The sequence below is a fragment of the Leptopilina boulardi genome, unplaced genomic scaffold, assembly GCF_019393585.1.
Source record: "Leptopilina boulardi isolate dan_hultmark-lab unplaced genomic scaffold, ZJU_Lbou_2.1 LbouV2_73, whole genome shotgun sequence".
Lineage (NCBI taxonomy): Eukaryota > Metazoa > Arthropoda > Insecta > Hymenoptera > Figitidae > Leptopilina > Leptopilina boulardi.
The window spans coordinates 1,838-73,926 of record NW_026138020.1 but is presented as its reverse complement, the minus strand read 5'-3'; the positions used below and the strand labels follow the sequence as shown (position 1 = coordinate 73,926).

The 72,089-nt window shown below is 28.9% G+C and overlaps 3 protein-coding genes and 1 long non-coding RNA gene across 4 annotated transcripts; all 4 read right to left on the bottom strand.

The window, feature by feature from the left end:
• Nucleotides 1-13,523: 13,523 nt before the first annotated feature.
• LOC127290614 (uncharacterized) lies at nucleotides 13,524-13,919 on the bottom strand (the record flags this gene model as incomplete). Its single annotated transcript, XM_051319308.1, has 1 exon — nucleotides 13,524-13,919. A coding segment is annotated over exon 1 (396 nt), but the record flags the coding sequence as incomplete, so codon positions are not given.
• An 80-nt stretch (nucleotides 13,920-13,999) lies between these two features.
• Nucleotides 14,000-15,956, bottom strand: LOC127290613 (uncharacterized). Its single transcript, XM_051319307.1, has 2 exons — nucleotides 14,955-15,956; nucleotides 14,000-14,848 (listed from the first exon to the last, which is right to left on the bottom strand). Exons 1-2 carry the CDS (start codon nucleotides 15,954-15,956, stop codon nucleotides 14,000-14,002), a joined length of 1,851 nt encoding a protein of 616 aa, XP_051175264.1.
• Nucleotides 15,957-35,307: 19,351 nt separating this feature from the next.
• On the bottom strand, nucleotides 35,308-42,587 carry LOC127290611 (uncharacterized). Its single transcript, XM_051319306.1, has 5 exons — nucleotides 42,572-42,587; nucleotides 38,565-38,671; nucleotides 38,392-38,496; nucleotides 37,801-38,186; nucleotides 35,308-36,077 (listed from the first exon to the last, which is right to left on the bottom strand). Exons 1-5 carry the CDS (start codon nucleotides 42,585-42,587, stop codon nucleotides 36,026-36,028), a joined length of 666 nt encoding a protein of 221 aa, XP_051175263.1. The 3' UTR covers nucleotides 35,308-36,025.
• A 16,596-nt stretch (nucleotides 42,588-59,183) lies between these two features.
• On the bottom strand, nucleotides 59,184-65,974 carry LOC127290615 (uncharacterized). Its single transcript, XR_007844398.1, has 2 exons — nucleotides 65,606-65,974; nucleotides 59,184-59,644 (listed from the first exon to the last, which is right to left on the bottom strand). It is a non-coding gene; the product is annotated as an uncharacterized LOC127290615 (long non-coding RNA).
• Between the last annotated feature and the right edge of the window lie 6,115 nt (nucleotides 65,975-72,089).

Genomic DNA, 72,089 nt, shown 5'->3' with positions numbered 1-72,089 from the left:
AATTTTATTAAATGACACTTTTAATAAAATTAAAAATAAAATTTTTATAATAACAAAAACTAAAATAACAATTTTAATAAAAACTTTTGAAAAATAATAATTTCGAGAAGTAACAGTTTTATTAAAATTAACAAAGAGAATAATTTTATTAAATGACACTTTTAATAAAATTAAAAATAAAATTTTTATAATAACAAAAACTAAAATAATAATTATAATAAAAAAAACTTTTGGAAAAAAATAATTTCGAGAAGTAACAATTTTATTAAAATTAACAAAGATAATAATTTTATTAAATGACACTTTTAATAAAATTAAAAATAAAATTTTTATAATAACAAAAACTAAAATAATAATTTTAATAAAAAAACATTTAGAAAATAATAATTTCGAGAAGTAACAGTTTTATTAAAATTAACAAAGAGAATAATTTTATTATTTACTAAAATTAAAAATAATATTTTTAAAATAACAAAAACTAAAATAACAATTTTAATAAAAACTTTTGAAAAATAATAATTTCGAGAAGTAACAGTTTAATTAAAATTAACAAAGAGAATAATTTTATTAAATGACATTTTTAATAAAATTAAAAAAAAAATTTTTATATTAACAAAAACTAAAATAATAATTATAATCAAAAAAACTTTTGAAAAATAATAATTTCGAGAAGTAACAGTTTTATTAAAATTAACAAAGAGAATAATTTTATTAAATTACACTTTTAATAAAATTAAAAATAAAATTTTTATAATAACAAAAACTAAAATAACAATTTTAATAAAAACTTTTGAAAAATAATAATTTCGAGAAGTACCAGTTTTATTAAAATTAACAAAGATAATAATTTTATTAAATGACACTTTTAATAAAATTAAAAATAAAATTTTTATAATAACAAAAACTAAAATAATAATTTTAATAAAAAAACTTTTGAAAAATAATAATTTCGAAAAGTAACAGTTTTATTAAAATTAACAAAGAGAATAATTTTATTAAATGACATTTTTAATAAAATTAAAAAAAAATTTTTATAATAACAAAAACTAAAATAATAATTATAATCAAAAAAACTTTTGAAAAATAATAATTTCGAGAAGTACCAGTTTTATTAAAATTAACAAAGAGAATAATTTTATTAAATGACACTTTTAATAAAATTAAAAACAAATTTTTATAATAACAAAAACTAAAATAACAATTTTAATAAAAACTTTTGAAAAATAATAATTTCGAGAAGTAAAAATTTTATTAAAATTAACAAAGAGAATAATTTTATTAAATGACACTTTTAATAAAATTAAAAATAAAATTTTTATAAAAACAAAAACTAAAATAATAATTTTAATAAAAAAACTTTTGAAAAATAATAATTTCGAGAAGTAACAGTTTTATTAAAATTAACAAAGAGAATAATTTTATTAAATGACACTTTTAACAAAATAAAAAAAAAATTTTTATAATAACAAAAACTAAAATAATAATTATAATAAAAAAACTTTTGGGTAATAATAATTTCGAGAAGTAACAATTTTATTAAAATTAACAAAGAGAATAATTTTATTAAATGACACTTTTAATAAAATTAAAAATAAAATTTTTATAATAACAAAAACTAAAATAATAATTTTAATAAAAAAACATTTAGAAAATAATAATTTCGAGAAGTAACAGTTATATTAAAATTAACAAAGAGAATAATTTTATTATTTACTAAAATTAAAAATAATATTTTTAAAATAACAAAAACTAAAATAACAATTTTAATAAAAACTTTTGAAAAATAATAATTTCGAGAAGTAACAGTTTTATTAAAATTAACAAAGAGAATAATTTTATTAAATGACATTTTTAATAAAATTAAAAAAAAAATTTTTATATTAACAAAAACTAAAATAATAATTATAATCAAAAAAACTTTTGAAAAATAATAATTTCGAGAAGTACCAGTTTTATTAAAATTAACAAAGAGAATAATTTTATTAAATGACACTTTTAATAAAATTAAAAATAAAATTTTTATAATAACAAAAACTAAAATAATAATTTTAATAAAAAAACTTTTGAAAAATAATAATTTCGAGAAGTAACAATTTTATTAACATTAACAAAGAGAATAATTTTATTAAATGACACTTTTAATAAAATTAAAATTTTTATAATAACAAAAACTAAAATAACAATTTTAATAAAAACTTTTGAAAAATAATAATTTCGAGAAGTAACAGTTTTATTAAAATTAACAAAGAGAATAATTTTATTAAATGACACTTTTAATAAAATTAAAAATAAAATTTTTATAATAACAAAAACTAAAATAATAATTATAATAAAAAAAACTTTTGGAAAATAATAATTTCGAGAAGTAACAATTTTATTAAAATTAACAAAGATAATAATTGTATTAAATGACACTTTTAATAAAATTAAAAATAAAATTTTTATAATAACAAAAACTACAATAATAATTATAATAAAAAAAACTTTTGAAAAATAATAATTTCGAGAAGTAACAACTTTATTAAAATTAACAAAGAGAATAATTTTATTAAATGACACTTTTAATAAAATTAAAAATAAAATTTTTATAATATCAAAAACTAAAATAATAATTATAATAAAAAAAACTTTTGGAAAAAAATAATTTCGAGAAGTAACAATTTTATTAAAATTAACAAAGATAATAATTTTATTAAATGACACTTTTAAGAAAATTAAAAATAAAATTTTTATAATAACAAAAACTAAAATAATAATTTTAATAAAAAAACATTTAGAAAATAATAATTTCGAGAAGTAACAGTTTTATTAAAATTAACAAAGAGAATAATTTTATTACTTACTAAAATTAAAAATAATATTTTTAAAATAACAAAAACTAAAATAACAATTTTAATAAAAACTTTTGAAAAATAATAATTTCGAGAAGTAACAGTTTAATTAAAATTAACAAAGAGAATAATTTTATTAAATGACATTTTTAATAAAATTAAAAAAAAAAATTTTATATTAACAAAAACTAAAATAATAATTATAATCAAAAAAACTTTTGAAAAATAATAATTTTGAGAAGTAACAGTTTTATTAAAATAAACAAAGAGAATAATTTTATTAAATGACACTTTTAATAAAATTAAAAAAAAAATTTTTATAATAACAAAAACTAAAATAATAATTATAATAAAAAAACTTTTGGGTAATAATAATTTCGAGAAGTAACAATTTTATTAAAATTAACAAAGAGAATAATTTTATTAAATGACACTTTTAATAAAATTAAAAATAAAAGTTTTATAATAACAAAAACTAAAATAATAATTATAATAAAAAAAACTTTTGGAAAATAATATTTTCGAGAAGTAACAATTTTATTAAAATTAACAAAGATAATAATTATATTAAATGACACTTTTAATAAAATTAAAAATAAAATTTTTATAATAACAAAAACTAAAATAATAATTATAATAAAAAAAACTTTTGAAAAATAATAATTTCGAGAAGTAACAATTTTATTAAAATTAACAAAGAGAATAATTTTATTATTTACTAAAATTAAAAATAATATTTTTAAAATAACAAAAACTAAAATAACAATTTTAATAAAAACTTTTGAAAAATAATAATTTCGAGAAGTAACAGTTTTATTAAAATTAACAAAGAGAATAATTTTATTAAATGACATTTTTAATAAAATTAAAAAAAAATTTTTTTAATAACAAAAACTAAAATAATAATTATAATCAAAAAAACTTTTGAAAAATAATAATTTCGAGAAGTAACAGTTTTATTAAAATTAACAAAGAGAATAATTTTATTAAATGACACTTTTAATAAAATTAAAAATAAAATTTTTATAATAACAAAAACTAAAATAACAATTTTAATAAAAACTTTTGAAAAATAATAATTTCGAAAAGTAACAGTTTTATTAAAATTAACAAAGAGAATAATTTTATTAAATGACACTTTTAATAAAATTAAAAAAAAAATTTTTATAATAACAAAAACTAAAATAATAATTATAATCAAAAAAACTTTTGGAAAATAATAATTTCGAGAAGTAACAATTTTATTAAAATTAACAAAGAGAATAATTTTATTAAATGACACTTTTAATAAAATTAAAAATAAAATTTTTATAAAAACAAAAACTAAAATAATAATTTTAATAAAAAAACTTTTGAAAAATAATAATTTCGAGAAGTAACAATTTTATTAAAATTAACAAAGAGAATAACTTTATTAAATGACACTTTTAATAAAATTAAAAATAAAATTTTTATAATAACAAAAACTAAAATAACAATTTTAATAAAAACTTTTGAAAAATAATAATTTCGAGAAGTAACAGTTTTATTAAAATTAACAAAGAGAATAATTTTATTAAATGACACTTTTAATAAAATTAAAAAAAAAATTTTTATAATAACAAAAACTAAAATAATAATTATAATAAAAAAACTTTTGGGTAATAATAATTTCGAGAAGTAACAATTTTATTAAAATTAACAAAGAGAATAATTTTATTAAATGACACTTTTAATAAAATTAAAAAAAAATTTTTATAATAACTAAAACTAAAATAATAATTATAATAAAAAAAACTTTTGGAAAATAATAATTTCGAGAAGTAACAATTTTATTAAAATTAACAAAGAGAATAATTTTATTAAATGACACTCTTAATAAAATTTAAAAAAAAATTTTTATAATTACAAAAACTAAAATAATAACTTTTATAAAAAAACTTTTGGAAAATAATAATTTCGAGAAGTAACAATTTTATTAAAATTAACAAAGATAATAATTTTATTAAATGACACTTTTAATAAAATTAAAATTTTTATAATAACAAAAACTAAAATAATAATTTTAATAAAAAAACTTTTGTAAAATAATAATTTCGAGAAGTAACAGTTATATTAAAATTAACAAAGAGAATAATTTTATTATTTACTAAAATTAAAAATAATATTTTTAAAATAACAAAAACTAAAATAACAATTTTAATAAAAACTTTTGAAAAATAATAATTTCGAGAAGTAACAGTTTTATTAAAATTAACAAAGAGAATAATTTTATTAAATGACATTTTTAATAAAATTTAAAAAAAATTTTTATATTAACAAAAACTAAAATAATAATTATAATCAAAAAAACTTTTGAAAAATAATAATTTCGAGAAGTAACAGTTTTATTAAAATTAACAAAGAGAATAATTTTAATAAATGACACTTTTAATAAAATTAAAAATAAAATTTTTATAATAACAAAAACTAAAATAATAATTTTAATAAAAAAACTTTTGAAAAATAATAATTTCGAGAAGTAACAATTTTATTAACATTAACAAAGAGAATAATTTTATTAAATGACACTTTTAATAAAATTAAAATTTTTATAATAACAAAAACTAAAATAACAATTTTAATAAAAACTTTTGAAAAATAATAATTTCGAGAAGTAACAGTTTTATTAAAATTAACAAAGAGAATAATTTTATTAAATGACACTTTTAATAAAATTAAAAATAAAATTTTTATAATAACAAAAACTAAAATAATAATTATAATAAAAAAAACTTTTGGAAAATAATAATTTCGAGAAGTAACAATTTTATTAAAATTAACAAAGATAATAATTTTATTAAATGACACTTTTAATAAAATTAAAAATAAAATTTTTATAATAACAAAAACTAAAATAATAATTATAATAAAAAAAACTTTTGAAAAATAATAATTTCGAGAAGTAACAACTTTATTAAAATTAACAAAGAGAATAATTTTATTAAATGACACTTTTAATAAAATTAAAAATAAAATTTTTATAATAACAAAAACTAAAATAATAATTATAATAAAAAAAACTTTTGGAAAAAAATAATTTCGAGAAGTAACAATTTTATTAAAATTAACAAAGATAATAATTTTATTAAATGACACTTTTAATAAAATTAAAAATAAAATTTTTATAATAACAAAAACTAAAATAATAATTTTAATAAAAAAACATTTAGAAAATAATAATTTCGAGAAGTAACAGTTTATTAAAATTAACAAAGAGAATAATTTTATTATTTACTAAAATTAAAAATAATATTTTTAAAATAACAAAAACTAAAATAACAATTTTAATAAAAACTTTTGGAAAATAATAATTTCGAGAAGTAACAATTTTATTAAAATTAACAAAGATAATAATTTTATTAAATGACTCTTTTCATAAAATTAAAAATAAAATTTTTATAATAACAAAAATTAAAATAACAATTTTAATAAAAACTTTTGAAAAATAATAATTTCGAGAAGTAACAATTTTATTAAAATTAACAAAGAGAATAATTTTATTAAATGACACTTTTACTAAAATTAAAAATAAAATTTTTATAATAACAAAAAATAAAATAACAATTTTAATAAAAACTTTTGAAAAATAATAATTTCGAGAAGTAACAGTTTTATTAAAATTAACAAAGACAATAATTTTATTAAATGACACTTTAAATAAAATTAAAAAAAAAATTTTGTAATAATAAAAACTAAAATAATAATTATAATAAAAAAAACTTTTGGAAAATAATAATTTCGAGAAGTAACAATTTTATTAAAATTAACAAAGAGAATAATTTTATTAAATGACACTTTTAATAAAATTAAAAATAAAATTTTTATAATAACAAAAACTAACATAATAATTTTAATAAAAAAACTTTTAGAAAATAATAATTTCGAGAAGTAACAATTTTATAAAATTAACAAAGAGAATAATTTTATTAAATGACACTTTTACTAAAATTAAAAATAAAATTTTTATAATAACAAAAAATAAAATAACAATTTTAATAAAAACTTTTGAAAAATAATAATTTCGAGAAGTAACAGTTTTATTAAAATTAACAAAGAGAATAATTTTATTAAATGACACTTTAAATAAAATTAAAAAAAAAATTTTATAATAATAAAAACTAAAATAATAATTATAATAAAAGAAACTTTTGGAAAATAATAATTTCGAGAAGTAACAATTTTATTAAAATTAACAAAGATAATAATTTTATTAAATGACTCTTTTAATAAAATTAAAAATAAAATTTTTATAATAACAAAAATTAAAATAACAAATTTAATAAAAACTTTTGAAAAATAATAATTTCGAGAAGTAACAATTTTATTAAAATTAACAAAGAGAATAATTTTATTAAATGACACTTTTACTAAAATTAAAAATAAAATTTTTATAATAACAAAAAATAAAATATCAATTTTAATAAAAACTTTTGAAAAATATTAATTTCGAGAAGTAACAGTTTTATTAAAATTAACAAAGAGAATAATTTTATTAAATGACACTTTAAATAAAATTAAAAAAAAAATTTTATAATAATAAAAACTAAAATAATAATTATAATAAAAAAAACTTTTGGAAAATAATAATTTCGAGAAGTAACAATTTTATTAAAATTAACAAAGAGAATAATTTTATTAAATGACACTTTTAATAAAATTAAAATTTTTATAATAACAAAAACTAACATAATAATTTTAATAAAAAAACTTTTAGAAAATAATAATTTCGAGAAGTAACAATTTTATAAAATTAACAAAGAGAATAATTTTATTAAATGACACTTTTACTAAAATTAAAAATAAAATTTTTATAATAACAAAAAATAAAATAACAATTTTAATAAAAACTTTTGAAAAATAATAATTTCGAGAAGTAACAGTTTTATTAAAATTAACAAAGAGAATAATTTTATTAAATGACACTTTAAATAAAATTAAAAAAAAAAATTTATAATAATAAAAACTAAAATAATAATTATAATAAAAGAAACTTTTGGAAAATAATAATTTCGAGAAGTAACAATTTTATTAAAATTAACAAGAGAATAATGTTATTAAATGACACTTTTAATAAAATGAAAAATAAAATTTTTATAATAACAAAAACTAACATAATAATTTTAATAAAAAAACTTTTAGAAAATAATAATTTCGAGAATTAACAATTTTATAAAATTAACAAAGAGAATAATTTTATTAAATGACACTTTTAATAAAATTAAAAAAAAAATTTTATAATAACAAAAACTAAAGTAATAATTATAATAAAAAAAACTTTTGGAAAATAATAATTTCGAGAAGTAACAATTTTATTAAAATTAACAAAGAGAATAATTTTATTAAATGACACTTTTAATAAAATTAAAAAAAAAATTTTATAATAACAAAAACTAAAGTAATAATTATAATAAAAAAAACTTTTGGAAAATAATAATTTCGAGAAGTAACAATTTTATTAAAATTAACAAAGAGAATAATTTTATTAAATGACACTTTTAATAAAATTAAAAATAAAATTTTTATAATAACAAAAACTAAAATAATAATTTTAATAAAAAAACTTTTGAAAAATAATTATTTCGAGAAGTAACAGTTTTATTAAAATTAACAAAGAGAATAATTTTATTAAATGACACTTTTAATAAAATGAAAAATAAAATTTTTATAATAACAAAAACTAAAATAATTATAATAAAAAAAACTTTTGAAAAATAATAATTTCGAGAAGTAACAATTTTATTAAAATTAACAAAGAGAATAATTTTATTAAATGACACTTTTAATAAAATTAAAAATAAAATTTTTATAATAACAAAAACTAAAATAATTATAATAAAAAAAACTTTTGAAAAATGATAATTTCGAGAAGTAACAGTTTTATTAAAATTAACAAAGAGAATAATTTTATTAAATGATACTTTTAATAAAATTAAAAATAAAATTTTTATAACAACAAAAACTAAAATAACAATTTTAATTAAAACTTTTGAAAAATAATAATTTCGAGAAGTAACAGTTTTATTAAAATTAACAAAGAGAATAATTTTATTAAATGACACTTTTAATAAAATTAAAAATAAAATTTTTATAATAACAAAAACTAAAATAATAATTATAATAAAAAAAACTTTTGGAAAATAATAATTTCGAGAAGTAACAGTCTTATTAAAATTAACAAAGAGAATAATTTTATTACATGACACTTTTAATAAAATTAAAAATAAAATTTTTATAATAACAAAAATTAAAATAATAATTTTAATAAAAAAACTTTTGAAAAATAATAATTTCGAGAAGTAACAATTTTATTAAAATTAACAAAGAGAATAATTTTATTAAATGACACTTTTACTAAAATTAAAAATAAAATTTTTATAATAACAAAAAATAAAATAACAATTTCAATAAAAACTTTTGAAAAATAATAATTTCGAGAAGTAACAGTCTTATTAAAATTAACAAAGAGAATAATTTTATTAAATGACACTTTTAATAAAATTAAAAAAAAAAAATTTATAATTACAAAAACTAAAATAATAATTATAATAAAAAAAACTTTTGGAAAATAATAATTTCGAGAAGTAACAATTTTATTAAAATTAACAAAGAGAATAATTTTATTACATGACACTTTTAATAAAATTAAAAATAAAATTTTTATAATAACAAAAATTAAAATAATAATTTTAATAAAAAAACTTTTGAAAAATAATAATTTCGAGAAGTAACAATTTTATTAAAATTAACAAAGAGAATAATTTTATTAAATGACACTTTTACTAAAATTAAAAATAAAATTTTTATAATAACAAAAACTAAAATAACAATTTTAATAAAAATTTTGAAAAATAATAATTTCGAGAAGTAACAGTTTTATTAAAATTAACAAAGAGAATAATTTTATTAAATGACATTTTTAATAAAATTAAAAAAAAAATTTTTATAATAACAAAAACTAAAATAATAATTATAATAAAAGAAACTTTTGGAAAATAATAATTTCGAGAAGTAACAATTTTATTAAAATTAACAAAGAGAATAATTTTATTACATGACACTTTTAATAAAATTAAAAATAAAATTTTTATAATAACAAAAACTAAAATAACAATTTTAATAAAAATTTTGAAAAATAATAATTTCGAGAAGTAACAGTTTTATTAAAATTAACAAAGAGAATAATTTTATTAAATGACATTTTTAATAAAATTAAAAAAAAAATTTTTATAATAACAAAAACTAAAATAATAATTATAATAAAAGAAACTTTTGGAAAATAATAATTTCGAGAAGTAACAATTTTATTAAAATTAACAAAGAGAATAATTTTATTACATGACACTTTTAATAAAATTAAAAATAAAATTTTTATAATAACAAAAACTAAAATAATAATTTAAAAAAAAAAACTTTTGAAAAATAATAATTTCGAGAAGTAACAAATTTATTAAAATTAACAAAGAGAATAATTTTATTAAATGACACTTTTAATAAAATTAAAAATAAAATTTTTATAATAACAAAAACTAAAATAACAATTTTTGTCTACGCGCACACCTTTTGATAGTCCTTTGTGCACGTGAGAATTTACTCTCGTTAATTTAATAAAGAGAGACGTCAATTTTAAAAGAAATAGAGGATTAGATTCAAATACTACAAAGTTACAATTATTTATTTATTTGAAAGAATTGCCACTCCACATGTTTTTTTTCTCACAAATTTTACAAATATTATAATTGAATAAAAGTCCATTTAGTTAGTCAGCCGTGAGAGCACTAGCTCGTCGTCTTACAAATTTCAGCAATCGCTGTTCGTCGGTCTTATTCGATTTTATTCGTCATTCACGAAGTCCTCATGCTTATATTTTCACTTCGCAACATACAGCCCGTCTTGAACTATCTTGTTCAATTATTACAATCAATCGGCAAAGGTGAAATTTTTTTCACGCCTCGTTTTAGTATACCATTTTGGGTTTTTACGTCTACAACTCTGATCACACCATCCTCGCCAGGATACAATTTCACAATTCTGCCCAGATTCCAACGCAACGGTGGCAGATTTTCGTCTTTTAACAAAACTAACATATTTAATTTTATTAATTCTCCGGAACCCGTGTTCCATTTACTTCTCGTGTTCAATTCATTAAGATATTCATTACTCCAACGTTTCCCCCAAATTTCGCTTCATGTGATTTTTGACAGACTTTACCGCAGCCTCCCAAACTCCGCCAAAATGTGGTGTTCGCGGGGGGGCAAAGTGTCATTCAATTGCATTATCGCTCAGAAAATGTTCGAATTTTTCTTTATATTCTACTGACAAGTAACACTACCCAACTGTTAATCACCGATTTTGATGAAACTTGTCACACTTCTAGAACATGGAAAAATATTGAACACGTATTTTTTTATATCGGCCCGTTTTGAGTTTTAAGGGTAGAAAACACCCTTTTTCAATTTAAGGGATGAAAAGCAGTATTTCATACGGAATTTACTAGATTTGCTTGAAACCTATTACTCGGGGGTTTTCGAGGTCGCTGATTACGAACCTGAAGTCAGATTTTAAAAATTCAAAATGGCGGATGCAATATGGCGGACAATAAAATAAAAAATTAATCGGATTTGATTGAAACTCGTTAGTCGGGGGTTTTTGAGGTCACCCATTACGAATCTGATATCAGTCGGGTAGTTGATTACGAATACGGTGTCAATTTTTAAAAATTCAATGTGGCGGATCCAATATGGCGGACAATAAAATTGAAATTCACTCGAATTTACTTGAAACTCATTACTCGGGGGTTTTTGTGATCGCTGATTACGAATTTGAAGTCAGATTTAAAAAATTGAAAATGGCAGCTCCAAAATGACAGACAACTTTTTAAAAAATTCATTGCGTTCGCTTAAAACTTATAACTCGGGGGTTTTTGGTGTCGCTGATTACGCATCCGATGTTAGTTGTTTAAAATTCAAAATTATGGATCCAACATATTCAATAAAGCCATTATTATAAAGACAAGATCTAATACTGCGACCAACAAATGCAAGATATGATAAACGAACCAACAAAGGTAAAAAGCAATAATCCAACCAGTAAAGCCGAGATGTAATAATCCAACCAGTAATGGCAAGATGTGATAATCCAACCATCAAAGGTAAGAAGCAATAATCCAACCAACAAGGGTAAGAAGCAATAATCCAACCAGTAAAGGCAAGAAGCAATAATCCAACCAGTAAAGGCAAGAAGCAATAATCCAACCAACAAAGGCAAGAAGCAATAATCCAACCAGTAAAGGCAAGATGTGATAATCCAACCAACAAAGGTAAGAATTATTGCTTCTTACCTTTGATGGTTGGATTATTGCTTCCTGCCTTTACTGGTTGGATTATCACATCTTGCCATTACTGGTTGGATTATCACATCTCGCTTTTACTGGTTGGATAATTGCTTCTTGCCTTTACTGGTTGGATTATTGCTTCTTGCCTTTACTGGTTGGATTATTGCTTCTTACCCTTGTTGGTTGGATTATTGCTTCTTACCTTTGATGGTTGGATTATCACATCTTGCCATTACTGGTTGGATTATCACATCTCGGCTTTACTGGTTGGATTATTGCTTTTTACCTTTGTTGGTTCGTTTATCATATCTTGCATTTGTTGGTCGCAGTATTAGATCTTGTCTTTATAATAATGGCTTTATTGAATATGTTGGATCCATAATTTTGAATTTTAAACAACTAACATCGGATGCGTAATCAGCGACACCAAAAACCCCCGAGTTATAAGTTTTAAGCGAACGCAATGAATTTTTTAAAAAGTTGTCTGTCATTTTGGAGCTGCCATTTTGAATTTTTTAAATCTGACTTCAAATTCGTAATCAGCGATCCCAAAAACCCCCGAGTAATGAGTTTCAAGTAAATTCGAGTGAATTTCAATTTTATTGTCCGCCATATTGGATCCGCCACATTGAATTTTTAAAAATTGACACCATATTCGTAATCAACTACCCGACTGATATCAGATTCGTAATGGGTGACCTCAAAAACCCCCGACTAACGAGTTTCAATCAAATCCGATTAATTTTTTATTTTATTGTCCGCCATATTGCATCCGCCATTTTGAATTTTTAAAATCTGACTTCAGGTTCGTAATCAGCGACCTCGAAAACCCCCGAGTAATAGGTTTCAAGCAAATCTAGTAAATTCCGTATGAAATACTGCTTTTCATCCCTTAAATTGAAAAAGGGTGTTTTCTACCCTTAAAACTCAAAACGGGCCGATATAAAAAAATACGTGTTCAATATTTTTCCATGTTCTAGAAGTGTGACAAGTTTCATCAAAATCGGTGATTAACAGTTGGGTAGTGTTACTTGTGAGTTTAGGAAACTATAAAGCTCATTCAATTTATTATTCGCTCCCACAAAATTAAGGCCATTATCCGAATAAATTGCTCTACTTTTTCCCCTTCTCGCGAAAAAACGCCGCAATCCTTCTAAAAAGAGATCAGTTGTTAAGTCACTAATTAATTCTATATGAATCGCTTTCGTGGACAAACAAATAAATATTGCCGCGTAAACTTTTATTTTATTTTTATTTCGAAATCGTTTTTCTTTTATGAAAAAAGGTCCACAGTAGTCAACACCGGTCATTTCAAAGGGTTGCGCAGCTGTTACTCTTACTTTGGGAAGATTTCCCATAATATAATTTACATCTCTCGGTTTAGCACGGAAACACTTAACGCAATTATGTACAATTTTTTTCACAGACGATCTTCCATCCACCGGCCAATAATTTAGTCTCAATGCGTACAACGTCGCATTTATTCCCGCGTGTAATTGTTTTTCATGGGTGTGACGAATCAAGAGGTCGGTAAAAGGATGTTTTCCGGGTAAAAGGATAGGACATTTTTTATTATGCTCAAGATCAGCGTGTCGAATCCTTCCTCCGACTCTGAGCAGTCCATTCTTGATGAGGGGATTCAATCTGCGAAGCTTCGATGTTTTAGATACAGTCTCTTTTTTTCTTATTCTTTCGATCTCGTCTTGAAATTCTTCTCTCTGGACCAAAACAATCATTTTATTCAAAGCCTGATGCAACTCGTCACTGGATAAAAATTCTGAATATTGCGTTTGCCCGCGTGTTTTTTGCGTAAATCTCAAGCAATACGCGAATACTCGCAGAAATTTAGTAAATGATGAAATTCGATCCCACAGCATTTGACCTTGATAACCACTTTCAAGGTCGTTATTTTCTTTTCGGGAATATCAATTTCTTCCAACTCATGATTTGGCCAGAATGATTTATCCCGACGAAGCCACGATGGACCATTTTTCCATTGGTCGTTGTTGATGAATTCCTCCGGAAGCTGACCTCTGGAGACGTGATCAGCCGGGTTTTCAGCTGACGAAACATGTTTCCATTTAGATGATGATATTAATTCCTGTATTGCTGAGACCCTGTTGGCGATGAAGGTTTTCAATATGTGAGGAGAAGAATTGATCCACGCGAGAGCTATTGTTGAATCTGACCAGAATCTCACGAACTCAAATTTCAACCTCAATGAATTGTTTACAACCTTATACAGTCTTGCCAGCAATAATGCAGAGCAGAGCTCAAGTCGAGGTAAACTTACTGATTTTAGCGGAGCTACTCGTGATTTTGAACACAGCAGGATTGAGTGATGTTGATCCTGCAGTGTCCAGCGAACATAAAAACATGCTCCGTAAGCTTTTTCGCTCGCATCCGCAAATCCATGCAGCTGCAAGTCCTGTACTCCTGTCCGTCGAATTGCTCTAGGGATCCTCCACCGACCCAATGTAGGCAATTGTTTGAGATACTCCCCCCAGGTCGCAACTATTTGCTCCGGTACCGGATCATCCCAGTTGATGCTCAACTTCCACAACTCCTGAAGTTGAATCTTTGCATACACCACTACTGGAGCCACAAGACCCAGCGGATCGTATAACTGAGCAGCTTGCGATAATATTGATCTCTGATACGAGATCTTGATTTCCCGATAGGTGAACGTTAAATTTCAAATCATCAGGCCTAGGTTCCCAACTTATTCCTAAAGTTTTAGTAACCTGATCAAGATCTAGTTTTATATTTACATTATTAGTCTCTTCGGAGAAGTCGTCCATTAATTCTTGACAATTTGAGATCCACTTACAAAGGCGGAGTCGCCCTCTGCTCGTCAAGCTGATCATTTCATCTCGTAGTTCTTTTGCCTCTTCAACAGATTCTCCCCCCGACAGGAAATCGTCCACATAGAAGTCTTCCCTCAAAGCATCTGCAGCTCTTGGAAAGTTTGCTCCTTCATCCTCAGCTAGTTGTCTCAAGCAGCGTACAGCCAAAAATGGTGCTGAGGCGGTACCATAGGTAATTGTCTTCAATTCGTAAGTTCGCAGTGGTTCGTTCGTGTTGTATCGCCATATTATTCGTTGAAATTTTCTGTCATCTGGATGGACCCAAAATTGGCGAAACATTTTCTCCACATCAGCACTCACAGCTACTGGATGTTGCCGAAAGCGCAGAATCAGGAAAAACAAGGTACCTTGAACGCTTGGTCCCACCAACATCGCCTCGTTGAGTGAAATTCCAGTTGTTGTTTTGGCGGAAGCGTCAAAGACCACTCTGAGTTTAGTCGTAAGGCTGCTCTCCCTGATGACAGCTTGGTGTGGCATATAATAGCCGTCCTCCTTTATTTCGTTAATCGCTTCCATATGGCCTAGTTCTTCAAATTGTTTCATAAAAGTAATATAATTTTCTTTCAGATTCGCATCCTTTTGCAGTTTTCTTTCCAAAGCAAAAAATCGACGTTTGGCTGCAGCAAAAGATGGACCCAATTCTTCAATTTTCTTGTTGAAGGGCAACCGCACGATGTACTTTCCTTCCAAATCGCGTCCTACATTTGCAGAAAAATGCTCCTCGCATTCCTTTTCTTCTTTAGACAGATGTACTTTATCACCGTAATTTTCCATTGTCCAGAATTTTTCCAATTTGTTGCTCAATTCGTCTCGAACCAAACAAGAAAGAACTCGATTTGAATGGTTATTTTCTCTGGTGATGATTTTTCCCGTCGCGATCCAACCTAGTTTCGTATTTTGCAACATTGTTCAAGGCTGAGCTAGCGGAATCCTTCCCACTGAAAGGAGTTCATAGAAGAGTTCCGCTCCGATGAGAGCTTCAATCTCAGCTGGCTGGAAAAATTGGGATCTGCTAATTTTATATTCTGTGGAATTTTGAGGAGAGTTTTATCAATAGGAAAGGATGGAAGATTACTCGTAATGTTTGGAAGTACTAAAAGAGAGATTCTTGTGGAATAATTAGATGACCTTGACCCAATGTTCGCCACACCCCAATTTGAACCCTTTACTTTGGTATTGTTTACGCCTTCAATTGAAGAATTATAATTTATTGGTTGAAGAGCTAGACGCTTAACTAATTCCTCGGTTATAAGATTTGGTTGAGAACCACTGTCTAACAAAACCCTGCAAGTATGTTCATTCCCATAATTATCAAAAATATTAATCAACGCCGTTGACAATAAAACTCTTGACGAATCCGCCACATGAAGAGTTTTCGGTTGAACTTGATTTTCAGAATTTTCTTTTATATCTACAAGAGCTTGAGAATTGTGCAGCAGAGTATGATGACGCTTATTGCATAAAGTACAATTGCCTGATTTGCAATCACTCAATAAGTGATTCCTTCTCAAACAATTGTAGCAAAGGCCTTTCTTTCTCACCAGTTCCTTTTTTTCTCGAATGGCATATTTTTAAAATCTGGACATTGATTTATAAAATGTTCTTTGTTACAAACTAAACATCGTACTGAGGAATTGGTGTTCAAAAAAGACCTTGTATTACTACTTTTATTAGAGTTGCCTGAATGTTTATTTACATTAGAGTTTGAACTCTCGACTGAACCCGCAATCAACGCCTCCAACATTTGACACCTTTGATTTAAAAATTTTGTTAACTCTTCAAACGTTGTCATTCTGTCTCGTACAGTTAGTTTCTCCCACTCCCTTCGCGTTTCTTTATCTACTTTCGAAATTATTAAATAAATTAAAGGAGTGTCCCATGAGTCGATAGGCTGTTCGAGAACTCCTAAAGCCCGCACGTGTCTCTGAGATGTATCGAGCAGCTGTCGCAGACCGGCAGACGTTTCTTTATTCAAAGTTGTCAATTCAAACAAGGCTTGCATATGATTTTGTATGATTAATCGCTGATTGTTATATCGGTCTTTAAGAAGCCGCCACGCTACATTATAATTTCTCTCAGAAGTTTCTATATTTTCAATTATGCGAATTGCATCGCCTTTTAAATAACTTCGCAAAAAACGAAGTTTTTGAACTTTAGGAATAGAATTATCGTTACCAATGATTGCATCGAAGGAGTCCCGAAAGCCTAACCACTCATCATATGCTCCTGAAAATGTTGGCAAGTCACGCTTTGGCAGCGGAAAGTGCGTACGTACAGTATGGGTATCGAAAGTGGGGGTTCTAGCAACCACTTCTCTTAATGCTTGAAGTTCTGATTCGCGACGTGTTTCAAGCTCCGCCTCAAGCTGCGCGATTCTATTACTCTGTTCTACTGATCCAGACCCAGATCCGTTCACATTTATCATATTAGAATGATTTCGATTCTCTACTTGTAATATAAATGATTTTGCTATTGATACGATTTTAAAATAATTATTTTCAAATTCATTTGTTTCATGCTCCCGTTCTGGGTTGGGTACTAACAAATTTAATGTAGCTTGAGATTCTTCAAAAGTTGTCCACGCTGTCTCGATTTTTTCTAAACGTAATTTAATTTCAATAACATCTGATTCATTTATATCATTTAACGCAAATCTGTCAAGGTATGTTTTGAATTTTGTAAGTCTAGTTTTCGAATTTGTTCTGTTTATTCTAGCTCTACCAACCTCAGACATATTTATAATTAATTTCTACAGCAATAATACTAACTTACTTGTTTACAAAGATGTTTATTATAATATTTACAATTACGACCTTTTCGTTCGACGACGACCCTGATGAATTTGCGATGTCTTCAATTGATGATTATATTCCAAGATTAGTATAAAATACTCCGTTTTAAAGATTTATAAATTCTAGTTATGATATAGTATTTTACTTTCTTGATCGATATGTCCTCTCCAGAATGGTTGGCTGTTATAGTCTTATTTTCATTGAGTGCTCTCACTTATCACTGATAATCACGTTTTGCTGTTACTTTTTTTTTCGTTGTTTAATCCACAGTTCACGGTTACTTGTTTTATCCTTGCACCTATAGTTTATATGATTTTTGCAAGAATCCGGCTCGAAGGACCATGTCTACGCGCACACCTTTTGATAGTCCTTTGTGCACGTGAGAAATTACTCTCGTTAATTTAATAAAGAGAGACGTCAAATTTAAAAGAAATAGAGGATTAGATTCAAATACTACAAAGTTACAATTATTTATTTATTTGAAAGAATTGCCACTCCACATGTTTTTTTTCTCACAAATTTTACAAATATTATAATTGAATAAAAGTCCATTTAGTTAGTCAGCCGTGAGAGCACCAGCTCGTCGTCTTACAAATTTCAGCAAACGCTGTTCGTCGGTCTCATTCGATTTTATTTGTCATTCACGAAGTCCTCATGCTTATATTTTCACTTCGCAACAATTTTAATAAAAACTTTTGAAAAATAATAATTTCGAGAAGTAACAATTTTATTAAAATTAACAAAGAGAATAATGTTATTAAATGACACTTTTAATAAAATTAAGAATAAAATTTTTATAATAACAAAAACTAAAATAATAATTTTAATAAAAACTTTTGAAAAATAATAATTTCGAGAAGGAACAGTTTTATTAAAATTAACAAAGAGAATAATTTTATTAAATGACACTTTTAATAAAATTAAAAATAAAATTGTTATAATTTGGAATCCCTACCATAATTAAAATCCCCCCTAGAAATCGCACATCCACTCTTTCAGTCCAAATAGATGCCTGTAAGGAGAATCTGTAGTGATTTCCCCACTTGGAGCCCAAGTTTGTGTCCCTTCCTTGAGATAAACTTATTTTATTTCTATCTATGAAAGTGACTTAAGGAAATACATACAGAACTAAATGTAGACATTGTGATTTAGAGAAAATCAGTATTATTGAACAATAACAATTATTTTTGAAATTAATTGATATAATGGTAAAGCAGATTCAATTTATCAAAAATTAATCTTCTCCTATGATTTGATTTATGTTATTCTTTACTGTATGAACTTATACTGAACTTAAACCATTATAGCGCCTACCTAGATTTAGTTAATATTTTATATATATATTCGGCAAGATTATCGGAGTCCTATCTGTGGAATCTTTTTAAGGGGTCACTTACCTTGCAGTACAGGTAGTACTGAAGGGCAGTACAAATCATAAGGGAGATTTTGAGGTAAATCATTCACAGTAGGTCTTAAATTCTTTAAAAATGAAATTGTAATTTATGAGAATTCGGATTTAGGCGGGTTTGTTATGATGTTTCACGTGTAGCACACCAGCCGGCTTATATTGATTCGATAAAACACGAACGAAATCGATAAAAATATCGAATGACTTGCGCAGCGCTGCATAATACACTGGCGCGAAATTTAAAAGAGGGATAAAAAACAATAAATAAAATTTCATTTTTACTGGGTCCACGTGGATATTTGCTTTGACCCCCCCTCCCCCCTCGTGGACTTTTGACGAACCCCCCTCCCCCCAAAACTGTCCACGTGGTATATGGACGGCCCCTTTGCAGAAAAAATGGTTTACGTATTTTTTTTAAGTACTCAAATTTTCAAGTTATGAATTTTTAAAAATCTGAAATGGTGTTTTTAAAATTATTCTAATTTTATTTGTTCGTAAAATATTTCATTTTTTATTAATTTTTATTAATTAATTAATTATTATCTCGAAAACAAAAAATAGGATATTTGCCAAATTTGGCCCACGTCTTTGGCTCATATTAAGGAATGTTTATGAATTTTTTCAGCTTAACCCTTTAACGCCCAAATGAGCTGATTCTCGACTTGAATTTCAACCTCGTACCTTTAACAGAAAAAAATTTTTAAAATATCAGACAAATCATTTCCGACTACTTTTTTATCGCTCTTTTAAATTGCGTGGTCAAACTTATCAAAAAATAATATTCAACCCCCCTTTTTTTCAAAAGAACCCAAAAAATACAAGTTTTTGTCATTTAAAATTTTTTCAATTGCAATTCTTTCCAGTATATCATTTTTTGCTTATTCTTTAAGGTATAAAAAACGTGCTCCCGATAGCTGTACTTTAAAAATTTGCATTGCAACTTTTTATTTTTCTTTATTTTTAACTCAAAATGGCGCCTGAAAGTCAAAAATTTTTCAAAAATAATGTTTGTAAATTTCTTTTTTTCAAATTCGCTTAAATTCGTCTGAAATGTGTTACTCGGGGGTTTTCAGGGTCGCTGATTACGAATCCGATGTCAGTTTTCAAAAATTCAAAATGGCGGATCTAATATGGCGGACGATTTTTGCAAAAAATTATCGGATTCTCTTAAAACTCGTCACTTGGGGGTTTTCGGGGTCGCTGATTACGAATATGCACTTGGTTTTCAAAAATTCAAAATGGCGGATCCAATATGGCGTACGACTTTTGCAAAAAATTATCGGGTTCTCTTGAAACTCGTTACTCGGGGGTTTTCGGGGTCGCTGATTACGTATCCGATGTCAGTTTTCAAAAATTAAAAATGGTGATTTTAGTTTAATATATTTTATACTTTTGTAATAAACAATATTGGCATTTAGGGCAGTACAGTACGTTTCGATAATTAGGTCGAAGCGAACAAGTTTGTCGCACATATTTCTATTGCTTATTAAAATATAAATTCATAGTTTTTGAAATAATAATTTGTTATTACTTTTACACCATGCCACCCAAAAGAAGATCAGATTCTCTGCCTAATCAATCAATTCCATCTAAAACTTCTCGCAATAAGTCCAATGATTCGATTATTCTAAACACTCGTCGCACAAGGTCAATGGCAATCGAAATTGAAGAAATGGAAAATTTTGTTAATGCTAACATTATTCCATCTGCTGATGATTCTGGTGAATCTGATAGTGATGATAACTCCATAAATGAAAATGATGATTCTGAATGTGATTTTTCTGAGATTGAAGATGAAATCTCAGAAAAATCAGATTCAGACAAACTTGCGACAAACTTGTTCGCTTCGACCTAATTATCGAAATGTACTGTTCTGCCCTAAATGCCAATATTGTTTATTACAAAAGTATAAAATATACTAAACTAAAATCACCATTTTTAATTTTTGAAAACTGACATCGGATTCGTAATCAGCGACCCCGAAAACCCCCGAGTAACGAGTTTTAAGAGAACCCGATAATTTTTTGCAAAAGTCGTACGCCATAGTGGATCCGCCATTTTGAATTTTTGAAAACCAAGTGCATATTCGTAAACAGCGACCCCGAAAGCCCCCAAGTGACGAGTTTTAAGAGAATCTGATAATTTTTTGCAAAAATCGTCCGCCATATTGGATCCGCCATTTTGAATTTTTGAAAACCAAGTGCATATTCGTAATCAGCGACCCCGAAAACCCCCGAGTAACGAGTTTCAAGAGAACCCGATAATTTTTTGCAAAAGTCGTACGCCATATTGGATCCGCCATTTTGAATTTTTGAAAACCAAGTGCATATTCGTAATCAGCAAACCCCGAAAACCCCCGAGTAACGAGTTTCAAGAGAATCCGATAATTTTTTGCAAAAATCATAAAAATTTAATTTTTTAAAATTAATTTTGTTTTCTTAAACTTCAGTATTTTCTGAGTAAAAAACGTTTAAGAAACTTTTTGCTAGAACTAAAAGTGAAAAAGTTATGAACAATTGAGAAAAAAGTTGTACTAATTTTTTAATGCAAATATCTCGAAAAATAACTTTTGTACAGAAACATAGGTTTTTTAAGGGTTCGTACCCACTACAATTTTTGAGTTTGTAATGTTGGGGAAATTTCTCGAAGGCGGAAAAAAAAAGCAAAACCGTGGATTGTACAATTTAGATTTCTTCCTGATAAGTATACTTAAAACCGTGGGAAAACCCGTGTCAATTTCTTCAGTTCAATTAAAATAAGCAAAAACGTGGATTGTATGATTTAAATTTCTTCTTGATAAGTAAACTGAAACCCGTGGGATAATCGTTTTAATTTCTTTAATCTTATTAATACACGTTAAACCATGGCTTGTATGACGTAAATTTCTTCTTGATAAGCGAAATTAAAACCATGGTCAAAAAGTGTCAATTTCTTCAATCTTATCAAAATAAGCAAAACCCTGTCTAGTATGATTTAAATTTTTTCCTGATAAGTGATCTTAAATCTGTAGGAAACCGTGGCAATATCTTCAATCCTTATAATATAAGCAAAACAGTGTCTTGTATGATTCAAATTTCTTCCTGATTATCGAAACGAAGCCCGTGGGAAAACCGTGAAAATTTCTTCAATCTTATCAAAATAAGAAAACTGTGGATGTATGATTTAGATTTCTGCCTGATAGGTGACTCACGAAGCACGTTAAAACTGTGGCAATTTCTTTATTCATATTAATATAAGCAAATTCATGGCTTGTATGATTTAAATATCATCCTGATAAGTGAAATTACAACCGTGGCAAAAAGTGTTAATTTCTTCAATCTTATCAATATAAGCAAAACTGTGGATGTATGATTTAGATTTCTGCCTGATAGGTGACTCACGAAGCACGTTAAAACTATGGCAATTTCTTCAATTCTATTAAAATAAGCAAAACCGTAGCTTGTACGATTTAAATTTGTTCCTGATAAGAGAAATTAAAAGCGTGGGCAAAAAGTGTCAAATTCTTCAATCTTATCAAAATAAGAAAAACCGTGGATTGTGTAATTTAAATTTCTTCCTGGTAAGTAAACGTATCAATTTCTTTAATTTTGTTAAAACACGTAAAACCGTGGTTTAAATGACATTAATTTCTTCTGGATAAGTAAACTTAAAACCGTGGGGAAACAGTGAAAATTTCTTGAATACTATTAAAACAAACAAAACCGTGTCTTGTATGATTTAAATTTCTTCCGGATTAGTAAAATAAAACCCGTGGGAAAACCGTGTCAATTTCTTCAATCTTATCACAGTAAGTAAAACCGTGGATGTAGGATTTAAATTTCTTTCTGATAGGTGACTCTTAAACCACGTTAAATCCGCGTCAATTTCTTTAATCATATTAAAATAAGCGAAACCGTGACTTTTACGATTTGGATTTCTTCCTGATAAGTGAACTTAAACCCGTTAGACAACCGTGACAATTTCTTCAATCCTTTTAAAAGAAGCAAAACCTTGTTTTATATGATTTAAATTTCTCCCTGACTAGTGAAATGTAACCCATGGGAAAACCGTGGCAATTTCTTTAATCTTATCAAAATAAGCAAAACCATGGATTGTATAATTTAGATTCCTTCCTGGTAAGTATAATTAAAACCGTGTGAAAACCCGTGCTAATTTCTTCAATCCTATTGAAATAAGCAAAAACCGTGACTAGTATTATTTAAATTTCTTCCTGACATGTGAACTTAAAACCGTAGTCAATCGTGTCGATTTCTCTAATCTTATCAAAATAAGCAAAACCGTGGAAGTATGATTTAGTTGCCTTCCTGATAGGTGACTCGCAAACAATGTGAAAACCGTGGCAATTTCTTCAATTCTAATAAAAAAAGCAAAACCGTAGCTTGTACGATTTAAAAATGTTTAATTTTTTAAAATACTTTTTTTAATTTTTTTGGAATTCCAGTATTGGGTGAAATATTATAATTTTAGTTTCACGTCCAAAATTGATCTGGAATTCATCAGTTGAATAAAATCAAAATAAATACACGTGCTTTTAATCTGACAGCACGGTATAGCATAGCTTGTAGGCTTGGTCAGAACGGAGAAGCAAGGGGAAGGAAAGAAACTATAGGTGAGGAGAATAAGAGTGTGTGGTACTGTGAGTTACAGTGTACCATGTAAGCGCCTATAGCCCGAGCTCGTATGTATAGGTGTCTGTAGCGTATAGCCCAAACGAGTATGCGAGAACCAACCCAGTGTGCAAAGTTACAGAACAGTTCTGTAACTGTTCTATAACAAAAAAAACAAGTTCTAGAACTGGTGAGGAACAGGTCCGTAAAAATGTCGTCCCCCTCGGGCACTAAACTGTAACAATATCTGTAACAATTCTAGAACAATGTTCTAGATCATTGTTCTAGAACAAATATGTAACAATTTGATAACAAAATAAATTTTTTAAAATTTTAATTCTATAACAATTCTGTAACCGATCTATAACAATATTCTAGAACTAGAGAACTTTTTTTTGTATCAGTTTTAATAAAAGTAAAATTATGATTTGTAATTTGTAGTTAATTTGAGTAAAATTTCCCTGACTTAAAAAAAGTGACCGTGCCCAAATAGCACTGTATGTCACATAAATAGCATTGGAATATTTTTTAGAATATTCCTGTGATATACAGTGGAGATCAAAGTGTCCGCTTCATGATGATATCTCAGTAATATTGGGAGAATATTCCATTGATATTAAGGGAATATTTCACAAAAATTATTTTTTAAATATTTTTATAGATTGGAAAATAAAATAATAGTGATAAAAATAAAATAGTGTATAAGTATTTTTTCTCAATTTTCAAAATAATAAAGAAAAACTATTTCGGTGGAACATTCCCTCCCCCCTTGCTAGTTGGTTAATTTTTCTTTGATTTCTATTTTAGACAGTCTTAAACCACTCTAGTAACACCACATTTAGAAAACAGCTATTCGTTACAAATTTGTTTCAGAACAGATAGAGAACAAATATAAAATACAGTGCTAGAACTATTATGTTACATTTTTGTAACCCTGTTCTAGAACGGTACAGTAACAACGTTACTTAAAAATTCTAAAACTAATTAAGCACAAATGTTCTAGAACAAATGTTATCTTCCTTATCGAACAGAGACGGAACAACTGTTGCAGAACAGGTCTAGAACACAGTTCCAGAACTGTTCTATAACAAAATTGTAATACTTGTTCTAGAACAAGTTACACTTTTTGTTCTAGAACAGTTACATAACGTGCACACTGGGAACGACTGCCAAGCATTCAACGATCTGTGGAGTTAGAGAGAAGCGATACAGCTGAAAGAAACGTTAGTCTAATAGAGAAAGGTTCGTTGGTACAATGTATCTCCTTTCTCTCTCGCGCTCTGCTGAGGGATGCGAGGGGAGCTTCCACTAAACGCGTTCAGTGGTGACCCCCACTTCTCGGCGCGGAAATATTATTTTAATTTCGGCATCTATAATTTTTAATTTCAATAATTTTGAAATTTTGTAATTCTTTTATAACAATCAGAATTATGCTAGGTTAAGGTAATTAATTGCTTTTAATAATAACAATCATAATAGCGCTACACATATGTGTATATGCGAATGTACACACGTATATGCAAGCAACTATATTCTGATGGGTACGCATATGGATAACCAATGGTTCGCGATGCTTTCCAGGTTATCCGGATTAGCATCGGTATTTACCATTCGGGAACATTGCGGCAAGGTTTTTAAAGCTTGCGGTGTCATCCAGAGTCCGAATATCATATTTTTATAATTTAATTTTGATTAGTTCTTTTTTACGTTACAGTGGATGTATGATTTAGATTTCTTCCTGATAGTTGAGTCTTAAACAACGTACAGGTAGTTGCAATTTCTTCAATAGTATTATAATAAGCAAAACCGTGGCTTGTATGACGTAAATTTCTTCTTGATAAGTGACGCTTAAAGCACGTTAAAACTCTGTCAATTTCTTTAATCATATTAAAATAAGCGAAACCGTGGCATGTACGATTTGGATTTCTTCCTGATAAGTGAACTTTAACCCGTTGGACAACCGTGCCAATTTCTTGAAATGTAACCCGTGGAAAAACCTTGTCAATTTCTTCAATCTTAACAAAATAACCAAAACAGTGGATGTATGATTTAGATTGCTTCCTGATAAGAGACTCTCAAACTTCGTTAAAAGGGTTGCGTTAAGGCGGTTGCAATTTCTTCAATCCTATTATAATAAGCAAAAGCGTGGCTTGTTGTATTTAGAATTCTTCCTAATAAGTGAACTTAAACCGTCGAACAGCCGTGGCAATTTCTTCAATCCTATTAAAGTAAGCAAAACCGTGTCTTGTATGATTTAAATTTCTTCCTGATTAGTGAAATTAAAAGCTTGGGCAAAAAGTGGCAAATTTATCAAACTTATCAAAATAAGCAAAACAGTGGTTTGTACGATTTAGATTTCTTCCTGATAAGTTAACTAAAACCGTTGGACAACCGTGGCAATTTCTTCCATCCTTTTAAAATAAACAAAACCGTGGCTTGTATGATTTAAATTTCTTCGTGATAAGTGAACTTAAAACCGTGCGATAGCCGTGAAAAATTCTTCAATCTTATCAAAATAAGCAAAACTGTGAATATAATGATTTAGATTTCTTCCTGGTAAAAAAATTTAAAACTGTGGGAAAGCCGTGGAAATTTTTTCAATCCATATGATAATAAGCAAAACCGTGTCTTGTATGATTTAGATTTCTACCCGATAGGTGAACTTAAAATAGTGTGAAAGCCGTGGCAATTTTTTAATCCTATTAAAATAAGCAAAACCGAGAATGTATGATGTAGATTTCTTCCTGATACGTGATTCTCAAACCGCGTTCAATCGTTTGCAATTTCTTCACTCTTAATAAAATATAAAAAACCCTAGCTTGTTCGATTTAAATTTCTTCCTGGACAATATTTTCAAACTGTGTCAATTTCTTCACTCTTATTAAAATACGATAAACCGTGACTAGTATGATTTAAATTTCTTCCTGGTCAAAATTTTCAAATCCTCTCCTTGTGGCCGTAGGACCTTGTTGTTGGTGGGGAGGCTTACGAATTTATTCGAGCACCTTCTCCGGACCCCATTCTTTTTCTCGCTATTCTGTGGGAGTCTGCTCTCGTGAGGGAGGGACCGTGCGGACGTTTCCTTTCTTTAGGGGCGAGAAATCTGGCGTAAGGAGGCGCGAGTCTTCTAGCCCCCCCAATCTAAGATGTTTTCACCGTGTCGATGGATGAATGGTACCAGAGTTACCAAATTCATCTCGCTCCTGCGGAGGGTTGGCGCGGGCGTGGGTTGGCACATGTTTAGCACTCGTAAAGTTCGGGTGGCGACTATGCCGGGCTAAATCGATCTGTGGTTGTTCTGGCGTTCTGCGGGGTCGTGATGAAGGTATCGCAAACAGAGACTCTGAGACACCAGACGAAATCTCAGTAGTATTTAGTCTTATCCTTGTATAAGGGGCTCTGTGAGGATGGACCTTCTGTTTCGCTGTATTCGTGGGATCTATATGAATACTACAGACAATAAAAATAGAAGTGTTTCGCCCGAGAATACCGAACACTCTTCGGAGAGTCGGGTTTCAGGGCCGGAGATTTTGCCGCAGGAAGAAAGGGTACCTTCAAACTCGGCAATTTTGCCTCACAACGAAATGGAACCTGAAAGGGAACCATTAAGTTCTGAGGCTCTGACGCAGTGCAGTTCGGGACCGTTCCATGGTTCCACTGTTCCTGTGGTTGAAAACCTAATGGCGAGCTTATCCGTTAAGGGTAAAAAGCTCAGTGGCAGCGCAAGAAGGAGGCTGAAGAAGCTTAGGAAGCAGAACCGGCAAGGGTCTCAATCTGCTTCTTCCTCGACTTCTATGCCTGATAAAAGCAAAGCCGGGTCTGTCGGTCAGGACACGAAAAAGCGTCCGCGCCGACATGACTCAGACGCTTCTCCACAACAGGAGAAGAGAAGGAGGCAGGGACCCCTGGTAGAAACCGCCTTTTTCTCTCAAGTAGCAAGATCATCTCTTTCGGGAGCGATTATTGCGGAAGGGTACCCGGAGGTTGGGCTGACTGTTGATCAGCTGGGCCTATTTAGGGTATCCATCTTTAATGAAATCACGAGGTCCACGGCTGAGGCTGCATCTCGTTTTGGTGAAGTTCGCCTCGTCGGAGTGGCGATCTTAATCGAGTGCCTGGACTTTGACTCTAGGAAGTGGTTAAATGCCCACGTACCGGAAATCAGTCAGGCAATAGAGGGTGTGTCACTTAAAGTGACAGATCCTTCCAACCTCATTAAGAGGGTCAGGGCGACAGCTTGGGTACCAGGTCCAACGGTGGATCAGGCTGCAGTCCTGACTAACCTCAGGAGGCAGAATCCTGGAGTGGATACAACTAATTGGAGGTTGTATTCGGGTGGCGAGACAACAGACTCAGGCGTAATCTCTACGGCTGCAGGCTGGACTCTCGCGGTGGGTGTGCCAGAGACTCCGCTGGGTGTTCTCGAGTCTCTTCACTACAAACTGTGTCTCGGTCTTGGGCAGATCACTCTTAGGGTGAGAAAGCACAGAACGGACACGGTGAGTGGTGGACAAGGCACGAGTAGGAAAGCGACTTAGGTTTCCGAGGGTCAGTCCTAAACTTGACGGGCCACGGAATCCAATGTTCGCAGATTAACTTGCATCACTGTAAAAGCACAACGGCAATTCTGGCCAAGAGCTTGACAGCGATGCATACAGTTATTGCCTTTATTCAAGAACCTTGGGTTTACAAGGGTAAGATTAGAGGTTTGAGTAACTGTGGGGAGGTAGTGAGTTCACCACAAGAATTGGCACCCAGGGCGTGTATCGCCTATAAAGGCCATACGTTTCCTCTTTTAGAGTTAACTAGTCGAGATCTGGCAGTTATAAAAGTCATGTATAAAGATAAAAATGGAAATAACAAAGAGGTGATTGTTGCCTCTGGTTACTTTCCGGGATCAGAAAATGAACCTTCCCCACCAGAAGAAGTGTTAAGACTGGTGGAGTACTGTCATCAGGAGGGACTTTTTCTGATACTGGGTTGTGATGCCAACGCACAACCATGTTATTTGAGGTAGTACAGACATCAATCATAGGGGTGTGAAACTTCTAGACTTTCTAGTTGATTCAGACCTAGATTTCCTTAATCAGGAAAACGAGCCTACCTTTGTTACTAAAAACAGGAGGGAAATTTTGGATATTACTATCTGTTCGAGGTCATTGTGGAAGGAAGTGCAGGATTGGAAAGTGTCGGATGAAGACTCACTTTCAGACCACAGACTTATACCGTTCAGAATAGAGTCAGCTGCTCGTGAATTTAGGTGGGGTCGTAATCCTAGAAGTACCAATTGGTCTTCATATTGTAAAGTCCTTAGGGACTCCATGGAATGCTTTCCTACCAGTTATGGTACAGAAGAGGAGTTGGAACTTGCAGCAAATTTTCTGCAGGATTCAATTATTTCCGCTTTTGAGAGAAACTGTAACAGTAACTGTAGCAGGAAAACTACTTGGTGGAATGCTGAGTTGGAAAGTCTTAGAGGTAAGGTGAGAAAGTTGCTGCATAGAGCAAAAAAAAGTAGGAATCAACAGGCATGGGCTTTGTACCATAACGCTCGTTGCTCACAAGGCGGAGTTTTATCTCCTCTATTGTGGAGCTTGGTGGCAGACGAGTTACTAGTAGAACTCAACGGCCAAGGATTTTATACGCAAAGCTATGCGGACGACTTCTTGATAATTTTAGGAGGTCTCTCGTTGGATACACTCTTGGAATTGACAGAGAGGGCATTAGGCATCGTCAAGAGATGGTGTGAACGAACTGGCCTCTCTGTTAATCCAGACAAGACGGATATGGTTATCTTTACTAGGAAATACAAGGTTCCGATTGTGAGAAAATCTGTATTTTATGGAACAGAAGTGTCTTTTTCCGATTCGGTTAAATATCTAGGAGTGATTCTGGATAAGAAGCTGATCTGGAGAAAGCACATAGAGTATCAATATTGTTGGTTTTGCACTACATTTTGTGTTTTGCAGAAGGGCTATTGGATGAGCTTGGGGTCTAATACCGGATATGGTTCAGTGGCTCTATCGTATGGTCCTGTTGCCAAGGTTTCTGCATGCATCAGTTGTTTGGTGGATTAGAAGCCAGTTGAAAACGATGAAATTGAAACATGAACAACTTCAAGCATTGCTGTTTAGAGGGGTTACTGAAGCTATGAGAACCACGCCAACTTCTGCGTTAGGTTTCTTAATGGCGGAGGAACCCCTACACATTTTAACGGTTAAGAAGGCTGCTCTCACAATGATCAGACTTCAAGCACAGGGGAAATGGAGAGCTAGGGGAAAACATACAAAATTCCCGGCCTCTATACTGAAGATCCCAGAAATCAGTATGGGACAGGATAGTATGGTCAAAAGAGTGAAATTCAAACCTCGCTTTAAGACCATTATTCCTTTGAGAAAAGATTGGGAAAAAAAAGTCCACTTGAAGGTGAACTTTGGTTTACGGATGGATCCAAGATGGAAAGAGGCACTGGTTTGGGTGTATACTGTAAGACTAATGAAACTAAAGTGACATTATCTTTACGTAATTACACCACGGTTTGGCAGGCAGAAGTCTGTGCTGTAATGACTTGCGCAATGATTTGCCTTGAAAAACGAAAGTCTGGAAAGAGAATTAATATCTGTGTCGATAGTCAGGCGGCTTTAAACGCCTTGAGTAATCCGACTATAGAGTCAAAACTAGTTTGGCAATGTCGGAAGGTATTGGACGAGCTAGGTTTGACAAATAAGCTCTCATTAATCTGAGTACCAGGACACTCGGGAATCAGAGGAAATGAAGAAGCAGATACCCCAGCCCGTAGAGGGTCTGAGATGACTATGATAGGCCCGGAGCCGGCGGTAAACATTATGCCAGGTGCGGTGAAAGTGGCCATTAAAAGATGGTCTAAGAGATGTCACAAGAGAGAGTGGGCGGAGACTACTGTAGGTAGAAAGGCCAAGGCTCTTTTGGGATTAAAACTCAACAGGGGCTTTGCCGAGTCTCTTCTAAAACTCAACAAGATCAGAGTTAGAGCAGTGGTCAGGCTGCTCACGGGACATGCCCTCCTGAACTACCATCAGCACAAAATAGGTAGAAACGATTCACCTAGATGCAGATTGTGTGACGCGGAAGAGGAATTTTCTGCTCATATTTTATGTCACTCTCCAGCTTACGCTGCAGCGAGACATCAATGCTGTGGCCATACATACATTAATCTTATTAAGATACAAAAAACTGTTACTAGTATTATTTAAATTTTTTCCTGACATGTGAACTTAAAACCGTGGGAAAACCGAAGCAATTTCTTCAATTCTATGAAAATAAACAAAACCGTGGATTGGAATATTTAGATTTCTTTCACATAGGTGACACTTCAACCACGTTAATACTGTGGCAATTTCTTCAATCCTATTAAAATAACAAAAAACGTGGCTTGTATGATTTAAATTTCTTCCTGGTCAATATTTTCAAACCGTGTTAGTTTCTTCACTTTTATTAAAATACAAAGAACCGTGACTATTTATGATATAAATTTCTTCCTTAAATGTGAACTTAAAACCATGGGTAAACCGTGTCAATTTCTTCAATATTATCAAAATAAGTTAAACCGTGGATGTATAATTTAGATTTCTTCCTCATAGGTGACACTTAAACAACGTTAAAGCGGTTGCAATTTCTGCAATCCTATTGAAATAAGAAAAATCGTGGCTTTTATGATTTAAATTTCTCCCTGACATGTGAACTAATAACCGTGGTAAAACCTTGGCAAATTATTCAATCTCATCAAAATAAGCAAAAGCGTGGCTTGTACGATTAGATTTCTTCCTGATAAGTGAACTTAAGTGCGTGGGAACAAGGTCAATTTCTTCAATCCTATTAAAATAAACAAAACCGTGTCTTGTGAGATTTAAATTTCTTCCTGATAAGTGACCTTAAAACCGTGGGAAAACCGTCTCAATTTCTTTAATTCTATTAAAATAAGCAAGACCTTGACTATTACGATTAAAAATTTCTTCCTGATTAGTAAACTTAAAAACGTAGGAAAACCGTGTCAAATTCTTCAATTTTATCAAAATTAGCAAAACCGTGGCTTGTACGATTTAGATCTCTTCCTGATAAGTGAACTTAAAACCGTGGGAAAACAGTGTCAATTTTTCAATCCTATTAAAATAAACAAAACCGTGGCATGTATGATTTAAAATTCTCCCTGGTAAATATTTTCAAATCGTGGAAAAACCGTGGAAATTTCTTCACTCTTATTAAAATACAAAATCCGTGACTAGTATGATTTACATTTCTTCCTGAATGTAAACTTAAAGCCGTGGGAAATCCGTAGCAATCCTTCAATTTTATCAAAATAAACAAAATTGTGGATTGTATGATTCAGGTTTCTTTCTGGTAAGTAAACTTAAAACCGTGGGAAAACAGTGGCAATTTCTTCAATCCTATTAAATTAAGCAAAACCGTATATTGTATAATTTAGATTTCTTCTTCATAGGTGACACTTAATCAAATATAAAACTGTGGCAATTTCTTTAATCCTATTAAACTAATCAAAACCTTGGCTTGTACTATTAAGATTTCTTCCTGATAAGTGAACATAAAACTGTGGGATATCCGTGGCTATATCTTCAATTTTATTAAAATTGTCAAAACCGTGACTTGTATGATTTAAAATTCTTCCTGATAAGTGAACTTAAAACCACTTAAAAACTGTGTCAATTTCTTCAATCTTATTAAAATAAGCTAAACAGTTTCTTGTATGATTGAAATTTTTTCCTGGTAAGTAAACTAAATTGGTGGGAAAACCGTGGCTATTTCTTTAATCTTTTTAAAATAAGGAAAACCAAGGCTTGTATGATTTAAATTTTTTTTTGATAGGTGTACTTAAAACCGTGGATAAATCGTGCAAATATTTTGAATCTTATTAAAATAAGAAAAACCGTTGCTTGCATGAACCATATTTTTCTTGAAAGGTGAACTAAAAACCGTGGGAGAACCGTATATTAAATCTGATTTTAAAATTTTATATGGTCCATTATTTCTAAATTATTCCATTATTTAATAATATTCTATTATTAAATTATTAATGTTATGAAATATTAATAATATTCTACTATTTCCATTATTCCACCTGAAAAATAAAAAATAGTATAATAGATAAAAAATATAATAGTACTTTATAAATTTTCACAAAAGTAGTTTACGTATAATTAAAAAATAATGTAAAAGTTTTAAATTTATTTTGTTTTGAATATTATATTTCCGTAGACGAAAATAAATAAAAATGATTTAAAAATTGAAAAGCTAACCTGGGCTTATTTTGTTGTATGTAAAAATTAATTGTTTTCCGCATTAAATAAATTTTTTTTAGAATGTAGTCGATGTAAATGCGGTATAGAATTATTGTTTTGATAATTCAGATTGAATTTCAGAAAAAATAAATTACATCATCCGATTGATGGTGTCCTAAACTGTGTTTTAATAGAAAAGAATTTTTCAAGTTTTGAGTTTTTATGGTTAAGGTGAATAAATAGGTAAAAGTTAAGTGAATAAATAACAATATTTTAAAAAATAGAAAATTATAATTGAAGCTTTTATTTATATAATTAAACAAATTTTTTATTGTTTTTATGTTTATAACCCTTAAAATTATTTTTTCTTTATTGGAAATATAAAGTTTATATGTCATTTATAATTATCCCATATCTTGCAAATTTATGCACAAACGTCAATTTCACCACATGAAAAATTTCATTTATAAAACACAATAATTTTTTTTCCCCTATCTGCGAAAGTGGTACTTTTAGTTTTTAAGTTACTATTTACAATTTTCTTAGTACGGCTCACAGAATTTAAGCAGTTATTTTACAAATATAACCTTTTTCCATTATTATTCATTTGTTTTTTTTAATTTTCAAAAAAACATACTAAAAATCGTTGCGTCGAGCTTAAAAATTGTAAATAGTAACTTAAAAACTAAAAGTACCACTTTCGCAGATAGGGGAAAAAAATTCTTTAGTCACCCGAGATTGTAATGCAATAAAAATTAAAAATCGAAAGTGTCTCCTTTAAGAAAACTCACTTTTTAAGTTGAATTTCAACTTTTTTCTTGCTTCTCTTATAGGTACGTTATTTTTGAGCAGATATTTGAAAAATTTAAGAAAAAATGAACAAAATTCATATATAGCATAATTTTTAATTTATTAGAACAATAGATTAAAAAATGTCCCAAAAACACACTTCCATCGTTGACGTTAAATTTCAAAAAATCATAACTTCCTTCATTTTTATCAAATAAAAAAATAAAAAAATACGTATATTCTTATTTTTCATATAGATTTCGAAAAAACTGTTTCGGGGAAAAAAAATTTTTTAATGAAAATCTCCCGTGGAATGCCCTATATATAATATTTACATGTTTTAAAATTTTTATAATTTCAAAAATTTAAATTATTTTCCTGTTAAAATCAAAAAAAAAATTTTTAATTGTGTTAAATATTTTTTAAAATAAAAATTAAATATTTAAATATATTAACATACATTTTTCAACCAACAAAAAGTGTAATAAAAAAATGATCTTGTATTATTCCATTTTTTAAATTGCATTTACAATTTAAAATTCTGTAATAATAAATTTTTAAAATGATATTCTGAAGGCTGGCAATATGGTTTAGCTTGCTTGTAACTCGAAGTTAATTTTCTTCAAATTAGTAAAAATTTATGGTAAAAGTTTTAAAGAAAATAAAATGTTTCTTTGTATTTAGAAAATGAATCTTATTTATTTTTAAAAAAATCATTCCTCTTTTAAAGCTTTTTATAATCTTAAAACATGCTTTTGAAGAATAAGATATCTTCACTGAAAAAAAACCAAGACAAATATTTTATTGCACTAATTAGAAAAAAAGTTACAAGGAAAAAAACCATTTATTTTTAATCTTCTTTTGAGCTTTACAATTCAAAAAGCAAATGTGTGTTATTTAGTAAATAATAATAAATAATGCATCTCTTTATTTTACTTCTTGTATAATGGTATGTTTTTTAACAGATGTAAACGATAATTTACCACTTGAAAGAAATTCATCACTGTAAATAGATTTGCCGCTGGAAGTAAATTTACCTTTGGAAATAAATTTACCGTTAACAATAAATTTTTGGCTTGAAAATGAAATGCCTGTTGCCGCAAACGATCCTATTACACAGGTAGTAGTAGTACAAAGGGAAAATGGCCAAGGTAATTTTTTATTATTTTTAAATATATTTATTATATGCAGGATAGATACAAGTAAGGTAAATAAAAGGGAAATTTCAAAGAAATGTTTTCTTGCGACGAAACTCAGGGAAAAAATTTATTATCCGGGTAATATTTCGAACTAAATATAAAATCGAAAAAGAAGCATAATTAATATTCCTTCAAAATTAAATTATTTAATTTTTCCCACGTGAAAAGATTACCGGTAAAATCCGCGGATTTTCCGAAAATTGTTCTTTACCCGTAATTTTGTGATGAAAATGCAAAATTACTTCCTGTTTATTTGTGGATTACTATTTGGCAAAAATGAAGCATTGGGAAGTCATAAATTATGTTTACCAAGTATCCAAGTAAATTCAGGTCAACTTCTTCGTGGAAGTTCACCTTAAATAATATACCAGAAGGTTAAAAAACTTCCTTGTAGATTCCAGTTAAATTTTTCCTAAAAATTTATCTCAAAAAATACTACAGGAAGTTAAAAAATTTGTTGGTAGATCCAAGTTAACCTTAAGTCTAAAAAAATATAACACCACGTAACTAAGTTTCCAAGTCCATTTAAGTCAACCTTTTAGTAGAAATAAATTTCAAAAATCGCTGCTGATAAGTTAAAGTATTATTTTTGCATCGAAGACTCTCTTTTACCGCGCGAGGTTCACTAACCGCCCATTTACGATTTTTTGCTGTTTTTCGAGCGTACTCTGAAAACAAACAAATTTTTTAACCATTATATTTTTATACTTTTAATAATACTGTTCATTATAAAAGTAATTATAGTGTCATCTTACCCAAAATGGCTTCGACAGCAAACTTCGGGAGACTATCTTTGCTCCTCGAAGAGGGCAAGTGGAATTTTAAAAGCGCTTCTTCTGTAAATATATTACACATTAGTGTACGCTCTAATACAGTGTGCAATGAGGCTTTAGTGTGTTTGATATCTTTTAAAATATCTTTATCGATATAAACATCACTCTCCGGGAACAATTCAACGGCCTAAAAATAAAATTTTTATTTTATATATAGATGTTAATTAATTAATTGAATTGCTTAAATGTATACAGTGATAAAAATCTATATTAGTCTAAAATTTGTATACCAATTTTAGTAATTTAAATGTACACAATTTTTTACTTGAAATCTCTTAAAATTCAATTTAAAAAAAATGAACTGTAAATAACTCTTCCGAAATTCAATTATTCTTACAAATTTTATATTAGATTTTTCGCTAAATTATAATCAAATTGAATAGTGTTAACAGCGTTTTACACAAACTGATTTTTTTTAATTTAATAATTTTAAAAAATTCAATTAAAAATTCTCTATAATTTAATTATTGTCAGAATTATGTAGAAAAGCCACATCTTATCAATTTTTTCTTCATGGGAGCTTCCGCACGATAACTTTCATGCAGTAACTAAATAGTTTTTAATTAATTTTATGAAAATCGTACATTTTGGGCGTCATTTTTGGGAATCAAGGTAAGATTTTGAAAAAATCAAGTCAATTCATTTGACTCAATTTTTTCTTGATTCAGGAGGAATAATTGAGTCTAAAAAATGTCAAATGATCCTTTTCGAACTAATAACTTTTGATAAAATCATGAATTTTTGGAAAAAACGCTACATTTCAACGATTTTTACAACTTTTTGCTATGCATCCTAAAAATAAAAAGCTAATCAACATTTCTTCTTTATGGGAGCTTCCGTAAGATAACTTTTATGCAGTAACTGAAGAGTTTTTAATTAATTTTACAAAAATCGTATTTTTTGGGCCGCTTTTTCAGGAATCAAGATAAGATTTTGGAAAAATCAAGTCAAATCATTTGACTCAATTTTTTTCTTGATTCAGGAGGAATAATTGAGTCTAAAAATTGCCGAATGATCCTGTTCTAGTCAGTAGCTTTTGATGAAGTCCTGAATTTTTTGAATAATCGCTAAATTTTTACGATTTTTTCAACTTTTTGCTATTTACTCTAAAAAAAAGCTGATCAACATTTTTTTCTTGATGCGCGCTTTCGCAGGATAAGTATTTTGTAATTACTGGTGGGTTTTAATTAATTTTACGAAATTCGTTTTTTTAGGGTGACTTTGTTTGGAATCAGGGCAAGATCTTGGAAAATTCCAATCGAATCATGTGACTCAATTTTTTTCCGAATTTGGAAGGAATAACTGAGTTTATTTAAAAAATGTCGAATGATCCATTTCTATTCAGCAGCTTTTGAGAAAATCCTGAATTTTTGGAAAAAACGGTAAATTTATGCGTTTTTTGAAAGTTTTTTCTATTGATCCCTAAAAGTAAAGAGCTGATCAGGCTAAGTTTCTTGCAGATATTGTTGGGTCTTTAATAAGTTTTAGGGCAAGATCTTGGAAAATTTCAGTCTAATCATGTGACACAAATTTTTTTCAGATTTGGGAGAAATAACTGAGTCTAAAAAATGTCAAATGATCCTTTTCTAAACATTAGCTATGATAAAATTCAGAAATATTCATGTTGGCCACTAAAATCAGTCGAAATTCCCTGACTTTTCCCTAACCAGTGGTCCCCATAAAAAATAATTAATAATTTTAAAGTATGTAATACTTATTGTAGTAAATATTGAAAATTAGAAAATAAATTTGTTTACTTTTGTTCAAACGAAATTCAATTTTTTGTGTTTTAAACTTAATACGATGTCTGTAAATAAATTATAATTTTTTTAAATACATATAAATTTTACCTTTTCACCGGCACTCTCTTTCGTGAACAGAAAATAATTGATGTTTTTAGTGTTATTTTGGTGTCATCAGTTTCCATAGCCTCTCTAATATTGTTTTTTTCTCCATCACTATAATCATTTTCATCCAACATCGAATCAAATGCAGGAGCTGCTTCGTTTTCCTTCGAAACAGTAGATATTCCTGAAGTACTTGCCCCTGTTTCATCCACGAAGCTCGGAGTTGCTTCTTTTTCATTCGGAAAAGTAGATATACCCAAAGAGCTTGCTTCTGTTTGATTCAAGAAGTTTAAGCGTGAAGAACTTGGCGAAATCGATCTTTTAATGAAACTTGAAGTGAAAGATCGTGAGTCTTGAAAGCTTTGACTTCGGTTCGGATTCAAAGCAAGCTAAAAATTTTCAATGTTTTTAAATATTCTGTTAAAATATTTTTAGTTTAGAAAAGTTTTTAAAAGCAGGAAAAGGAACGATCAAAATGAACATAAACAATACTTTCGTATAATAAAAAGGTTTACAAATGATTTTTTACTTTACTTTCTTGTGAATATTTTTTTATTTTATGAAATTTAATATTTAAAAAAATCTTAAACTTACTTGTTTTAATTCTTGAAAAACATCATTTAACTCTTTATTGAGTTTCAATGCCGTTCGAACTTTTGATAAAAATGGAGAATTGGGCTCATCTAAACTCAATTGATTCTGTAAAATTAAATAAAATCACACACCGGAAAACAAAAATACAATTTTCATTCGTTGTAATAAAATACCTCACTATCTTGAAATAACTCCGTCTCGGGCGAAAGTTTTCTTTTTTTTGTCTGGCCTTTTTTCTTTGACATTTGATCGGGAATTCGGATCAACTCATCTTCATCGGCTAAATAAATTTTTAAGGGTATTATATACTGATTTAATTTTTTTTTTAAATTAGCTTTAATTCCTTTTAAATAAAAAATATTAAATAATAAAAATTTTATATTTGTGTCAGGTGTATTTTTCGACATATAAACCCTGTACATTGATTAAAATTTTGTTTTAATTCCAGATTTTTCATCGAATTTAGTAAATTAAGATTTTCTGGAAAACTATAACTGACAAAGTGGGCTCCTTGCATGCGGACGTCCACGTCCTTATTTGTCCTTATTTAATTAATATTAAAACAAAGTTGTACTTAACAAACTTTTTATTTAGATAAAATTTTCATTTAATAGAATTTGGTAAAATGCCAATTGTATTAATTGAAAAAACTATAAAGTAGAAATTGTGTTGAATACAAATTATTCTATGCAAAAAATTAGTTTTAATGAAAATTCGGTTAATCTTTAAATCTGTTTTATAAAACATCCGCTAAATAGAAATTCTGTTTGATTTATTTTTTAATCAACTTTTTTAGAAAATGAAATCATATTAAACTGAAATAGGGATATATGCCACAAGAATCTATGTTTTACCTTCCCTGACAATTACGTGACTTTAAAAAATTTTATATTAAAAAAAGTTTATTTTAGATAATTATAGAAATTAATTTTATTAATTTCTTAACTATAATTAATTAATTTAATTATAAATATTTTATGATAATTATTTAAAAATTATTTTTTTATGAATATAATCAGATTTTTAATATAATTTGTTCAAATAGTGTTGAAATAAAGCTAATAAAGGATTAAAATTTTTTAAATAGATAGCCTGAAACTAAAAAAATTGCTTTTCATTAAAAAACATTTTTTTCGAAATGCCTATTATATATATGATAAAAAACAATATCTGAAATTATTCAGACTTCACTTTTGTAATTAATTTTAAATAAGAATATTGATTAAATTAATTAAAAATTTAGGTACATATATACCCACATGATATGTGAACTATGACAGCAGTATATTTTTTTTAACGATAGTTGATTCCGGACACAGATAAGTCACCGTCATTCTAACTTTCAGTTCCGGATTTTTCGGATCAAAGATAATTGACGATTTACTTATAATCGTAAGGCAATTATCTCCATCAATAAGAAAGCAATCATCCATTTTTTAAAGAATGAAAGTAAACTTTTTAAGTAAACAAATTTTTTTGGTCACTAATGATAGGGTAGATAAAAATGATGAGCCTTTATATTTCCGTTACCATGTTTTATTGATTTCAATATAAACAGAAATTCAGTTGTTTGTTTGTTTCACATCTTTATAGCAACCGAAAAAAAATGAAAAACTATGAACTTACTTGCAAATTGGTAATTTTTCTGCCAACAATTTGATAAAAAAAAAGAATTAATTTTTAATGATTAACCATTTTCAAAAGGCATTAATAAAGAATTTTTAACGATTTTTTCTAATCTGTTTGTTCATAATTTTTATTAATTTTACTATTAACAATCAGCATTTATTATTCAAATACCTTAATTTTCTTAAGCACTATACTCCTTAAATATTTGTTCCATCGAAATCCTTAATTTAATAAAATAAAAAAGATTAAAACGTAAGTATTTTTAATTTTAAAAGTACTGAACAATTAAAAATAGATAGCTATCTACAATTACCTGCTCTAGTTTTAAAATCGCTTCATTTGCTTTTTCATTAATTTTGGTGGCCTTTGAGATTCCAATTTTTAAATCTTTATTACTTTTTTTTCAGCATTTAATACTTTTTCCAACTCTATGGCCAAAACAACATGCTCTTCTCTTGTTCTTTCAATAAATCTTAATCTCTTTGCTTCATAATCTAATCTGTAATTTTTATTGCTTCCTCCTTTGTGATTTCTTCGTTTTCAATTTTTTCTAATCTCTTCTTTATTTATTTTTTTAAAACTTTTTCGTTTTCTAAAACATAATATCATTTTTTATGCATAATGTTTTCGAAATTGCTATACATTTAATTTAAAAGTACAATTTCATCTAAAGATTTTGAAAATGAATTAATGAACATGTAACGTTATGCGTCAAGTTTTACAACATAAACGTTATTTACCGGATTCCATTAAAATTGTTCCTCCTCGAATTTTTCTTTCTTACGTGGTTTTGTTTTTCTTTTCGGCAAGAAATTACACTTTTGTTCCAATTTTGATATCAGCATCGTCAGTCACTAATAACATTGACTTATTTATCACATAAAACCAATCGCTCTTTGTGAAATTGTTTTCTATTAAAAAGAAATGTTCCGGTCGATTTGAGTTGGACATTTTTTTTAATTTTGTGATTTTTAGATGTAAATACAAATAAAAAATTTGATGGTTATGTCAATATTTAAATTATATTAATGGGCCTGAGCACAGTAAATCGTAAAGGCTAACGCAGAATAGAAACGTAACCAGAATCGCAATCCTATCAGCAAAAGAAAGAATGAGATAAAGAAGGATATATATATGGGCAAATCCACAGAACCGGCCGATTTCATGTTACTCATATATTTTTCTATTTTAGAAGTATTATATTAATTATTTTCATACTTCAACCATTTTGTAATATCTCTGAGAACCTATTGAAATAAGAAAATTGAATAAATGTGAACCTTCTAGTCTTTTATAAAAAATAAAATCGAATTAAGTAACTTAAAAAATGAAATTTACGGTGTTACTCCAGGTATAAATTTTAATTCTTATAGGTATAACTTGTTCGGCATAGATCCGAACAATTCCAAACTGTGGTGAATTATAGTTTACTTATTGAAGAATGTTTTGAAAGTAATAAAAAATATGTGCTCTTAAATAAAAAGAAATGATAGTCGTTGAAAGTAGCGTTACTCATTATTTTATAATAATGAAATGTCTATACATTTTTGTAAATATCTTTTGCGGCGATTATTCGATTTGAATTTTTCAAATTGGAGCTTATTGCTTGTGAACAGACGAACAAATGTATGTATCATAGAATAGAGTGCAATCAGAATTAAAGAAAATATTCCAATAATTATCACTCTATGTTTAAGCGTGAACCATTTTCAACTTAGCCTTTTTTCAGTAGCACAACTACAGGATAAAATATGATGAGTTGAAAACATGTGTGATTATATAAAGACATTATTATAATTCTTGTATGCAAACGCCAAATTATATTTTCAATTTATAACGTCTAAAAATTAAAAATAAAAAAAAATTTATCGAAATTTAACTAGTTAATCGTGAAAAATGAATTATCCTTTCATTTGTTTTATTTTCAAAGTTATATCAAAATCGATGTCAATAATGTCAGTTTGTTGGTTAAAATAGTTAATATCAAAATTAGTAAGTAAACAATTTAATTTACAGAAATAAAAAATTAAATGCTAATAAATAAAATATATAATAAAATATGATAAAATATAAATAATTTATTTTTGATAATTAAAAAATTAATTATTTGTATTTTATCATATTTCATTATTCAAAATGTTTTGCACATATTTCAAATAATATATAAAAAAAAAACAAAGAAATGCCATTTTTAATTATAATTTCCAGAAGAAAAATAATATTTTCGTTTTTGGCTTTTAACTCAAACGGCATTAAAATAAAATGAATCACGCAAGAAGATAATTGTTCTTGAATATATTTTAAAGAAAGTAAACCATAAATAAAAGGTGTGCTTGCTATTTGGAAAATTTTCATCTTGATAAGTAAAAATCGGCCGGTTCTGTGGATTTGCCCATATATATATATTGTCCTTCTCTAACACATTCTTGCGTTTACGGTTACCTTTTCTATTCCGCTGAGGCCTATGGACTCAGCCTCATTGGCATCTAGTACGTTTCAATCTAGGGACTTCAGTATTTCAAAGTTTTTGTTTTGTTTTCTTATTCTATACCATGTCGTGCATCCATGTTGACTTGAGTGACAAAGCAATATATTTTAATGAAAAACAAGAAAAAAACAGGATTTAATCACAATCGAAACCAGAAGTTTTAAGTGTTTAAGAAACCTTCATCAGTTATTATTATAAATTCCAAACGAAAGTGAGATCAAATCTCAAGAACTAAATCTAAACGCAAAAAAAAGGATCAAATCAAAATCAAATTTACGAGTTTAAATAGAGAAACACAAGTAATTCCTGTAAAAGTTGCCGTTAGCAAAGTCGAAGGTGGGAGGGTCGAGAAAATCACATTACAATAATTAAAATAATAACAATTTATTGCAAGAAAAATAATTTGGAAAACGTCAATAAAAATTTTAACATGATTCATAATAAACGAGACATTTGTAACGAGTTTAGAATTACCCTAAAGGCCATTTCAAAGAGATTCTACACTAGAATTATCGCGACATCAATTAACGCAACTCTAAATAAAATTTACATACAATAATTCAGCAAAACGATACAAAAAAAATATAATAAGGAAATGGCGCTTCTTGACGAACAATTCTCTGGTCTAATAGTCAAAATTATGATAGAAGAGAACGCATGGTCAAACACAATTCAATAATTTACACACGATAATAAAATAAAATTAACATGATAATGCAACAGAATCTCAATCCTAAAATCGGGTTTAAGCGGACAATTTTTGTGGCACAATGTGAGGTAACGGGGTGATTAGGTAGTTTTCCGGGGCAACATCATCGGCGAAAGGTAGTTTTCTTTGGTAAGGGGAAAAACTTGCAATAACGGGGTAAAATTGTGGTAACAGGGAAGACATGGTAAATAATTAAGAATAAAATAGGATTTAAAACGGAAACTCTAGAACATTTAAGCTAAAACTTTCCTGGCCACATGGTTCAACGAGAATAAAAAAAAGGTACATATTAACATAATAATTCTAATAATTGATAATGAAGGGGTAAAAGTTAATTAATGATATTAAACGTAAGGATCATATTCTAAATTACTTACGAAAAGGGACAACGAGAAGCAAGCGAATAAAGAAAAAGGGAAAATGGCTCGTTTAACCATGTGGTCGGCTGAACCACTTGTTACAAACTTACATTTTTCAATAAAAAGGGGAATGTAATGTACTGGCACTTACATGAATCGAAGAGTCGAAAGATTCTTGAGAGGCTCTGCTGCTTACGCACTAAACTTAACTTGAAAAAGATACTAAAATTTTGTGAAACACTTGAATGAGAAAAGAAACTGAACTGTTGCCGGTAGCTACTCAATCAAGAAGAGCGGTATGGGTCTCATGCCGTGGGCACGTTACCTCGTTCCTCACCCCACGTTTTCCGCCGATATCACTGTTTGATCCTGTATCCCTACGCCTAAATCAGGAGCGTGACTACGGGTAAAAACAGTGACAGGGTATATTTTTAATTGTAGATTTTAGCCTCAAGAATTAATTTTCTCTTTACTCGTGAATTCTTGCCGTCAACTCTGGGATTTTCTGGGTATCAGGGGAGGCGACAACGCGAATTTTACTAATTTATATAAATTAATAAATTCTTGATAGGGTACTGAAAGAAAATCCGGGACTGAACGAGAGGAGTCTCCAATACGACGGAAAAATAGCGAAGAATTTATCCTCTTTTCATAACTTCTTAAACGGCATCCTCGAATTCCCAAAAGGGTGAATATTAATAATAATTATTAACAATTCAAGGGATTTCTTTATAAAGTTATTTAGCGAGAGGTTGAGCGAAAGGGCGACGTGTTTTCAGGGATATTTCTTTGGCACTTTGATGATCGTGGTATTTTCCTTATTTGGGCTGGACGACGGAAGTGACGAAACGGCGCCGCTGCGTGGACTTTTCCAATGCGAGCCATACTGGAACCGGGATTTCTCTCTTGTTTGAATTCAGCTCCGCAAATTTTCATGAAATAAATTCGGGAGAATTAATAAACAAAGATATAAACGAAACATTGACCATGACCAGAGAATCATTATGCAACCACTGGCATTGTTTGGCAACTAATTTTTATTTTTAACATTAAAAATTATAAACAATATTCACAAAAATTGTGCCACGTTTTGTAATATATTTATCTTTTTAGGAACTATATTGTATGTGTTTCTATTTTTTAAATGAAATTAAAACAAACCAAAATTAATAGTGTATTTGAAAATTGAGTAACAGTAAAGATTTTGAGGTTAAATCGCTGATTAATTTTTTTTTATTAATCCACCATTACAGTTTTCAAGAAATATTTTATGCACATTTTTATTTTTTACATCCGTGGTCTGTTAATTTCACAATATAATAAATAAATTTGAATTTTTAATATAGCAGATAAATATAAAGTGCGAAATGATTACACGAATTAAATTAAATTTTTTTAGTAAGAAATATTGTATTTCTTTAATTCTTGAATATCCCTAGTGCATATTTTTACGCAAGATGAGGCAAAAAATTAGTTCTGTTTATAAATCTGACAAATTTTTCAAAAAAAATATTAAATATAGTTTCTACAACTTTCACTAAAAAAATTATATAATATTACCTAAATTTTAATTTTTTCTTAAATTGTAATTATAGCGGGAACTAGAACCGAAAAAGTGTTACTCAGTATGACAAAAAAGATGTGAATATTTTTGAGAACTGACGCAGAGAAAAATGGATACTTAGAATAAGTATCTATGTATTTATTTATGAATATATCAGATATTTAACTACAGGACAATCATCTACATAACAAAATTTATTATCTTTAGATATTTAATCTCAATTAATTAACGATGAACATTTTAATAAAAATAATCCAATTTTATATTAAAATATTAAATAATGGATACAATACAAATATTTATTTATTAAACATTCAAACTATTTGTACTTAATGAATAAAAAAATATTTATTTTCAGATTATGTTTGGTACTTTTAATTGAAACTCATGTGATTTGAACTTTTATGCTACGCGTTGATTTGAATATCTGAAGATACCAAATCCGAATATAAATATTTTCAGTAAGATTTTTATTCTCCATTATACATATGATAGGTCTGATTATATTATTTTAAGTAGATATAGCATACTACTTTTAAGTATCCATTTTTCTCAGAACATATGATGCATATACTTCTGGCGTCCTTTTTGCAAATTTGGGTCCAATTTTTCGTAGATAATCTTGCACATAATGAGGGTTTTTGGACAACTTTTTGGATCTTTTAGAGCACACTGTGATTGGATGGATGCAAGAGAATACTAATAGTGATTGGATATTATAGTGATCCAGATCATTTATTAGCGGCTGCCGGACACCCCCCCCCATATTTGAAATTTACACCAATATTTTTGATTAAGCTAGTCAGATCATTTGTGTCCGATACAATGGACCCTTTTCTCAGAAGCGGTCACAATTGGTCCCTCTTCTTAGGGACAGCGCTGCCTAGGGACGTCCTTATTTTGTTTGTTTTCACAAAAACAATTCAATATCAACGTATATTTGTGTTAATAAAAAAATTTGTTTTAGGTGGTTGATGTTAACTCCAAATTTTGCACATGAGAGAAATTTAAATTAGGGTCATTCTTTTTACAAAACAGATCGATATATTTTTTGAAGTTCACCAGAAGCTGAAAAATGGTAACGTTCTATGTAAAAATAAAATTTTATTATATTTTTAATAGAATATAAATAAAATTTAGATTAAGGCCATTTGATACTTCATGATATAATATCGAGTCACGTGGTTTAACACGGGAAATTTGTCCGCGCTCTAGTTTTTAAAGTAATGCATATTTTGAGCCAGAAATTTAGTCGAAAAAGATGGTTTGTAATGATTTTCGAGTAAGTGTAAATATCAGTGGTCCGTAAGGTGCTGCCCTCCAGCGACATTTTCTTATACTATGCGTTTTTGTTTAAACGACTAAAAAACACCTTTTTCGACACAATTTCGAAAAACCCCAACCCGCCGCCCATAGCCTATATTATTTTACACATTTCCACAAAATTTTGGCCCAAAATATGTATTACTTTAAAAACTAGAGCGCGGACAAATTTTCCGTGTTAAACCACGTGACTCGATATTATATCATAAAGTATCAAATAGCCTTAAGGCGTGTAAATTGCTTATAGTGTTATTATGACCTTGAAAAATCAAAATCATCCGTATAAAAACCGATTTCAATTAAATGAACTATTTAATTACTAAGTTCAAAAACTATCTCCGTATAAGAAAAAAAAGTGTCAAAATTCATGCATTTTTAACATTTGAAAACGGTAACCTCACCAAAATATTTCGTTTTTTGCCAAAAAAGAGACTTGTCAGAAGAGTTGCATTGAAACTTATTAGTAAAATATGTGACCGTCCACGACAAAACAAGGCTTAGCTTCTAAAAATTTTTTTTTAGTTTCACCTTCATAAAAATTTTCTTTTTAATTAAGTAAAATAAAATAAAATTTTTATTGAATCCTTTACATATAATAAAAACTTACACATGATTGTTTTGTATTAAAAATTTTTTCTTTTTGTGTATTTTAACTAAAAACATCAAAAATATACTCTAAAATTGTTGGGAGCTAAGCCTTGTTTTGTCGTGGACGGTCACATATAATCATTCCATCATATTAGACTGAGAAATACATCTTTTTGAATTACTTATTTGTTCGGACACTCAGGGAAAGATTAGTTTGCAACAAAAATATTCTTTTAGGCTACAGTCCCATGTGAGCGTTTTGCGTTGCATTTTGTCACTAGGCCATGAGTGTAAATACAGCAAACATATATCTGCATCTCTTTTACACTCATGGCCTAGTTACAAAACGCAACGAAAAAGGCTGCCATGGGACTCCAGCCTTAAATCAATTTTTAAATCAAAGATAAAATTTTTTTGAAATAAAAAATTTATATTTTTAAAAAACAAATTTCGTATAAATTCAGTTTCGAACTGAATATTTTAAACCTAAAAAAAATTTCTTTGAATCAAGGAAATATTTCTTTTGATCTTAAGTTTATTGAGTTACGACGACTAAATCTACGCAAAGAAGATAAAGATAAAGAAGTTTGTCATTTGTTGTATCCTTGGAATGTACGAGATATATGTGAAACGCAGAAATAGCGATTTTCAATGTATTGATGGTTTTCTTCATAATGAAAATTTTGTCAAATTTTTGTTCACTGTCTTACGTGTAACTTCACTTGTACATGTAACCTTACTTGTAAAAGTCCGCATTAAATTTTACATCTCTTGAAAATACATTAATCTGAAAATATAATGAATATATTTTACATTTGAAAAAATTTTCGAATTATTAGTAGTAAAGAAATAATATTTTAAATCAGAGAAATTTTTCTTTGGCCTTATAACAATGCACAAATTTCTTCGATTTACAGAAAATATATTTAAAACAAATCTTTTTCTTAGTTGTACAGCAAATGCGTCAATGACGGATTCACAGCTGTAATAACTCAAGAGAATGTATGAGCTGTTTGTATTTTGCAAAATGGTAGTGCGTTTTCTATAAGTTATTTTGAGTTACATGGTTTCTTTATTATTATTTCTTAAAAACACGTAAATTGTAGAGAATGGGACAAGCGACATGATCCTCGAACGAAATAATGACATTTTAATTTTTATTGTTTTAGACTGTCCAGAAGGTCCTATTTTTTGATCTGAAAAAATCTATAAGTCTTTAAAGTGAAAATAAGAAATTTGGTGCTTCTAAGTAATTCGCCACTGTTGCACTCATCTTATGTAATATAATGTGAAATGCTCATAACTGACAGAAAAGAAATTCACCTCACTTCACAAAATTGCTTAAAAATTCACTGTTACTTTGCTCTTCTTAATTCTCTGAAAATTATTTTCCTGAAACCTCTGTAAGGAAATAACAAAAACACAGGGATTGACTTGGGTTACAGAAATCGGAGAAAAGTTATGAAATTTTATCAACAATACTGAAGCAATAAAATTTATGAAAATGTTATTAAAATTCTCTTTTTTGGTAATTTCAGTTCAATATGGCGGACACATTTTTAAAAAGTAGTTGGATTTTTACGAAAATTGGTATGTAGGGGTTTTGGGAGTCGCTGATTATAAATTTATCATCATATTATTCAAATTCAAAATGGCGGATCCAATATGGCGGACAAATTTTTAAAAAGTAGTTGGATTTTTATAAAAATTGGTATCATGGGGTTTTTTGGAGTCGCTGATTACGAATTTAACGTTAGATTATTCAAATGTAAAATGGCAGATATAGTACGGTGGTCAAATATCTTTATGTTTCTACATGTGTCTGCATCCAGGGCACCTCCACGCGGTGACGGTGGGCAACGGAGTTTGTCCGCTATCCGGCTAAGTCCCTGGATAATAGCTTTGATACCGTCATGGCAGACACACGTAGAAAACGTATTACGATGCAGGGACTCGGAACCCCAGTATCGGCCAAGTTACATAAAAATTCAACTATTTTTTAAAAACTCGTCCGCCATATTGGATCCGCCATTTTGAATTTGAATAATCTGACGATAAATTTGTAATCAGCGACTCCCAAAACCCCTACATACCAATTTTCGTAAAAATCCAACTACTTTTTAAAAATGTGTCCGCCATTTTGAATTTTATAAATCTGACGTTAAATTCGTAATCAGTGACCCCAAAAACCCCCGAGTAACAAGATTCAAGCAAATCTGCCATTATTTAAAAAATTTCTCCTGTCATTTAAAATCAGCTATGTTTTTTGAGGTTATGTCAAAATCCTGACGTGATGGAGCTAAACGGACTTCAGATTCGTGTTCAGCGCATCAAAATACATCAAGAAATGGTGGTCTCATTCCCCGGCCCGGGTACTTTTTTTGTGTGGCTGTGTTTTTAATTGAGGAACAAAACAAAAATGCGTCTGTAAGTCAGGAAAAAGTCTAGCAAAAACGAAATCAAATTTTCAGGTCGGGTCGGATCGGGTTTACTTAAATCGAGCTCAGGCCGCGGGTTCGGGCCGTGTCGGGCTTTATCATAAACCCGAATATATTCGAGCACTCGAACATATTCGGATTTTTGAAATTTGTTACTTTTTAAAACTTAATTACGTTTATTATTAAAAAATATTTGTAATTTCTAGTATTCGAATGCTATACTAGCCATGTTTAACTTTCTCGATATATCAAGTACTCTTTTCGATAAGACAAGTGCTTTCAATACCTCAAATGAATTCGGATTACTCGAAAATTTTTGAGTATCCGAAAGTGCCCGAAAACTTAGGGTACCCGAATGCATTCAGGTACCAGATTTTTCGGGTAATGCCACATTTTCGGGTAGCCCGACATTTTTTAATAGCCCGAGCCCGACCCGAGTTTTCGGGCTTTTTGCACACCTCTACCAATAACTCTTTTAATTCATTAGTTTCTTAATTAAATTATAAAAATTAAACATGATTATACATATTTAATTGACATTTTAAGTAGAAAATCTTGACAATACATAAACTGACACTTATTAAAGGGTTAGTACCACATTTGAATAATTTTTTCCAAACTTTTTTTTATCACAAATGTTTTTTTAATTACATTGAACTTTTTATAAATAAGAGGGGGTTTCAAAATATTAAAATTTTTTCATTCCTTGTATATCATTGATTATCTTGTGGAAATAAAAAAATACTTCTAGTTCTGATTGCCGTACACGATATATCAAATTCAGGGCATTAAAAAAACAAAACTTATATTTTCATGAAAAGTAAACTCTGTCGTGCAAGGTTAAAAGAACGTAAGTGACATTTTTATCGAAATTAAGTTTTTGATTCGTAAAAAAGCTGCATTTAACTGTGTAAAAAGAATTAACATTTTTAATTATTTATAGCAAAATTAGGTTGTTCAAAAATGGAAAAAATGACGAAATGCAAAATAAAAAGATATATAAGTGATCTTTGTGAGTCGATATATTTGTAAACAGCATTGGTGACGTCACCAAGATACAACGTAAAAAGAACACAAAGTCGCTTATGTTTTTTTCACATTGTAAACGAGCCCGAGTGAGGGGTGAATTTAGAACCAAATACCATGTATTTTTCCTGCAGGTGACTATGTGTTTCTTACATTCCTTTTTTTAATTATTGTTATTTTTTTAATATAAGTTATTTAAAAAAGTATTTATTTTTTACAAAATATGAAACAGCATACTGGTTTTATTTAAAGATCTTACATATTAATTAAATATTTATTTTATAGTATAAATCCAAGTGAAAAAGATTTTTCTCAATTTTCTCCGTTCGACCAAAATGTCACTCAAGTTCTTTTTAGTTTGCGCAGCAGAACTTGTTATATCATCGGATAGCAACCTTTTTTTAATGTATATTATTTGAAAAATAGATTAAATATTTTTAAAAAATTGTGATGCTAGTTGGGATGTGTTACAAAGTTTGATAAATAAAATAAGTTCAATTTTGTGGTAGAAAACAATTTAATCAGATTGACAGAAAATCCAGTATACATTACACATTTAATGATACATAAGTAACTTACCAAGATTAAAAAAAAGGAAACACAATAAACAATAAAATTAGTATGAATACGAACAATTAACAAAAGAACACTTTCACTCAGTCGAAAACTTTCGGAGATACAGTCTCGGAAAAGGCCTCGGAAAAACTGAAACTCGGCAGGTAGGGACCTTGTTCTTCCCTTTCCCTTTGAGATAGAATTTTTCTACCTGCGGGCGCAACTCAATATTGGAAGGGGAAGTCTGACCAATTTGCAGGACGTGTAATTGCGAACAGGATGATAGACGTGCATCTTTGGAGCAAACAATAAAAATTTCACCTGGATCAGTGCAATAGTTTTTTTTTCTAGGATGTACGATAGATCAATTAAAGAACGTTTTGAGAAAAAGCGAATTTATGAAACTATCTTTTTCAAAAATTTTAGATTGAACATTTTTTAAGGTTCTGTTTACACAGAGCCGCGACGGAACCCTTATTGAATCATTTGCTTTGTTCGTTCATAAAGTGTGGTCCCCCTTTATCGATTTTATCCAGTTTAATCCAATGAGCACAAAATTGGTACACATAGAATAGATTCAACGAAAAGTATAGTGAACCTGATTGGAAGTAATTTAAATAGTTTTTGGAGAAAAACTCTTCTTTCCAAAAAACGCGTGTTTCTACATTAACTTTTCTAGTTTCAAATCTGAAGAGCTGCAATGTGGTATAAATATGTATTTTTATGAGTATATATTTAACCCAAAATATAGCGGACGCGATTCAAATTAATTGAAATATATTTTGTTTTCGAAAAACTCATTACTTCAGAAAAACGCAGGTTCCCCTCTTTAACTTATTTATTATCCCTTTTAATAATTTCAAAAATTAGTTGCGTGTATTTATATAAATAAAGTCGCGAATGGAAACCTTGCTAAGCGAGTGTTACTCGTAAATGCCCAATGTTGTGATGTTATAAATTTTACAACAAATTTATTACATTTATTACATGAATCCGTGTGATTGTGGCATGGATTCCAAGCAAATTGCGCATAGATGTGTGAGAGTATTATTCCTAGCAGGTGCCCATGTGAAAATAGTTGAGTATTTGGGTATATGTATTTAAAAATGAATATCTTTTCCAAAATGATGTGGTACTAACCCCTTAAAATAACAACATGTTAAATAATATATATTATTCAATATTTTAATTAATTATTTTTTTATTTTTTTTATATTATATTATTTATTATATTATAAGAAACATGTACTAGTAATTTCTGGTTCCCAGATGCTCCCAGGTATTCGAAATTTTTTGGTAACCCGAATGCATTTGAGTAATTGATAGTACCCAAGTTTACGAAAATTTTACGTTTTTTTTTAAATTCTAAGTAATAAACATGGCTCGTATGGCTATCAGTACTCGTAAATTTCAAAAACTCAAATATCTTTTAATACTAAACAAAATCAAGTTTTTAAGAATTAGAAATTTTAAAAACCCGAGTGTATTCAGGTACCCTAACTTAATCGGGTATTTAAACTTTTTGTGTACTCGAAAATTTCTAGATTCCAAAGATGTGAAGAAGCCCGACTCAACTTTAACTTGACCCGATCTGACTTGAAAATCGAAACGCCCGAAATCACCAGATCTGGTTTTGAACTCCTTGCACCCCTCTAAAATATATATGAGTTTCAGAGTTCAACTTCTGATAACGGAGATCTGGAAACGGAGCTATCAAGATCTTCTTCTTCATTGCCCGATGAAAACAATGAAACCTCTTTTGAAATTGCAAATGAATCGAGATCTTCGTCTTCATTGCCTCCTGAAAACAATGAAATGTCTGCTGAAATTCCAAGTGAATCAAGATCTTCCACTTCATTGTTCCATGAAATCAATAAAACGTTTTCTGAAATTGAAAGTGGATCGAGAACTTCATCTTCATTGTCCCATGAAAACAATGAAACGTCTTCTGAAATTGCAAGAGAATCTTCACGAACTTCGTCAACTGATGATGGAATCGTTTCATCCTCCCCAACGTTAAATCAACTGTCAGTTGAAAGTCTATCTGAATTTGATATTCTAAGTTCTTCCGAAATCGAAAGGGAAAATAATGTGGCAAGAAGTATATCTGGTAGAAACTCAGCAACAGATTCTTTTAGTGCCTCCTTGTCACCAACAGTCGATCAAATAGGGGATTCAGATGTTCCGCTACAATTTAATAGTTCTTCCTCTTCTAATTCACGTTCGTTAGCTGCCATCTCGTCAAATGAAGATAACGATTCTGAAAGTAAAGAAATTGCAAGTAACGATGATGATGATGAAAATCACTTAGACTGGATAAACGAGCCAATTTTTACAGAATCGACAGTTCGTGGTGTGGATGCCTTGTGCCATTTGTTGAAGGTTTATGTAACGAACCATCTAAGTAAAAAAACTTTAAGCGACATGTTGAAAATGGTCAATTTACTTTTACCGGTTGATCAGACATTGCCGAAAACAATGTATAAACTGCAATCACTGATAGAAAATTTACTTCCTCATTCTCAGTCAGATTATACGACTAAGCATCGGATTTTCACAGACTGTTTTTATTATTTGGAAATATGGTCTGATGATAGTAGAATAGAGCGATGTGTCAACTGTAGTAGTAGGGATATCAAAAGAATTTTTTTAGAGTTTGATTTGGAGACTGAGTTACGTAGTGCCTTTGGAATTAAAAACCTGCAAACTTTAATCGATGACTATCAAGCCAAGTGTTCGAGTCGAAATGAAGATAATGTGTATGATTTGACGTCTGGAACCGAATTTCAGCGTCTAAAAACTTTGGCAATACCTGGTTCTTACGATCTTCTTCTGATTTGGTTCACAGATGGAGTTCAAGTCTCGAAGAGTGGAAGAAGGCCAATTTATGCACAAATTGCGAACATAGATCCGAAGTATAGAAGAAGCTTTCAGTTCGTTTGTGGAATTTTCTATTTGAACAGAAGCAGTAAAAAACCACACATGAACTCATTTCTGAAGCCATTTTCTTTAAAATTACAAAAACTTTTTATTGACGGGTTTCCATGGTTCAACAGGTTGCTGAATTGCACAATTACCAGCAAAGTCATTGCTCCTGTTGCCTCATTAGATGCTCCTGCGAAATCATCTGTCCAAAACATTATGCAGTTTAATGGAGAAAACAGTTGTGGTAGTTGCGAAGTAACAGGAACAAGCTGTACAACTGGTAGTTGATCTAATTGGATTTTTCCAGTAAATCAAGATAATGTTTATTTGAGAACTGCTGAACGAATGGAAATTCAAACTGGAATTGCGGAAAGACATCAACTAAAGCATTTTAAAGGAGTTAAAGGTAAATTGATAGTCACAAACATACCATTTTTTGACCGAACCAAGGGATTTGTCGCGGATTACATGTACGCTGTGTTACTTGGCGTGATGTTGATGCTGTTAACTTTATGGTGTGATTCAAGTAACCGCGAAAAAGATTTTTACTTGAACAAAGAAACGCGGGATGTAATTGACAAAATTTTACAATCATTAGCTCCTCCAGATGAAGTCACGCGAACCTCAAGAAAATTGAGTAACATCAGTGATTGGAAGGCCTCAGAATTAAGGGCTTTTCTACTGTACTACGGACCAGTGGTTTTAAGAAAAAGACTTGTAGACAGATTTTATGATCATTTCTTATTGTTGGCGTGAGGAATTTATTTACTTTCACAAGAGGAAATCACCCGGCCTGAATTGAATTTAGCAGAAACACTACTACATCTGTTTGTAATCGACATGGAAAGACTTTATGGTCTTAATAAATGTTCTTACAATGTCCATCAATTGCTCCATCTGGTAGCGTTCATCATGATGTGGGGACCACTCTGGGCATGGGCTGCGTTTTCTTCCGAAGATCACAATGGCAAGCTCATCAGAATGATTCATGGTTCCAATAAAATTGATATGGAATTATCAAATACAATCAAAATTGTTCAAGCTTATAGAAATATACAATTTCTAATGAATCCCAACAGACTAAGAAACCATATCGAATGTAAAGCACACGGACCGCCAGTTACATCTGATATTACAAATAGCGATTAATATGCAATTAGTCGAGCGACAAATCTTACCGAAGAGCAGTTGCGAGCATCTAACGTAACAATTTTTAGTAGATGTAAAATCAACGATGAGATTTTCACATCTACATTGTATACTCGACAGAAAAAACGTACAAACTTTTACGTACATTGGAAAGATGTAGAAACAGATTTTTTCAGTTCTGTAAAATTCTATATAAGTATAGAAACAAAACTTTTTGCAGTTTTGCATCAACTTATCATTTCTAATGATAAAACTCATCAAATTAAGAACAGAGAGCTTGGATTTAACCTCGATCGACATTTAATACATATTTATGATTCTTACTGTATCCACGCTATTCCCATTCAAAAATTATCAAAAGTTTTACGAGTCGAAAATTACATTTGTCTGTTTCCAAATAACATGGAAAAAAATAGGGCCGTTTATCTATCTATACAAATAAAATTAGACTTTTGTCTGTACATTGCCTAAAAGTTTAAATTTCTTACATATGTAATTTTTCGTTTTGAGCATCAAGGAATCCAAACATATCCATAAAAAATTTCATGTCTTTTTTTATGTATGTATTTCACAGAAACTTTGCTCGCGCATCACTAAAAAACGGCTCCACGTATTAAGACCAAATTTGGTGGTATGTTAGGTCTTGACTCGAGTAAGGTTTATAAATTTACAGATTTGAAAAATATTGATGAGAACAGAAATTATGAAAATTTTTCAAAAAAATTCGAATAATCGAAAATTTTTAAGTTATTAATTTTTTTATAAATTGCTTTTAAACTTTTTACTGTTGAGTGTTAAATATTATTTAGTCACATTTTAGTACGATTTTAAAAACATTATAAGCCAAAATTGAAATATAGCTATAATTTTTTTTGGTCAAAAAATGAAAATATCAATAATTGTAACCAATTGCTTTTCTATTTAATTCAAAAGTAATTCTAGAGTCTCTTATTGAAATTTTATGGCAGGAAAATAAAATTCCGAATTGCAAATTTAAAAAATTGGGCACAGAAATTTAATATTCAAAAAATCATTTATTAAATTAATTTTATTCAAACTTGATGCAGAATTATTTTTAGTTCTTCTGTTTATAAAAATATAATTTGTAAATTATAAAATTTTAATCCAAATGATAAAAATATAATTTTACAAAATTATAAATTACGTATCTGATTTTTGTTTCAACTTTTTCCTTTATAATATAAATAATCTATTTTATTAAATAAAAAATAAATTTATTGGACTTTAATTATAATATATTATAAATAACACAGATTTACATAATAAAGTTTTATAAAAAATTATGTAAACTATAAGTTTCCATGTTGGCTGAAAATATATTGGCAGCGAACAAACAACAACTTAAGTCTATGTGTAATGGAGTCATGTAATGGAATTATTCGCCTTAGAACCGAATACCGTTTGAAAGTTTGGAGGAAACAAACGGATATCAACTTGAATTGGTAAGAAGCAATTTTAAAGTTTCTCCAGTTTGGAAACAAAAATTATAATTTGAAAATTCACGGAACAATTTTTTAAAATATTTAATTACATTTTGATGATTCGCATCTTTTAAAATCATTCAATTCCTTTTTTTTAATTTTTCAGTAAAGTTTTGTATTTTTTATAAGAAAATTCTACGTAATCGAAAATTATAAATATTATAATAAAATGTAGTAATTACTAATCAGGATTACTAGAAGTTATAGAAATTAATTAAATAAAATAAAGGTTATTAATAATCCAGATGTTATAGAAATTAATTAAGTTAACTAATTTAAAGTACAGGAAATATAAGCGTAACTAACAAAATATTTCTTATTACTGCTTATTGTCATATCTGAGCAAAGAGACACAATTCAAAGAACGGGGAAAGTCGCTTGTTCAAAGGAATTTTTGACGAAATTGTAAAACTCATACACTTTAATTTTAGATTCATTAAGATAACTCTTCACACTCAATTTAACTACAAAAACCTGATTAATATATTTATTATCTGACTTGAGGCTGCAGTCCCATGTGAGCGTTTTGCGTTGCGTTTTGTCACTAGGCTATGAGTGTAAATATAGCAAACAAATATCTGCATCTCTTTTAAACTCATGGCCTAGTTACAAAACGCAACAAAAAACGCTGCCATGGGACTCCAGCCTGAGACTATAAAATTAAAAGAAACATGTAAAAATGTACGATTTTCGTCTAAAGTTTGTTCAAATTATACTACTTTGTCATAATATGTTTGTTATATTTTGAGAAAAATACAAAATGCTGAATTTGAAAAAACTAATTCATTGTCAATAAATTAATTTCTTATAAAGTAAAGCTAAATTTAAACTCATTAATATTAATGTTTTTCTCACATTGTTTTATATCATTTTTCAAAACTGAACACATATTAACTTTCATTAAAAAAATATGAAATTGAAATCTAGAAAAATTAAATTTTTTGATGTGTAATTTTTATTTTGAAAATGTATATTAATTTATCCAAAATGAAAAATATAAAAAGAAATCAATATGAGTTATTTGAATCAAATTTTTGTTATTTATGCAATTCTATATTTTACACAAAACCTATAAATAATTAATCATTTGAAAGATTGAAAATTTTAAAAAATTAAGATTATATTGATGTTTCTCTTAAAATTAAATTTTTACATAATTCCCATTATTTTCAATTAAAAAATTTTCAATTACATTTTTTGTATTTTTAAAATAGTAAGTTGCATTAATTTTTATGAAAAATGTTCCGAAAACAAAAACATAAATTTCAATGCATTTCCCAAGAATGTTTGGATACCAGACGACTGGAACTTAGTGTAGGCGTTTGAACATTTTGTGTGGCTTGAAATTTTAAAGTTCCATTTTTGCTGATTTTGATTATTCCTCTAAAAGAAATTTACCTAGATACGCGATATCTTGGCAATAGAACTTTACCGAAATTTATTTTTTCTTTTACTTTTTGATATTAATTTCTCTGAAATGGTTGACTTGAAATCTACAAGGAAGTTTTTAACCTTCTGGTATATTATTTAAGGTGAACTTCCACGAAGAAGTTGACCTGAATTTACTTGGATACTTGGTAAACATAATTTATGACTTCCCAATGCTTCATTTTTGCCAAATAGTATTCCACGAATAAACAGGAAGTAATTTTGCATTTTCATCACAAAATTACGGGTAAAGAACAATTTTCGGAAAATCCGCGGATTTTACCGGTAATCTTTTCACGTGGGTTTACTCTCTTCGAAAATTATAAGTTAATATTTAATATAATACAGTTATTACACTATTTTCTAAAAATTGATATTAATAGGGTTACGACCCGCGTAAAGGATCCTAAAAATAAAAAAAATAAAAAAAATTTATTTGATATAATTACAACATGTATTAGTAATAACATTTCTGACGATTGTTGATTTGGTTCAGTACAAAGTCTATAACTAAAAAACAAAACATTAATAAAGTACTAAAAATATTAAAGGCAAATTCTTCCTAATAAAAATTATTAGTTCATATAAACAATGAAAAGAAAAATTTGTTTGATAGAGATTAAAACTTAGGAAAATTTTAATAAATATTATTGTTGTTTAATAATCATCTAAAGATGTCTATTTACACATTCTAAAAAAGAATTACATATTTTAAGAGGCTTTAAATTAAAATAAAGTAGCTTTGTACGTGAAGGAGACCGATTTTTAAATTTAAGATCATAAAAAAAACTTCAAACATTTTTTTAATCTTGAAACAATTTTTGTTACCAATGAATTTTTATATATGACTGTAATAAGCAAGAAAAATATCTTAAAATACCAATATACAATCTTTTCTCATTTATTTGTAGATTTTAAATCTTTTTGAAATCGTTTTATACGTTTTGTCTATACATATAAAAGGAACTGTAATAATTCGAAGCTTTATCATCAATATGAAATATTTCCTCAATATCACTGTTGATAATTATCATTTGGCGGTCATTTTAAGTTTACTGGAAGGTCGCTGTAATATTCCAATAAAATATTGAAATGATATTCAAGTAATATTGAAAGCTAATTCGGTTTTTTTATTATTCAACATTACACCTTACTCACAACTCATACGTTTAATATTTCTTTATGTAATACATGTTATATTTCCACACAAAAGAAAAACAAACGCTTTGTAGAAGGTCCTGAGTAATATCATAATCGCTACAGAAAGATAAACAACATTCTTTACATTAAAATATCAGTTTTATACGTTGAAATTTATTAAATTGTAATAGAAAAGAATTTTATTTTGATAATCCAATAACAGATCCAATTTTATATCTTTAAAAATCCTAAAGTTCTTTGTAGTTACAATAATTAACTGCAACATAATTTTCGAGATCAGCAGGCATTTTAGTTTTATCTATTTCTGCACTTAAACTATGATACCTTTTCCTGACGAAATGGGCTGACATTTTTGGTTGTCGATCTCTTGTAAAAATACCTTTCTTGTTTCCACCAACTCTCGTGTAAGCTATAAAAACAAAAAAATGTTTTATAATTTTTCATATTGTTTTACAAGTGTAAAGATTTATATTGTATTCCTTGCATAGAAACGAATCGATTTTTAAATATAAAGAATATGTTACACCCAAAATTAATTAAAATTTTCTTAATTTTTCAAAAGATTTAATTAATTTAAAACAGTTTTGAACTCCAAATGTTTTAAATCAATCAATTGAATTGGAGAAATTCATGTCTTCCTCCACGAGGAAGCATATTTTTTGCGTCACACAATGAGGAAGCTTATGAAATAAACATACAGGACCCCCTCCTTTTTTATTTGATAGTAACATTTGTGACGCTCCACGAGAAAAGGGACCTATCGCGGCAAAACAGAATTATGCAGGAAAGGCGTTTAAAGTTGAACGTTCTGATTGGTTGATACGCACCAGCGAAAATCAGCCCCACTATCTTACTACTACATCGTTCCTACGTCTCACGGATACACCAAGTATACTAGTAGCAGTGGTGGTGGGGATGGTTTTCGTAGTCCGTGCTGGAACGCGATTGACATGGTCATATTTAAAGCTTTATTACAAAAAAAGTAATTAGAAAAATATTATTTTTGACATTTCTATATGAAAGAGCAACTCAAATACTATCGATTCGCATATAAAACTAGAAATTAATTTTTTGTCGCGATAGGTCCCTTTTCTCGTGGAGCGTCACATTTATAACTCTTGAAGAATATTTTCCTAAAGTTTAAAGATAATTTCAGTATAACTCTAAGAATGAGAAAGAATTTTCGAAAAAAGTTTTTGTTTCGACTGACGACACCTCACAGTACTGAAGATGGTACTTTATGCTCGTCTAAAATAACGATAAATACTAAAAGCGAGACTGTTAAATATCGAAATGGTGCCATAAATTTTTAAATATTTATTTCTTTGCACAGCACAGTGGCCGATTTCCCGAAAAACCTGGCCAAAAATCAAAAAATGATACGATTTCAACCAAAATTGGTATACCCATGTTTTTTGGGCTTCTGAATTCAAATTTTACATTGGTTGTGTCAAATTCAAAATGGCGGATCCAAAATGGCCGTTTAGATTTAAAAAAACTTTGCTGAAAATCGAAAAATAATACGATTTCAATCAAAATTGGTATACCCATGTTTTTTGGGCTTCTGAATTCAAATTTTACATTGGTTGTGTCAAATTCAATATGGCGGATCCAAAATATTTGCTGGTATTATAAAATTGCGTATATGTGTTAGAGTTTATTTTTTTTAAATTACAGAAAGTGCTTAAATTTTAGTTTAAAGCGAATGCGAAGGAAGAAAAAGTCAGTCTTTCACGTTCAGTTGCACCGCCGGCCGGTGCAACGCGCTGTCGGTATACCGCGCTGGGTGAAATAAAAAGTGATACCAAAACTGCAGGGGCAGCTTGGGGCAGCTGATTTCAATTAAAATGAATCAAAAATATATATATATATATATATATATATATATTTACGTTGATAAAACAATACAAAAATCGTAGCCATGAATAGCAATGTTTAATATCATTTTTTAAAAACTGTACGTTTTAAATGTGATGATAAATACATTCAACCTATTTCATACACCTCTGTTAATAATTCCCAAAAAAAGATATTCAAAAATCTGCTGTATATTAGTATATTTTCACTATTTTAACTGTGACGAGAATTTATAGTTATGAAAGGTTCTGAGTAAATCTCTGGCAAAGATCACTTTTACTTGTTCACATAATAAATTGGTGGTGAAAAAAGTGTAATTTTTTTTTGCAAAATTATGCAGTGAACCCTCCTTTATAATATTCCATAATAAAAAGTATAAATTTCTAAAAAAAATTTTTGACTTTTGGCCAGGTTTTTCGGGAAATCGGCCACTGTGCACAGTTGCACACTCTTGTTAATTTAACCCATTAACGCCCAAAAACTGAAAATTCTTTGTACACATTCAGGCTACGTTATTTTAAGTAAATCGGTCAACATTTTCTACGAGAGGTACATTTCCTATAGGTCTTGAGGGTGCTCTTTCCGATTCCGGTATCAAAAATTAATTTCGTCTAAGCCGAAATTAAATATGGCGGTTTAAATGTTAAAAAACACAAAAAAAAATTTTTCAGTTTGACATTTACTTTCAATCGGAAAAAATGTAAGAATAAAATTAAATTGTCAACCATAGGTGCATAAAAGTTGTGTACTTTCGAGAAACGTAAAGTAGAATAAAAAATTTCAAGATGGCGGACAAAATATGGCGTTAAATTCATTGTAAAATGTGAAAATTTTGTGCAATATTGGTCAAATTGACAAAATGTAACTGGATTTGCCTGAATTTTGTTACTCGGGGGTTTTTGGGGTCGCTGATTAAGAATCTGAAGTCGGTTTTCAAAAATGCAAAATGGCCGATCCAATATGGCGGATGAAATTTTAAAAATGCATTCAATTGGTCTGAATTTTCATACTCGGAGGTTTTCGGGGTTGCAGATTACGAATATGACAAATGAAAAATGTAAAAATCCGTTCAAATAGCCTGAAGGGGTTTTCAGTTTTTTTTAGCAGCCCATTTAGGCGTTTACTAATTCTTACCACGTGGAGGTAGACAAAATTAAGAATGTTATTTTTTTTCTTTAAATATAATTTGTTTATTTTAGATTTAATTATTAATACTGAATTAAAAATTTATTTATTAAAATGTCTGAATATTTCTAGTGACATACACACAGTAAGAAATAGTTAGTAAAACTTTCATGAACTAGATATTATCTTCTGGATGGGCACGAAGTTAGTAAATTTTTAAACTTTTTTGACGAATTCATCAACTTTTTCTGTGCGCATGCGCAAACATTGGATTTTATGGAGATAGTGGTTATGGATCCGCCATTTTGTATTTTACAAACCCGACTACAGATTCTTAATCAGCAACCCCAAAAACCCCCGAGAAACTGATTTCATGTAAATACGATGGATTTTTTTTTAAATCCGCCATATTGGATCCGCCATTTTTAATTTTTAAAAATAGGAAAAGAACTAGGCGTAATTGCGCCTACATCTAGGGTTTCGTGGCGCTTTAAATTTTAATGTCAACTACTGGGACCTGTCAACTATAGGGACATGTCAACTATTGGGACATGTCAACTATTGGGACATGTCAATTACTGAGACATGTCAACTACTGGGACATGTCAATTATAGGGGCATGTTAACTAATGAGACATGTAATGTCCATTCGGGAAAATGTCCATTCAGTAAATGGAGATTTGGGATCTGTGGGGCCCCAAAATTCGAATTTGGAAGCTATGTTTGCCCAAAAATTAAATTTGGGATCTGTGGTGCCCCAAAATTCGAATTTGGAAGCAATGTTTGCCCAAAATTCGAATTTGGGATCTGTGGTGCCCCAAAATTTGAATTTGGGGTCTGTGGTGCCCCAAAATTCGAATTTGGAAGCTATGTTTGCCCAAAAATTAAATTTGGGATATGTGGTGCCCCAAAATTCGAATTTGGAAGCTATGTTTGCCCAAAATTCGAATTTGGGATCTGTGGTGCCCCAAAAGTTTAATTTAGGATCTGTGGGGCCCCAAAATTTGAATTTGGGATCTGTGGTGCCCCAAAAGTTTAATTTGGGATCTGTGGGGCCCAAAAATTTTAATTTGGGATCTGTGGTGCCCCAAAATTTAAATTTGGGATCTGTGCCCTAAAATTTGATTTTGGGAGCTGTGGTGCCCCAAAATATACTACGGACAGACGGACGCCAAAGTGAAACTATAAGGCTTTCGGCCATGGGCCACGAAACCCTAAAAATGAAGTTCGAATTCGTTATCAGCAACCCGGAAAACCCCCGAGTATAAAAATTTAGACCAAATAAATACATTTTTAAAATTTTTTTACCCGCCATATTGGATCCGCCATTTTGAATTTTTAAAAATGAAGATCAAATTCGTAATCAGCAACCCCGAAAACCCCCGAGTATAAAAATTTAGACCAAATAAATGCATTTTTAAAATTTTTATTCGCCATATTGGATCCGTCATTTTGAATTTTTAAAAATGAAGTTTAAATTGGTAATCTGCAACCCCGAAAACCCCCGAGTATAAAAATTCAGACCAAATAAATGCATTTTTAAAATTTTTATTCGCCATATTGAATCCGCCATTTTGAATTTTTAAAAATAAAGTTTAAATTCGTAATCTGCAACCCCGAAAACACCCGAGTATGAAAATTCAGACCAATTGAATGCATTTTTAAAATTTCATCCGCCATATTGGATCCGCCATTTTGAATTTTTGAAAACCGACTTCAGATTCTTAATCAGCGACCCCAAAAACCCCCGAGTAACAAAATTCAGGCAAATCCAGTTACATTTTGTCAATTTGACCAATATTGCACAAAATTTTCACATTTTACAATGAATTTAACGCCATATTTGGTCCGCCATCTTGAAATTTTTTATTCTACTTTACGTTTCTCGAAAGTACACAACTTTTATGCACCTATGGTTGACAATTTAATTTTATTCTTACATTTTTTCCGATTGAAAAAAAATGTCAAACTGAAAAAATTTTTTTTGTGTTTTTTGACATTTAAACCGCCATATTTAATTTCGGCTTATACGAAATTAATTTTTGATACCGGAATCGGAAAGAGCACACTCAAGACCTATAGGAAATGTACCTCTCGTAGAAAATGTTGACCGATTTACTTAAAATAACGTAGCCTGAATGTGTACAAAGAATTTTCAGTTTTTGGGCGTTAATGGGTTAATAAGGAGTGAATTTCTTGGAAGGATAAACAAATGAAAATTCCAAATTTAATCATTACTGAACATTTAATAAAAATACTTCTAGTCGTCAGAATGATCAACAGCAGAATGGTTATAACGACAGTTTTCTGAGGTATTATGAGGGTAAAATATTTGAAAACGTGGAGGGATGAAAAGAGATAGAATTTAACTAAACAAAGATAGACATATAATTTATGATTTTTTTAAAGTTTTGAAAGACGTCTCCTTCTGATATCTATTTTACAACTTAATCCGTGTGGTAAGAAGTACATTAAGTTTATTGCTAGTCCATATACAAATTTGTTTTTATATACCTTTATGACAGGAACTAAGATATATTTTTAAAGATTAACTGATCAATTTGCCTATTCAAAAACTTCAATTTTTAAAATATCTGCTGCCAATATTGTCATGATAAAGATTAAAAAATTTAAAAGTTTTACAATATTTTTTTTGAAAGAATGAATCTGAGAATGTTACATTTTACAACATAACATTTAGTTGGAAATTATATATAAAGATTGAACATCCCGCCCACCTTGAATGTTCAATTAATTTACTTATTGCTTGTTTCATTTTAACTCTAAAACATTATTTTGATGTAGATTACTTGATAATATATCTAATGAATATATGCGATAGTGTGGTATCCATGTAATATTTATAAATGTTATAATATCATTGAAATTACATTTAAATCACTATAACTGTAAATGTTTAATAAAAATTGAATAATTGTGTCGATAATGTTCATTAAACAGTTCATTTAAAAACATTATTTAATTGATAGTGCTGTCACTAACTTTAAACTTCGATAATACACTCCTGTCTTTTTTTTAACGGTAACGACACCAATAATACCATCTCTACCTGGGAGTCGATTATGTAATTTGATTTGACTTTGACTTCAAAGTCAAATTTATATTTTGATTGCAATACGTCAAATTGCTCTCAAAAAATAAATTTGAATGCGACGTTAAATTGAAATAAAAAATTAAATTTTAATTTAACGTCTAAGTTAAATAAAACAATGAATTTGTTGAGTTAAATTTGACATTGACGTTAAAATGAATTTGATTTTGACGTCAAATCAAATTACATAATCGACACCCTGAATGTACCTGTACCGCGATAAATTTTGAATGCAATAAATATTTCAATTTATAGGTTACTGTATGGTTTTCTCACTCTTAAATTGGTCGCAAAAAAATATAGTTCTTCCTCGGAAAAGTTTCTTAGCAGCAAAAGAAATTTTAAACTTCACATACAGTATTTATCAAAAAAATAGGAAAAGTCAATATCTCAATATGTCACATAAATAAAAAAAATAATTACAAACGACAACAAAGATACAATTTAGAGTGGAAAAATTTACCGGCTATTCCGCACTAGCTTATTTATACGTGTTTAACGACGGAGAGTGGGGGGGGTTAAATAATAAAATTAAATCAACATCATTTAATCTCAATATTAAATCACATTTCTTACTATAAATTTACGCATTATAAGTATCGAATTTCTCGACTTTGTTTCTTTAAATGATTAACAAAATTAACATTCTCGAATTGAGGGAAATACAAAATTTTGATGTGGAAAATATAGATTGGTCACCAACAACGATAATTATGTCAAAAAAAAATATAAGCTATTATAAATAAACATCGAAATTCGTGGAAAAAAAAGAAATGAAAGGTCACCTATTTTATTAAAACAATATTTAGATTACACATCATAATCGATAATTGGTCAAAATTAAACCAAAAATAAAATCAAAATTTAGATATAAACAATAATTCTAAACGTAATTCTAAAATTTATTAAATTTGTGGCTCTTGCCAGCTTAGGGACCGTTCATTCACACTCATAGTAGCAAATCAGATACAAAGAAAAATGATTGAAATCGACAAAAAAAAGGAGGGCGGAAAACGAAAAAAATGTTACCTAACAATATATCAAGACCATGCGAAAAATATTGCGTTTAGTCAATCACAATCAGTAATGGAATAGAACAATTAGTTACGAGAAAACTACAGCAAAAGAAAGGAGAACATATCTCAAAATCAACAAAAGAATCAATATATAGATCAACTAAACACAATAAATATGCGCAGAAAACTATACCTGCTATATAGAGTTGACACACAGCAAGAGGCTTATCTGGATAATTTTCCAGCTCACGCACAACACTACACTATTTTAATGAAAACTTAGTATCCCAAAGTTTGGTGTTTCCTCGATGACGTAAAGAGGGTAAAGGTTACCTTTTTCGTCAACTTTTGATACTAATCATACTGAATTCATTTAGACAATAAATAATTTCCAGTCTTAGCTCGATCGATTATTATGTCGCAAAATTCATTTGTCGAAAAATCAATGAATTTTTAATGACACATTCTTTGATGGTTTTTCCGCAATATCCTTCCCAAATAGCATCGAAAATAATAATTATTTAGAATAATAATAATAATTCTTTGAGAATAGACCAACGCTGACCGTATGGTCTAGTAGAAATTCTAACAGTTTGTGCTCACTGGAGCGGATCTGCGGTGCACAGTGGTGCAAATTTGCAATTTACTATTCAAAACAGGCTAAAGCTTTTATTTATTAACAGATTTTCAATTTTTTTTAAATTACTCAGGATAAAATTATTAACAACTCTGTCTTAGTGGATTTTTTATTTAATTTGTTAATAATTAAATGTTGAAACAAACTTATAAAAAAACAAAATTACTAAGAATTAATTATTTATATTTTTGTGGAAATATTCTAAAATAACTTAAAAATAAACAAACCTAATCCAAAAAACCTTGAAAAATAAAAAAAATTGTTACTTAAATGTAATTGTTGTATATTTTTAAAAGTTATAAACAAATGAATATATAATTACAAAATACAAAAATAATTAATAAAAATTGAATAAACAAAATTTTTAGTTACTACTAGTAGCTAATATATACATATCATATATGATTATTCATTAGTTTATAATAGTTTAAACAATTTTTTAATGCTTTGTTTATTAGATTAATTAACCGATTGCAACATTAATTTTTAAAAAAGATTGATTAAAACGACAAACATTCTAATGGGGGGTTTTGGGGTCGCTCATTACAAATATGTAATCCGTTTTTCAAAATTCAAAATATCGGATCCAAAATGGCGGACGAATTTATAAAAATTGCTCAGATTCTCTTAAAACTAGTTACTCATATTCGATTATCATATTCAGATTTTGAGCTAGTTTGCGTTCTAATGTATCAAAACGACGTTTTGCTGTTTGATAATAATCACGTAACGTGGACTTTTTTCCATTAAATGGTAAACAAACAATAAATTTTCCAGTTATTGAATCTCTTCGTGTAGTTTCATTATAAAAGGTTTCTACCTGCATTTCTTCTTTAGATAAAAATCTTTGGTCTTTAAATTCCCCTATTGCCCACAATTTTAAAAGATCTTTATGAAGTTAATCTATAGACTAAACGACTTGTTTACCTTCGGTTTTATTACCTTCAGTACCGATTTTTCCTGAAATGATCCACCCTAATTTAGTTTCTGTGATTTTAGCTTTGTATCCGTCTAATTGAATTTGCCCTACGCATAATAACTCATATAACATTTCAACTCAGAGTAAAGCATCAATTTCGCGTGGTTTATTAAACTTAGGGTTTACAAGTTTTATAATATTTAAAATATTTGCATTTTGTTTATCTATGAATTGATCTGGTAAATATAATCGCAAATACGAGGAATAATTAAGAATTCTAAATTTGCATTGTAATTTTATTGTTTAAAAGTGATTGTGGTGTTTAGTGATTCTTTAATTCGAGTTAGTAGTTTATTAAGTCCATCAACAGGAAAATTTATTTGTTTAAAAGGTTGCTGCCTTTTTTTAATATCAATTAACGCAGTTGATAGTTAAATTTGACTTCGAATAATCGCGTTATGTACCTTTACACCCTAAAAAAATAATGTAGCTTCTAGCGGATTTCTCTTAATTTGATGCTTATTTTCCTCTTTTATATTGTATCAAAATTAATAGTCTTCACTTGAAAGGATTTTCCTCTTGCATATTATTTGCCAATTATGGTTATAAACTGATAAATAAAAGCTATAATCATGCACTAAATTAAATATTTTTAATTAAATAAACCTAGTTAATGATTTATAGTTAAATAGTCACAATAATTAATAAATTTGTTTATTTATTAATTTAACTTTAATTCAATGTTTTTGGCATCCGAACCTTAAAAAAATTGTTTTGTTTTATTATTAGTCACTAAAGAATAAAAATATTCTACATTTAAGTGGAATACTTTTTTTTAAGAGGAAAAATTGCGAGGATTTTATAAGAGGATTTTTTTTACCTGTCGATAAGATTTCCACTGTTAGGGCCAAAAGTGTGTTGAAACAAATTTTAACGAATTTTTATTAAACTTGGTATACTTAGTTATTTAGGGTTGCTGATTACGAATCTAAGATCAGTTTTTCAAAATTCAAAATGGCGGATCCAATATGGTGGATTGAAATTATTAAAAATGTTCGGATTCGATTAAAAGTGGTTACTCGGGGGTTTCCGGTGTCGCTGATTCCAAACCTGACATCAGTTTTTCAAAATTCAAAATGGTGGATCCAATATGGCGGATTGAAATTATTAAAAATATTCGGATTCGATTTTTAAGAATTTCAATCCGCCATTTTGAATTTTATAAAACTGATGTGAGATTTGGAATGAGTGACCCCGAAAACCCCCGAGTAACCAGTTTGAGGAATATTTAAGATTTTCTTAATCACTTTTTATAAGTTTCACATATATGCGTCAAGTGCACTCTTGTCCATTTTTAGTTTTGCGCATATATGCGTCAGCGACAGGCAAACAAACAAAAGCAATCTTAACACCGAAAATTCCTTCCCAAATTATCTCAAAGGAGATACCGTCGAAACCAGTCAAAAAGGGAAACGACCTTCTGAGACACGACAATAACTGAATTTTCTCATACTCACGGCTCTTGCCAAAATTGATTAATGATGGAGATTCGTCCAAGTCAAATTAATAAAGAATCCAATAATAAGCCAATTTTTATTCAATTTTCTTTTATTCAATTTTACTGCTCTTCACCAATCTACTCCAATTACAACACACAAAAAAGCCACTCTCGGTCACTCGAACGATTACTTTTTACAATTAATTTTTAAGGCCGCTGATTACGAATCCTATGTAAGTTTTCCAGAATTCAAAGTGGTAGATCCAATATGGCGACTAAATTTCATAAAATTAATTAAATTCACTTGGAAATTACTACTCGGTGTTTTTTGGGGTCGCTGATTACGAGTTTGATGATAGTTTTCAAAAATTCAAAATGGCGAATCCAATATGCTTTTAAAATTGATGGCAAATGGTTCCTCAAGCAAAAACGTCTATTACTTCTAGATTAACACCAGATTCGTAATCAGCGACCTCAAAAATCCCCAAGTGGCAATTTTCAAGGGAATTTAATTAATTTCATAAAATTTAGTCGACATTTTGAATTTTAAAAACTATCATCGGATTCGTAATCAGCTACCTCAAAAATCCCCGAGTAGCAATTTTCAAGTGAAATTAATTAATTTTATAAAGTTAGTCGCCATATTAGATCCGCCATTTTGAATTTTCAAAAACGCCACACGACAACGAAAAGTAATTGTTTTTATTGAAGTAATAAGCCTATGCCCGATTTTCAATATTTAAACTATTTTTGAGCAGAAGGGGGCTTCAGTTGACAAATAATGCCATATATATATATATATATATATATGTATGTATAACGCATGCTTTAGGGACCCTAATTTTTTTCTACATACATAGCTTCGTTATTGTCTAACTAAATAGATGCAACAGAAAATTTTGATATACAATCAAAATTATAAGAAAAAGATTGATTTTACTAACACATCGCATACTTTGGGGACTGTCCTAAAATATGCAGAAAATCCAAGTCCTCGAAAAATGCGTATAATGCGGATATTTTGTCTGACGTCATTATTCCTCAAACTATGCTTTATACACAGACGTAATTCATATGTATAAAGCATGTTTTGGGGACGTTAAATTTCTTTTCTACAAATGGAGGAAAGAATACTTTAAGGACCTTTAGTCTGCATTAGTACATTAATAGAGTTACAAATGCCCTTTCGAGTTCTCGTACTGTTTCCCAGCGGTTTTATACTATTACTACAAATGCGTAGTATTTTTTAGTGATAGTGAATCATGCGCAGTAGTGTCCTATAATATTATTATGTATATAGTGGTATAGTTTGGTACCTACTGTAAAAAGTGAGCAGTACTGTAACATAATACTAACACAGGCGTCATATTGCCTTATTATTTTTACACATGAGCATTAAACTTTTATTATAATTCAACATACGAAGCAGTATTAATATTAGTTATTGGTGCGCTAAACTGTTGGTAGATGTGGATACATGCGCAATAGTACTCTGCGATACATAATCATGCGACCAAATATTCTACAATTATTGAATGTGCGCTGTAATATCTTTTGCATATTTAAACATGCGCATAAATGTAATATGATAGTGCAATATGCCTTATAATGAATGTAGATAAATATGTACTAAAGCGAAATAGTGCTTTTCGACAATTACATCTGTACAGTAGTATCGGGGGTTTTCAACGTCGCTGATTACGAAAATCAAATTTTAAAAATTCATAATTGCACATCCAATATGGCGGCTATTAAAATTAAAAATCCAGCGCATTTACTTAAAATTATCACTCGTAGCTTTTTGAGGTCGCTGATTACGAATTTGCAGGCAGATTTTCAAAATTCAGTATTATAAATCCAATCTGATGGCCATTAAAATAGAAAATCGAGCAGATTTACTTAAAATTGGCACTCGGGGGTTGCGAGATCGCTGATTACGAATATGAAATCAATTTTTCAAAATTCATAACTGCAGATCCAATATGGCGGCTATGAAAATAGAAAATTGATCGGATTTATTTAAACATTGAGACTCGGGGTTTTTTCTGGTCGCTGATTACGAATATAAAATTAAATTTTCAAAATTCATAATTGCAGATCCAATATGGCGGCTATTAAAATTGAAAATCAATCGGATTTTCTTGAATATTGTCACTCAGGGTTTTTCGAGGTCGCTGATTACGAATATGCATGCAGATTTTCAAGATTCAGTATTACAGATTTAATATGACGGCCATTAAAATTGAAAAACGAGCGGATTTTCTAAAAATTGGCACTTGGGGGTTTTCGGGTTCGCTGATTACAAATATGAAATTAAATTTTCAAAACTCATAATTGCCGATCCAATATGGCGGCTATTAATATTGAAAATCGAGCGGATTTACTGAAAATTGGCACTCGGGGGTTTCGAGATCGCTGATTACGAATATGAAATCAAATTTTCAAAATTCATAACTGCAGATCTAATATGGCGGCTATCAAAATTGAAAATCGTTCGGATTTTCTTGAATATTGTCACTCAAAGGTTTTCAAGGTCGTTAATTATGAATATTCATGCAGATTTTCAAAATTCAGTATTACAGATTTAATATGGCGGCCATTAAAATTAAAAATCGGGCGGATTTACTTAAAATTGAGACTCGGGGTTTTTCTGGGTCGCTGATTACGAATATGAAATAAAATTTTCAAAA

Bases quoted from the DNA above. Each gene is read 5' to 3' on its own strand.
- LOC127290613 (XM_051319307.1), bottom strand. From the start codon at position 15,956: ATGTTGCAAAATACGAAACTAGGTTGGATCGCGACGGGAAAAATCATC. The intron at 14,849-14,954 runs GTAAATATAAAA...CGGGAAATCAAG, and splicing joins TCTCCGAAGAGACTAATAAT to ATCTCGTATCAGAGATCAAT.
- LOC127290611 (XM_051319306.1), bottom strand. The intron at 38,497-38,564 runs GTATTTTATTAC...TTAATTTTACAG, and splicing joins AGTTATTTCAAGATAGTGAG to AATCAATTGAGTTTAGATGA. The intron at 38,187-38,391 runs GTAAGTTTAAGA...GAAAATTTTTAG, and splicing joins TTTTTCAAGAATTAAAACAA to CTTGCTTTGAATCCGAACCG.